Source organism: Ciconia boyciana, chromosome 5 (assembly GCF_034638445.1).
Source record: "Ciconia boyciana chromosome 5, ASM3463844v1, whole genome shotgun sequence".
Lineage (NCBI taxonomy): Eukaryota > Metazoa > Chordata > Aves > Ciconiiformes > Ciconiidae > Ciconia > Ciconia boyciana.
The window spans coordinates 58718857-58790945 of record NC_132938.1 but is presented as its reverse complement, the minus strand read 5'-3'; the positions used below and the strand labels follow the sequence as shown (position 1 = coordinate 58790945).

At 39.9% G+C, this 72089-nt stretch overlaps 3 protein-coding genes across 8 annotated transcripts in view; all 3 read right to left on the bottom strand.

Moving 5' to 3' along the window:
• HADH (hydroxyacyl-CoA dehydrogenase) overlaps positions 1-4107 on the bottom strand; it is a 19919-nt gene extending 15812 nt beyond the window's left edge. Inside the window, exons 1-2 of the mRNA XM_072862979.1 lie at positions 3945-4107; positions 65-193 (exon numbers count right to left, since the gene is read on the bottom strand). Of these exons, the coding sequence (XP_072719080.1) occupies positions 65-193; positions 3945-4073 (258 nt within the window). The 5' untranslated portion in view covers positions 4074-4107. The remainder of the gene's footprint in view (positions 1-64; positions 194-3944) is intronic.
• Positions 4108-5663: 1556 nt separating this feature from the next.
• Positions 5664-21491, bottom strand: CYP2U1 (cytochrome P450 family 2 subfamily U member 1). 2 transcript variants are annotated; one of them, XM_072862838.1, is made up of 6 exons: positions 21293-21491; positions 21060-21202; positions 15011-15643; positions 10232-10393; positions 9080-9247; positions 5664-8667 (listed from the first exon to the last, which is right to left on the bottom strand). In XM_072862838.1, exons 1-6 carry the CDS (start codon positions 21481-21483, stop codon positions 8489-8491), a joined length of 1476 nt encoding a protein of 491 aa, XP_072718939.1. In that variant the 5' UTR covers positions 21484-21491; the 3' UTR covers positions 5664-8488. The 2 variants fall into 2 exon arrangements, with proteins under 2 accessions (XP_072718939.1, XP_072718937.1); XM_072862836.1 differs by having other exon boundaries at positions 21060-21491.
• Positions 21492-25573: 4082 nt separating this feature from the next.
• SGMS2 (sphingomyelin synthase 2) lies at positions 25574-66969 on the bottom strand. Of its 5 annotated transcripts, XM_072862315.1 has the most exons (7): positions 60885-61344; positions 50440-50508; positions 40240-40901; positions 39339-39456; positions 38184-38337; positions 34667-34833; positions 25574-33816 (listed from the first exon to the last, which is right to left on the bottom strand). In XM_072862315.1, exons 3-7 carry the CDS (start codon positions 40692-40694, stop codon positions 33613-33615), a joined length of 1098 nt encoding a protein of 365 aa, XP_072718416.1. In that variant the 5' UTR covers positions 40695-40901; positions 50440-50508; positions 60885-61344; the 3' UTR covers positions 25574-33612. The 5 variants fall into 5 exon arrangements, with proteins under 5 accessions (XP_072718416.1, XP_072718415.1, XP_072718417.1 ...); XM_072862314.1 differs by lacking the exons at positions 50440-50508; positions 60885-61344 and adding an exon at positions 66690-66969; XM_072862316.1 differs by lacking the exons at positions 50440-50508; positions 60885-61344 and adding an exon at positions 66699-66969.
• Between the last annotated feature and the right edge of the window lie 5120 nt (positions 66970-72089).

Genomic DNA, 72089 nt, shown 5'->3' with positions numbered 1-72089 from the left:
AACTTCAGTATGATAGTTTTATTCTCCTAAGTTTTCCTAGAGGTATAAAGAAGATGATGTCAACCTCAGGCTTATCCGCAAATTTCTTCTTTGTCACTCTCTTCAAACTCTCTTCAATTCCTTTTGTAGACTTTTTAAGGATTTCATCTGACTGGTCTACTAACACCACAGTGTGACCACTGGCTGCTGCAACCTGTTAAAAAAAAGATTCAACATCAGTATCATAAAACAACGAACCATATTGATTCGTGTTGGGCCAGACAATACACTACGCAATGAATTAGGCAAAAGAGAGCTAACGAACATTGATTCAAGACTTATGCACTTTACTAGAAAAATCATAAAAACCTGCACACAGTTGGGGCGCAGGGGAAGGGATAAAGGTGTCAAACAACTTGAGAGAAAAGGAAAAAGAAACCCATTTTTCCCCCAAGCTGTCTGCAGAATGCTACCTGTGCCTGGAGGCAGCTGAATCCTGTGGCTATGGCTAGAGAACAAAAAGCTGTCATGAAACAGCAAGTGATCCTTGGATCTTGTCAGGAAGAAGGGCTATGAAGACCAAAACTGGAATGCTGGCAGGGTGCATGGGTGGCACAAGGGATGGCTAACCCTGTGTTCCTGGGACGCAGCGTAACACAACTCTGCTGTGAGGCCGTGAGCATGTCCCTGCAACAACAGGAAGGTGAGAGCAGAGCTGGGAGTAGCAGTGAAACCTTCGCCACTCCAGGACTCTGTACAGACCTGCATGGCCCACAAACTCTCCTTACTACACACTTGGTACAAACACTGGCTCAGCTACAGACAGCACTACTGGGTTGTCTTTTTGGTTGGTATTCAATTAATTTCAAACATATAATGTCACTTTCTCACATTGCAACAGCCTATTAAAAATCAGCTGCGCATTATCTGCTACTTCACTATTCATTAACTTACATTTCTCTCGTTAGTTAGCAACAGCCTGTCTTCATTTTCAGAATTCTTGAACTAACAGAGTTGTAATATAATAATTGTGGAAAACAGATGTTAAAACATGGTTCCACTGGCTGTTTTTAAAGTCACACAACTTAGCTTACCTTCTGCAAACTTTTACTTTACATCTAACCTTGCACCTGGAGAGTAAAGATTCTCCCATGCCCAGAAGACCTACTCCAACAAAGCTAGCTGAAATGAAAAATACAGAGATATCTCCTGAAGAAAAGTATGGTGCTATTCTCATCCAAGTTGCCTCACTAATCCAGCAAATAAAGAAATGCCAGACTGCCTCTGGACAGCAGCAGTATACCTTTAACAAGGTGTCAGTCTGCAGCTGGACATTTCTTTATCCATCTTTTTTCTATTTTTTTTTTATTTTCACTATGGCCACTTCATAAAAACAACTGAATCATAAAAAACATTTAAACCAAGCTTGCACTCCTAACACTTCATCTGGCGCTGATCATTTGCAATGGCAAAGCAAGACCCTCCACTCTTCAGAAGAAAAATCAATACCAAGCACACTTTTAAGAGATGCTTCCCTGATTATCCATTTACGATTACACCAGTTGGCAAAAAATCCTAGAAAAATTAACATCTCCCTTTTCCCACCTCATTCTTACCATATTTACATAGACAGGAAAAAAGAAAAATGGCAAAAGGTCATACCATCTCCTTGCAATTCAAACACACGCTTGCTCAGACTCTACTATCCAATGATCTTAAGAATACTAAATAAGAAACACAAGAGTGCTAGGGAGTCAATTAATGCTTTTTTCATACAGAAGTGCTGTTCACATGGCAGAATCAGAAATTATGAACTCCTGGCTTTCAGCCAAACATTTCAGCAGAGGTTAGCTTCTCCTGACAGTATGAGTAAGAGGAGAGACAATTTCTTAAGTGTTCTAAAAGGGAGGAGAAGCTTTATTAATAGCGTGCAGAGGAGACCCCACTCAGTGTTACAATCATCTCTGCTTTGAGATAATTTTGCATTGATAAAATCAGAGGCAGACGGTCAGCAAAACAATCCTTGGTCCTTAACAGTGGTAGAAGACTGCAACCCCTGCTACTGCCAAATAACAGACATGTTTCTCTTGACAAGCTGCTCTCTGAAAACGTGCAGTCTAACAGAATATGCAGATCAGTTCACTTTCCCTGCAGAATTATAACCTTTGCATAGTGTGCATCTTCCTCAAACATGAGAACAACTTTCTTCAAAGTTGTTCTTTGATGGTTCCTTCAGTGGAAACCTCAAGCTCTAGTATCAAGGTACAGAGGAGTGTTTTTACCAGGCAAGTTAATAAACAACTAGCTAATTCCTTAGCAAAAAAAATAGCCCCCATATTCCTCCTGCTACAGATTTGCCAGGAATGTGAGAAATCTTCAGTTCTGAGAAGGAAACCCATTAATTCATTAAAATGGAGAATTGCTATTTATGAACTCCAATCTCACTGTCAATTTCCACGTGGGGATGCCTGCATACTCCAGTTACTCTTCGTGAAGTTTGTGAACTACCCTGGTATCTTGAGCAACAGGCTCTTTCTGTGAATTAAGTAAATATCTAAATCTTAAATCACTGACAGGACCGTTCAGTCTTCTGTCCCCAAGCTATCAAGTTAAAGATGAACTTGAAAGCCAAAGGCCTGAGATTAAACCCTGGGAAAATCAGTCCTATTTAAATATTAACCAATTCATAATTCTGCAAATGACTGACAGCTAAATGTTTGTTTTAGCTGCTGTATTCTACTTTAATAACTTGTAAAATGTCACTTGATCTACTCCCTTGGCAAGTCAGAAGAAGCTTCTTTCTTGGACCAACATTTCCCAAATATCGTTACACACTGTCTGGTTTATAAATGCCCACACATTGTCTTAAGAACCACCTTAAGCAATTTAAAACATTGACCTTGGTGGTTCTTGCCTACCTGTCTGACCTGAAGATGTGTGGATTAGCAAAAGAACAAAAAGTTTGGATGTTGAGCAACTGGGCAGCAGCGGCGCAGCAGCGCTTTCTCCTCCGCCGCAGCAATAAAACCAAAATTCACAGAAGTCTGCCAACACGGCAGAACGGGTGTGTCCCTCCACGCTCCCAGCAGCCCCCATCCTTGGGCTGCGATGAACAGGCTGCTGCCCACGCCAGCTCCCCACGGTGCCTCGCACGGGGCAGGCCGACGGGGTGAGACCCACGGGGCGAGACCCACAGCAGGCTCCAGCAGGCACGGCTGTCCGGCTGGTTTGTGGGCCACGACTGTCAGGCGTTGCTGAGCGTACGCCCCTCCAGCGCAAGAGCAGCCGCTACTTCTCCCACAAGCACAGGCTGAAAAAAGCATAGCGCGAAATAATTTGAACACGAACTATAATACAGTCGGAGAAGCTTTGTTTCGGGTTTTGTTTTCTTTTTTTTTAAATATTGCTCCCGCCGTGCAACTCCGAGCGAATACCCGAGCGGCGACCCGACCCGTCTGAGCTGGCACGGCCGGGCCAGCAGCTGGCACCCGCACGTGACGCTCCGCAAGGGAAGGCGAGCGGAGACCGACGGCTTCGCCCCTCCTGCGCTCGCCCCTTCTCGCTCGGGGGCGGGGCAGGGCGCTACACCGCAGCTGGGCTCCGCTTTAAGTAAAAACCCTAAGCGGAAAGCGAGAAGCGAAGGGGACGCGAGGAGCAGCAGCGCGGGGCGGCTGGAGCCGGGCTTCTCCCTGCCGCCTCAGCCCGGGAAGGGGCCCCAGCTGGCCGCAGAGCAGGAACCGCGGCCGCTGCCAGCGCAGCCCTGGGGGGAGCCGAGCGCCGGCACGACCGCACCTCATCCGACCAGCCCGCGGCGAGGCGAGCCCCGGCCCCGGCCCCGGCCCCAGCCCCAGCGAGAGGCGAAGGGGCCCTCCCGCGGCACGCGCCGCGTAACGGCCGCCATGGCGCCGCCGCCTCCCCTCACCCCCGCCTCGCTGCCGGGCCGGGCCGCGCCGCGCCGCGCTCACCTGGGCGATGCCGGCGCCCATGAGGCCGCCGCCGATGACCGTCACATGCTTGACGATCAGCTTCTTGGCGGCCGCCGTGGCGGCGGCGGAGGAGGCGGCGCGCACGAAGTGGCGGGTGGCGAAGGCCATGGCGAAGGCGCGGGGCGGGGAGCGCGGAGCGAGAGGCGGCGGCGGGGCCGGGCCCAGCCGGGCGGGGCGAGGGCCCCGCTCCGCCCCGGGGGGCGGTGGCGGCGGCGGCCGCCGCCCCCGGGCCCGGCTGCGCGCCGCGGGGAGAGGCGCTTCGAGTCCTTCACCTTCGCTGCTTTCGACTCCTTCGGAGGAGTCAGGTAGCGACAGCAAGGTCAGCACAACAGAAACGCTGCCGCCCGCAGCTAAAGCGCCCTGCTAGCCCCCGGCCGGCCTTCGGCCACCGGCAGGCTTGATGCACAGGCTGCTCTAAGGTCTGCCCTTTGCGGCCGGGGTCACTGCAGTTCCTTCCACATGTTCACGCTTCTGTTGTAGCAGCTCATTTTCTCAGAGTTAGAAGCACTCCGTAGTAAGAGTATTTCCAAACTAGAAGGGGATTTCATTTTCAGGCCAGCACAAACTACATAGTAAACAAACAACAACAAAAAATCAAATCCTTCCTTTGTAAATACTAATGGCTGCATTATATCAGATGCAGGCTACCATAATTTTCCATCTAACTCCTTTATCGCCAGAACAACTGGCGCTCCAACTCAGCAACAGCTGACAACACTGCAATCACAGCGTATTCTACTTGAGTCAGCATCAGGGTAAACATGAAGCAACTTGTTTTCTTCAAACAAAAGAAGCAGAGTATTCTCATATCTCTGCACTTTGTACCAAAAGCACAATGCAAAAAATCCTCCTTCCTCACTCAGCCTCATCTGACAGCAGATTAGTCAGGAGCAGTACATAGCTGCCAGAAACAGCTTTACCCAAACAGAGGCTCAGAGTTACTCTTCCTTGTGTACACAAACGACAGCTGAGCAGGTAATTCATTAAATTCCCTAAAAAAATAGTGCTGTGCCAAGTCACCTGCAACCTAACTCCAGGATGTAAGACAGGATTTCCACATACAGCTGTTCCTCCTGAGCACCCAGCCCTCTGTACAGCCAGCGCTCACACCCACTCCTTCCCCAGCTTCGGTTGTCGCTTCGGTTGTCTCCTGCTCGGCCTTCCCCTTCTGTGTGCAAGGATCTCCTGCTTCTCCCTGGGGTCCCTCCGGGCCAGAGGCCCCAGCTCTCTGCCCCCCGCCCCAGGCTCTCCCTGGGCACCCCCATCCCTCTCTGCCCTCCGCTCTCCGACCCCTCTATGCCAGGAGTCCAACAAAACTACACCTCGACTCTGCCCATGGTTTTCTTTCCCACCTCGTTCCTCAAACTGTGCATCTCCTCCTGGTGGCAACTCATTCGCCCTTTTATCTTCCTCATCTCCACTCTTCTTTCTCCTCCTTTTATTCCCAGTAACAGTGTTTTTAAAACTGCATTGAGAGAATGAACAGACATACTCTTTCTGTCGTTTGCTCATAATGTGCCTGGCATTGTATCTTCCCAATTTCACTTTATTCCCCCACCTCCTTCATTCCTCATCCAAAACATTTTGTAACATCTTCTCACTCAAAAGCTTTCTTTGCAAGATGTAAAACACCAAACACCACGAGCTCAGTCAACAAGTGGAACTAGTTAAAATGACTATGCAAAGCTGTCAAACACTTGGGAATTATTTTATTAAAAATAAAATTACACTGAAGCAAAGTCTGAAGTCCTTTTTAGAAATAAAGACATTTTCAGCATTCAGAAATAGCCATCCACTTATATAAACATACATTTTTCAATAAGGCATTTGAGATGCTTCCTCTGCTAAAAAAAGGGAGGGGAAGGATACATTTACAAACACAAACAAAATCTGCTACCACTTTACTTACAGTTTACCAAAGACGGCAACACACTTTTAAAACCACAAACATCTTGTTGCTTTTATGCTATTGTTTAGCTACTTTCATGGCACCCTGTGAAAATTTCAGTGCATCTGGAAGGCATGAAAGGCAGCTCTTTATTGTCATTTCCAACAGCGTCTTGCATTCTGGCAGACATTGACATGGTTGCACCTTCACATCAGTATTTTTAGCTTGTTGCACTATGCAGCATTTGATTATAGGCATCATCAAAAACCGCATCTCAAAGTACTATTTGTAGAAGGATAATTTTCCAAGGATAGTTTTCAATGGTGACATTTTAAACTAAACCCAGCAGGCAAAACAAGCACAAATATGTACAATTCCACATACTAGGGGATTATGTGAATTGTGCCTTCTTTGGAATCTGTAAAAAAAATACTAAAGTGCTTTTCAAATGTGTCCTCACTGATTAAAAGGACACGTATTTTATATAAGCAATCAGTTGCACACCAACATCATTACGTTGCTTAAAGAGGCATTTCAACAGAAAGATAAATATTATCAGCACTTAATTTTAGCTTTGCAATTAAGCATATACCATTTTAAGGATTTCCAGACAAAAATCCCAACTGTACAGAATCTATTTATTCATTGCAAAATATAAAGTTAAAGAAATAAGTGCTTATTACTCCAATACTGTCAGCTTCTAGTGCAAGTTTACTAGCATTGGTACTGAACTCAACTTTTTATTGTGCTATGGGGTTTTCAAAAATTTCATACGAAGAAAAAACACAAGCATGGGCTAACCTATAAAGTCAAACGTTAGCATATATAAAAGAACTGGAAGTTCTCACACAGTGGGGTACCTGACCAACCAAATACATCTTTCAGAAATTAAGCCCCTCTGTTATTCAAAACAGCTAACAGAAAACCTTAATTTAAATCCAAAATAACTATCTTACAGTCTTTGCTGGGCGTAGCACGTAGGCTTCTAAAACTTCAAGTTAAAAAGTGACAAAAACAGAGGTTAATTTAAAGCTGAAGAGTTGACTCTTCTTTTACAATTTAGATTTAGTTTCTGCTATGGAATACCCAATTCCACTTTACAGTCAATTTCACATTCCAGTCTTGTAAGCTTGACATGAGGAGGACTGCTAGTATTTTCTATATCTCCAAGGAGGGGGATATTTCTAAAAGAGTACATATGTACTTATTTCATCTGATATGAAATTCTGCTAGATCAAAAGGTGTATAAAGAGATTTAAGGATGATTAAGAACAATTATTTAAAGGTTAATTGTTACATGTCCCCCAAAAAGTCGATTCTGATGTTTGAGAGATCTTTCAAATAAAAGGCAAGATTGAGTGCCCCCTTCCGAAACACCTAACAACAGGTTTCCTTGGCAATTGGTTTGATAGTGGTAAACAGCACTAAAATCTTGCATGTGAAAAGAGTAAGGTACTGATACACTAATATTGTATGAACTACAAATCTTTTTACTCCATATGGAAGATAACAAAGAGAAAGCCTTTATACTCAAACCTCAAGTTTGTCAGATTCCTCATGTTCCATGCCTAAGTGTATAAGACCTACATCTGTAGTGCCGTAGTGATGCCATATTTGAAGTAAGATTCCAGTTCCCAAAGCCAAACAGGTTGTGGCAGTACTGTCCACACTGCCTGTAAATTAAAAACCCGAGTGCAAGCCCCAACTTCAGGATTATGCAAGTAGAGTTCTCCCTGATGAGCGGGCTGTTGGTCTTGTCCAGACTGCAGCCACTGCTGACGTGGGGAAAACAGCGAATGTGAAGTGGCAGCACGGAAGTCTTGAATATCTGCTTGGCACCAGAGAGAACAGACTTCTGCTTCTTGTTAGAGAAATCTGCTCTCATTTATATTCTGAGATAAAAACATCTGCATCAAGATGCTGCACACTCCTTTCATGTTAATAACATGGTATATTCAAGGATTCATTTGGCCTCCAAGCCTGGGTTTTCAGAATTGGTACCTGCTTGTTTATCGTGAGCCCTGATAGTCAAGAATGTTTGAATCCAGAAATCCACACTGATTCAATCCAATCCACACCTATGAGTTACTTGCAAGAGAGAATCTTCCAAGGTTAAAAGAAGTGTCATTTAGTCATTTCCCAAAAGTATTTGTCATTATTTAAGCTCAGTTATAATGTTTCTTTACACAGAAAATGCTAATACCCTCTCATTCATTAATCCTTTTGGTATTAGATGATGTCCTTCATTCATTTGATAAATTAAATGTTTATGTACTGCTTTTACCAAAAATAACAATTACTGTTTGCTAAAGCATTAACAGATGTTTTGGACCATTCTCCCATAATTAATATTTGACAAACTGACAGTAATAGCTTACAGACAGAGGGGTTAAGCCCAGCAAGTTTTAATATCAAATTGCAAACTATGCTGTCAGTTAATTTGTGGAATGCAACAGCTGACAAAAAAAAAAAAAATCTTCTCTTTCCAAGAGTGTAAATGGATCATTCTCACTGACTATGAAAGCCTATGAAGTTGGTGTTTTTCTGGAAAGACAGTAACAAAATAAGATGGAAACAAAATAAAGCTGGATTTTAAAAGTGCAGTATTTCTTTGTTAATCTTTTTTGACGTTATATCATTTCTTCAAAGCTATTATATTGAATGGACATGGAGCTAAAGTTAGACCAAACCTTCCTTCCATAGATGGTTTTGCAGCATTTTCAGGATACAAAAAGGTAAAACTTTGCATTAGACTTGCAAAAATTAAGAACAGCTCCATTTTTGCCAACTGCTCTCCCATGCACACACGTTTACCTAAAGAACAGTTAGAAGAGACATATTACTGTTTTTATACTGTTGATCCATTTGTTAACACACATGCAATTCCTATGCTAGCATAGTCCAAACACAGAAAGCCTCAAGCTACTATTAAGCTATGAATTCTGAAGCTTTGGTCTCCCGTATTTGAGTCTAAGCCTTGCTCAGCTGTACTGCTTCATATTACAGCATTTACACCCATAGCAAAAGTATTATCAAAGAACAGTTCATCATTTCTGCCTGGCAACTGGAGCTTTTAGGAACCCAACCCATTTTGCAAGCCACCAACTGCAATAATAAAACAAGTCCTGTAGTTGGTCCTAAGTACACATCTCACGCCTCCAAGGCCCTACACTTGAACTACCACCACCCCCCCCAACCAGCTACTGACCACATGTGGATATCTTACCCATTCCAAAAGGAATGAATGCCTCCTTCTTAATTAGCTGGCCATTTTCGTCCAGAAATCTTGATGGTTGAAATTCATCTGGTTTCTCCCAAATGTTAGGATCTCTGTGTACTGACCACAAGTTGGGCACGATCACACTGCCCTTCGGAATAGTATATCCCTGCAGCACTTCAAACAAAGGGACAGAGACAGAGGATCTGACAAGTTGCTAGAAGTAAACATGGGAGACTTACACTTATTAAAAAGATGACTAGAAGATGTCACAACAATTATACAGATCCCTAGCTGCGGGCTGCAAATGTAGCAGGAGCTTAAGGCAAAGGTGATCTCTGCTAGCCTGCCTGGGTCAGAATCACGTAGGCCAGAGCAGCTAGAAAGACATCAAGTTACACCAACAGCTCCCTGCAGGGAAAAGGCAGCAGCAATCGTTAGAAATGCACTCTGCGGCACGGAAGTGCTGTGATCCTGTTTCCTCCTGTTCCTGTGCTGTCACAGAGCCCCACCACAGTGAAGCTGGAGGTAAGGAAGAGGGACAGGTTTTGAACTGTTATCACAAAAGGGTTTTAAAGTGACTAGTCTCATTTCAGCACCTCACTGTCCTGCAAGCCAAAACATTTAAAAAAGCAGATCAATTCAGTACTGGATTTGAAAGCCCAGTATTGCTACCTCCCACACACTTTACCCAGTGGTCAGCTATGTTTATGAAAACATATGATGCCTTGATAAAGGATATTTATTATTGTTTTCTGTAGATGCGGAGCTCAATGGTACAAGCCTTTCAAGCTTTAGCAAACCAATTGCTCTGAATTGATGTTTTCAGACCTCTGTGTCAGATGGCCAAAAACAACTCTGCTGTTTCAGGTACAAAGGTGGATCCTCAGCTGCCAGCTACCACTAAGCACATCAGTCAATACAAGCTGACCCCCAGAAAAGAAATCAGTGTAAATTAGAAAACTTCTGGATGTTAGGTCAGACATGCTGCTTAAATAGAGGAGTACCTCAAGCCCACCTACTCTCTATAAATGGCATTTTACACACTTGGGTTACATGTCTAATACATAAATGAGGTTCTTGTAAATTCTGACTAGATGTCCCATCAGACCTTCATCCACAAAAGAAACGCTGTATTAACAAGTCTCTATAAATGCTTACCAGCAGTTTCTGAGGCCATTCGAGGAATAGAAAGGGGAACAACCGCAGTCATCCTCTGCACTTCCATAATGGTTGCCTCTGTGAAGGGCATTTGAGCCTTGTGGGTAAGAGAGGGAACTTTGTCATGTCCTAGAACTGCTTCAATTTCTGCATGAACCTTCTCTATTCAAAGGGAGTGAGAAAAATAAAATAAAATAAAAAAAGATGCACAATATGTGAGAAGACTTCATGTCAATTTCATTTGTCTATGCTTCACTGCTTACACAGATTTGTCAAAAATGGCTACAAGATACGTGATCCCTAGCTGAAATAACGACACCAACATAAGCCTTAAGAATGAACTCAGTTAAGAACAAAACAACCAAGCGCAATCTTGACAACTGTCAAGAGTAAAGCTACTGAGATGACAGGCATTGCTAGCACTTCTGTATTGGAAAAGTACAGAAAAAGTTCTGTTTCTGTTTCAGTTCCAAATGTATTCATAATCTTAGTTTAAGAGTTTAACTATACAGTCATTTGAATGGTGAAAACATCAATCTTCTGGCCTGCATTAAAAAAATGAACAAAAAGAGACTGCATGCAGTGTGTGCCTGAGCTGGCCTCTGTCCCTGGGGAGATCCAGTTCTCAGAACTGGGAAAGGTGGTGAAGAGGTGGGAAAGCTTTTCATGCAGCTGCTTTAGATACTTCATTCTGGAGCAGGAATTCTGGTGCTATTACTGCAAGCGTTAAAGCCATTTAACTTGTTCTTGCTGTTTCCTACTTTCTATTCACAGAACCTAAACTCAGCTATTTCCCAGTTCCCCCAAAAGGCAGCAGCAGATGCTCCTTCCCCCACACAGCCCTTCTGCAAAGGAAAAACAGAAGCTGACCAGCTTATCTCCCCTCTCATTCATGTGACCCACAAAGTGTCATAGTATTTGTTTGCCCCTTTCATCTCACTAAAGGCTCAGCATACAACTAATTCTCTTCATAGACATTTCCAAGATGCGAGATTTGCTTCACCCATTGTCATGGTTTAACCCCAGCCGGCAACTAAGCCCCACACAGTCGCTCGCTCACTCCTCCCTGGTGGGATGGGGGAGAGAATCAGAATGGTACAAGTGAAAAAACTCATGGGTTGAGATAAAGACAGTTTAATAGGTAACGCAAAAGCCGCACACGCAAGCAAAGCACAGCAAGGAATTCATACGCTACTTCCCATGGGCAGGCAGGTGTTCAGCCATCTCCAGGAAAGCAGGGCTCCATCACGCGTAACGGTTAACTGGGAAGACAAACGCCATCACTCTGAATGTCCCCCCCTTCCTTCCTCTTCTCCCAGCTTTATATGCTGAGCATGACGCCATATGGTGTGGAATAGCCCTTTGGTCAGTTGGGGTCAGCTGTCCCAGCTGTGTCCCCTCCCAGCTTCTTGTGCACCCCCAGCCTCCTCACTAGTGGAGTGGGGTGAGCAGAAGAAAAGGCCTTGACCCTTGTGTAAGTCCTGCTCAGAGTAACTAAAACATCCCTATGTTACCAACACTGTTTTCAGCACAAATCCAAAACATAGCCCTATACTAGCTACTATGAAGAAAATTAACTCTATCCCAGCCAAAACCAGCATACCTATGTGCAGGACAATGCGCCTTTTCTTCCAATTAACTTGGAATCTGGCTACACAGGAAAAGAATCTTGAAAGAGGAGACCTCAAAATTAACCTTTAATCAAAAATAATAAAAGTTAGTTTTCATTTTTTACCCTTGATATCCTGAATAGTTTGTGGTTCTTCTGCTTGCCTTTTCCAAGATTAAGAATCCAGGCTGCTGATACTCTGAGTTTTTGCTCTTTTCTCTCCTTAGCACTGATTCAAGATTAAATAAAAGCTCAATGCAAAAAAGTTCCTCTGTTTTCAGAGAAGCATTCAGAAATACCGCACGAACTGTGTTCAACGAACAGTTGCTGCCACCTACTGCCTTTGCTAGTAAAACAAGTTCTCATATGAGGAACACACTGCAAAAAATACCTCAGTGGCAAGAGATTTGCTAATGGTGTGGCTCTCGAGTACCTGCTTTGTGGGGTTTTGCTACTTTTTTTAATGACACATTATAGCCCTGTATTCAGGTATGCACGTCCACAGTAATTTAAACGAGTAAAGTTTTTGATATTAAAAAAAAAAAAAAAAAAAAAAGACCATCTCATGCCAAATGTCACACCAGTATTTTATCCTGAACAACATTTCTTCGGAGTTTGTAAAGATATGTGGAACTATAAAGAAAGCAGCCAAACTGCTGCTCACATTACCAACTGCAAAAACATAGACTTCAAGAGTTCTCCGCTAACAGCATGTTATTTGAACTGCTCCACTACATTTCATATATTTAAAAATCTCACAGATCTTCAGAAGTCAAGTACCAAAACCAAGTCAGGGAACAGAACAAACCAAATACTCCCCACTGCCTCCCTATACGCACGCACACACACATGCACACCCACCCTTCTCTTTTTCCATGTAAAAAGCAAAACTGGCTTCCACAGACAAATACATTCTTTCCGATTTTTTCCCCTGATAGCCCTTCATTTGCCTTTCCATGTCTGCAACATTTGCTACTGCTAAAAGTTATGCAATTCAGGTATTTCCTTTAGGGGATAAGAGAAACATGTTACCAGGAAAAAAAAAAAAAAGGCCCATATATGACTCCCAGGCAAGCAGGATACTTCTAGTATCCCATTCCTTATGTAAGATAATCACTTTACATAGCTAAGTGATACACTCTGGACTACTGAGCTTATTTATATTGTTTGACAACAGCCATAGCGTAAGGAAAGGGGTAATCAGAGAGACGCAATAAAACTGTTAAAGATCAGCAGAAGAGAGAAAACTGACTAGCACATACATGTAGAGTACCAGGCAGTAGGGAAAGGGGTTAAAAAAACCCAAACACAGAACTCTTCTAGATCTCATTTGTGTAATTTAGAACATATCTAATTAATGTAACTGCATATCAAGTCAAGCAGTGATAACAAACAACCATTAAAAATAGAATAAGCCTATGAATAAAATTTTATTTTACATTTGTCCCCGGTGGACTCTCTCTCCTGTATACTGAACTGATGCCCTATTTTGCAATCTTTGCTCAACAATTTGGTTGACTTTGTGCAATATTATTATCTTGGCCTATTTAAAGAGATTATGCCAGACAGATAGGTGCTGTAAACAAGTATCTATTTGCTTATTTGCAAGACACCTGCAGCACATGAAAACCTCAAAATCTCAAATACTTGATAAAAGTATTCCAGGTTTATATTGTTCTTAGATAACTTGAGGTTTACCCTTCTTCACTGCAGGTTAGCAAGAAGTCTGGGCAAAGCAGTGGTCTCTTGGGGAAATGTTTCACTACTATAAACTGAGGTAATCACCTAAGTAGAATCTGTCCATCCTGCCAAGGTTTCCAGTCTGCAGATACCCAACAATCTTTCTAGTGGAAATCAGTTGCTATGTAGGACTTTAGGAGAAGCTGCTAATAAATTAATAAATCAATTGCTTTATTTTTCTTAAATTAAACCATCTAAATTTGCTAAATAGTACTAAAGCAAACACTGGCTTTGCAACCACATGTACTGTAACAAGACTCAGGATAGAAAATTATTTAACCAAAATTAATTTTAAGTCTTTGGCAATGGGGATTTATCCTAAGTCCTGAAATACAACTCTAGCAAGTACTATTTTAATACTGTAACCTCTCCAGCACCACTGGTATTTTTTATATCCAGAAAAATCTACAAGTAATTTTCTAGAACTCTGTCACAAACAGTAACCAGATGATAGCACCATCAAATAATTTGGGTTGCAAGGAACCTCTGGAGGTCATCTGATCTAAACCCTTACTGAAAGCAAAGTCATCTTCCAAGTTAGATCCAACTCTGAGGGTAGATCAGACTACTCAGGGTCATACACCACTGAGTTTTGAATACTTCCAAAGTCAGAGATTCTGTTAACTCTCGGGGCAATCTGTTGCACTCCTTGCTATCTTCATAGGGCAATTTTTTTTCCTAGTATCTGATCAGAATTTTCTTGTTGTAGACTGTCTCTGATGCTTCTGTTCCCTCCATGGCACACCTCAGAGGAGACTGCCTCCATCTTCTTAGCATCTTCTGGTCAGGTAGTTGTAGACAGTGTAAGGTCTCTCCTCAGTCACCTTTCCCTAACACTGAACAAGTCCATTTCCTTCTGCCTCTCCTTTGGGGCCACGTGCTCCACGTGTCTTTTTCACCCTGCAATGACGTTGACCAGCTGGTGCTGTGGACTTGTCTAAGTCCAATTTGCTTAAGCTGTCTCTAATTTGATCTTCCTCTACAGTGGGCAGTGCTTCACCTCCTCAGACTCTGCGGCTAGGCTCAAGAACCTCCCTGCTCAGGGAGGCATGAAAGCAGACCTTACCACTACATATCTCACATATCTTGTATCACTACTATAGGCCTGGAATGCCGCAATTGCCAAAGCTTTTGAAACACGCTAAGATTCCCTGGAATTGCTTGGGAAAGATAAAATTTTCCCAGAACAGAAGAAATGTATAGACTAAAGGGCCATTTAGATAATCAATATATAGCACTAACCTAGAGATCATCATAGCAGAGTAGGATAGAAGATGTCCGATTACTTATGAACCTTCCAAATTACACATACACATGTACTATTTGCACTCCAAATGACTTCTCTACTGTTGCTGTTTGCTTCTCTTTCTGAACATCCATCTAGAGCTTTACAATATGGAACAAAACACCTAGAATAAAAATAGTCTTACCTTGTACTTCTGGGTAGAGAGACATGTAGAGCAGGCACCACAGTAATGTGTTGGAAGTAGTGTCTGTGCCTGCGATGAAGAGGTCACCAATGATAAAAAATAGGTAGTCTTCATTAAAACTGCTCTCCTTGTTGTTCTTTTCTTCTTCCACATGGATGAAGTACATATCAATGAAGTCCCTGGGATTTGCTGCATCCAGTGTATCCCTGTGCTGTGCAATTATTTTCTTTAGAAAAGCAGTAATATCTAATTCTGTTTTCCTAAGTTCCCGGAAAGGCCCAAAGGGAAGGTAGTACAGCCAAGGGCAGATATTGACCAGGATCATATAGCTGTTCACACTTAGCTCTAGAGCACGGGCCATGTTCTTCAGCATCGTCTTGAACTCAACATCTTCGTAGTCAAAACGCCTGCCAAAGGCCATGGAACAGATAACATTGGACACTGCGTTGCGAATGATCGTATCAGGATTAAATGAATCTTTTCCATGCTTCAGCATTTCCTCCTTTATAAACTTCAGCTCCTCAATGATTTTAGGTTCTAAGCTGTGTCTTCCTACTCCAAAATGACGCAGTGTTGAGAGAGAGAATTTCCTCTGTTGCTTCCAGACAGGGCCATAAGGTGCAAAAATAACACCTGGAAGAGAAAGGGAGAGTCTGAAACCAAAATGCTCTATTTTCAAGAAGAAATAGTTAGACAGGCCTGCAACTCAAGAGCCAGAAGAGAGGGAAACAATACATAGCGAATCTAACCCAAGCACTGGGCTAAGAGCTAAAGAAAGAGCACGAGGTTCTTTATAATAGCTTTGGGAAAAAGCTATTATAGCCTTCTCCCAATCAGTGAAATGAATATAACAGTTACGTCAACAGTTTTATTAGTCTTTGTAAGACACTAATAGATGGAGAAAAGGTACTGTAGATGCTTTAGTACAAATGATAAAAATTTTGTAGGAACTGTTACTCTAGGACATATGTTAGCTATAACCTTTTCTCCTCAATGTCCCGAGACAGGAATTCCTTCTGTGAGGCAGAACAGAAGATATTAAAACACAAACCGGTTTGCATTTCTTTTCCCCTTCATGTTATACAAACTTCTCAATACTGTTTGCGTGTGTACGTATTTCTATTACAAGCAAGTTTTTTCTTTAACTTATAATCAAAATACAGGATATGCATGCTGCAAACAAACTGGGAAGGTGAAGACAGGTTCAGAGCCACTTGGCAAAAACCTGCTTGATTTGCATCTCAGCAGTTTTGATGCCTCTGGGCACGTGTTCTGCATGATTGTGTCATTATGAAACAGCACTTAAATTAAATCCCTTAGCTTCAAGTATAAATATTGCTCACTTACAAACAGAAACATCTTTTTTTTTTTAATTAACAGACCACACCAAAGATACTGTAGCATAACAAAACACAGAACCTGCTATTTCTAATGTTCTCCATGGTTAACCTGAAAAAGTTTAAAGTCATCAAAACATGGGCTAGTTCTGCTTTTGGTCTTCTAGTAAAGTGACACCACATCTGGTTTTTTTCTGGAAATAAAAAATTGCTTTATAAAAGCAACATCAATTCTTCTGTCAACTGCAAATCTTAATGTTACATCTAAAAGAAAGAGAAATGGCCATAAGAAATTAGCAACAGAAAGATGCACCATGTTTCAGTACTTAACATTACCTACGTTTCTATTACAACTTAATGTTCATAGCCCCTAATGCAAAACAGAGAATAAACAAATAAGAAATCTATAGCTAGAAACAGAAATCTGTAGATACGTAAATGAGATAAAGGTACTCAGAAGGGTCTGCAATCCCAAAGGTATAAATAGTTCAGTGTAACAAAGCTGGTAATCTTTCTAGCCAGATTTTGTGATTACTTCATCTACTGATAGTAGTAACAACAGACCAAAAAATACAAACACATGACCTAGCTTCAAAAGCCCTAAACAAAATAAGGAGAACATTATGAAGAGTCAGAATAAGCTGAGAATCAGCTGAACTTCATCTTCTCTGCATAAAGGCATTCCTTACAAAATCTAGTCAAATGTCTACTCCCTGGCACTTTAAAAACAGAACAAAAAACTTTTCAGATTTCCTTTCTCAAGTAATGTTTCCTGGTAGCACTGGTGTCCTCAAGTAGGGTACGTGAAAAAACAGGCTTATTTGGGGCTGAATTTGGCCAAGAACCAACTTGGGTTTTCAGGGCCTTTAGCTGGGGTGGGGAAGAAATGTGGATTTCTTGGAGCAAAACAATGCTATCACTTTCTATCCCACAACAAGTATCTCCAAAACAGACTACACATCCACAATCTCTTCCCCTTTCTGTCATTAGGAAAATTAGTTTTAGGATCCAAATACCTTAATAAAAGAAAAGAGATCTACTGTCTTTAATGTAAAGAAGACTCTCCTAGCCACGGGGGAAGGCTAACACCAACAACAAACCTCCCCACGCTTAGAGTCTCTCCAGCAGTCCTGCACAGGGCATGGCTGCGTGGCATGATGTCTTCTGAAGTCCCGAAACCCCAAACTACTACAGAATACTAATAATTGATTTGCACATTGGGAAAGAATAACGTAAGAGACAGATTAAGGAGGAGGAGCATAAAGTTAGAATAACAGAGATAAGAGAAGAAAGAAAACTGTCAACTGGATCACTGACAGGCAGTAATACTGGAATAGTACTTCACTGTTTTCAAAGAAAATCTCTGCATGACCTGAAAAGTCAAAGTACCCAGCACAGACAACTCTATTCTTAAAAAAAAAGCAAGACAACAAAACAACAACAAAAAAAAAAACTCTGAAGAAAATACAACAATAAATTCTGAAGCAACAAGAACCCAGAATAACGAGGACTTCATGCTCATTAGAGGGCTAATTTCTATGAACGGATAATGAAAAGCTTTCAATACAACCAACAAAGCAACAAACACACAGAACAACAGAAAGTTTGTTTTATTCTCCCTTTTTACATTAAAAATTCAAATCCTTACGAGAAGCAAATTCTGGCAAAGGCTAACTCCCTCCCACCTGCCCAAATTTCTCACTACTAGCTTCAGTGTTGCTGCAATACTGGGAACATTGACAAACACAGAATTCACAACATTTAATAATATTTAACTTCTGTATTGTCCGATGTCCACATCTGGATGTGCACAGGGCAGGACTATAAAGGCAGATGACCACTCAAGCTCCATCCACTCTAGGGATTGAGTCTTTGCTACCTCTCATACCTATAGAATACAAAAATGCTTTACTAAAACAAAACCACCAAAACCTATTTTTTCCCCCCACTCTGGTATTTCTTTTTCCACAGGCATATGTACAGAAGCCTTTGATTAAGAATTGACCCCTACCTTCTCCCTTAAGTTCTCACCGCACTTACCATCCACCCAAGAAGGCCTCCCTTCTTTGCTACTCAGTTGTTGAAATGCAGTATTTGCCATTTCTGATACTTCTACTTGCTCTCCCCTGGGCACAATATTTTATTTGCATCTTACAAGCAATAGAGCCACACACAGCTGAGATAAGCCTTTCTTTCTTCTGTAACACACCCAGCAGGTCAGCTCAGGGTAAAGACAAAAAACTACAACAAAAAAGGTAGCTTAAAAGAAAATAGCCCTCTAAGTTTACACCAGGTAGTCTGTTTACAGAACAAAGATGTAGGAATCCAAAATGGATGCTTACTGACTCAAACCATCCCAGCATTGTAGCACCCAAGTCGTGAGCAGTAGATCTGAAGTTACACAATCATCCCGCTTCTATCAATTCCTTTCCTAGCACACACAAACGCAACTGTCACTGCCCTGATCCATAGCGAAGTCTCACCCAGGAACTCCCGAAACTAACTACGGGAGGCTCCCAGACCAAACTTAAGGGGATTCCAGTTTGAGTGTTGTAACCCATCCACCTCCTCTATGAACCACACACAAAAAGAAAACATTTGTTAGCCCAGAGCTCGTAAGGACAATATCTGAAAACTGAGGTTAGAAATTTACATTGTACCAATACTATAAAAAAAAAAAAAAACAAAGAAAACACAAAGCTTTCACAAAGCATTTATCTCTTACCCCACTGCTTCTGCAGCAACTGCCTTCCCAGTAGCACAAATGCAGCATTGCAGAAGTTTGGTCATCTCCTACACGCCACCGCTAAACCCAAGCCAGCCCAATGAGAGCAGCGTGACTTCCAGCAGCTTTTGGAGAACCTCCTTGCGTGGGGGCCAGGCAGGCCCACGCTGCCCATATTCACTGACTTTTCCCTTTGTGTATTCTAAATACACTACTCCTGCAGTTCATTCTACAATGCTCTCACATCTGCGGCAATTCAACTTGTTGCGCCAGCTAACGTAAGCAATACATAACAGCTCTGTCTGTTTTATGGACAACTGGGCAACCCTCATGTAACAGTCCTTGTACCTGAACGTAGGTGGCCTTCCAAAAAAAACTAAATGTAAAGCAATGTAACGTCCCTGCCGCAGCGCAACGCAGGCAGGCACGGTCCCTGCACTTGGCCGCAGCATGCTCTGGACAACAAGCTCCTGACACTTTCGACTCCCCTGGAGCATCCAACCATGGAAGCTGCTAACTTGGTTATCAGAGATCTTATTCAGACATTTACATGAATTCTTTGGAAGTAGCATGCATCAACTGCCCTGGCTCCTCTTGTATCACCATGTTCAAAAAAAGTTGAACAGAGAACTGTCTGCAAAAAACAAGAAACATACAAAATCCACAGCATTCAAGGAAAAAGAAATCCACCACGAGCAGTTTTACGGCACTGCTAAAATTGATCTAATGTCTAACTGCTCTTCCCCTTTCCTCCTCCAGTCCTTACTAAATGTACTGTACCTAAAAATATTCATGCACTGTAACAACAGCTACGTGCCAGTAAGATCTGTCTCAGACCAGTATAATTAAACCAATGTCATTAATAATTTATTTTTGTATCCTTTAAACCAATTACAGCAATGATACCAGACTGCTTTTTAATAAACATGCTCTAGGCCCCTCATTTTCCTCTTATCTTTACTGGTGTAATTCTAGTACAGTAAAAAAATGAAGAGAAAAAGTTTCAGGCACTTAACCAATAGATTTCCCTGGCCTCGAGGAAAAAAAAAAAAAGATAAACAAGTTTCACAATACAGTTAGCACATTAACAAGCCTTTTGGGCTACCCCTCCTAAACTGAAAAAGGAAAGGTAGTTTCCCACAAACACTAAGATCTGTAATGGACCTAAAGACTAAATATGAAGAAATTCTAACTGTGATATCACCATCATATGTTTAAACTCCCCACACCCTTTTTTGTGAAAGCTAGTAAACTCTGCTTTAACCTATTCAAAAAAACCCAAATATGCTCAGTAAGTTTTGACAAGCAGAATAACACACCTGCAAACATCTCAGCAACAGTAGCTTGCATGCAGGCAGCACAGACTGTGCAGCTACGGGACTCCACAGAAGTCTGCCCTTAGCCATTGTTACCTTAGTAAGAACTGGGGAAGTGCACAATTATTTCATGCTGCTGCCAAAGTATTCGAAATTTCTTCTCCTGATATAGCTAAAATAAGAAAGCTGCTAGGTGACAGACTAGCTGTTCCTTAAGTCCCTGCACAAAGGCCATTCCCTTTACTGTAAACAGAGGTAAAGGGATCAGGCATTTCAGTCATGGTGACGTTATCTGTCGTGCACGCCGCAGCACTGCGAAGTTCATGGGGATGCTGCATGTTCAGCTAAACGTAGGGCGACTTTCTCGGTATGTTTTCTGTCACCAGCAGGGCAAGGGACACACACGATGAGCAAAAAGCAAGTAGATGGTTCAGCCTGTAATTCACAACAGTTATTTATAAATTTCAGCACAGCAGCCACAAAACCGAACAGCTCCCGCTCGATATTCTTGCCAAGTACCGCCTGGCAGTGCATTAAGCGTGCGGTAGCTCACCAAGCGGGACCCACCGTGGCCGCGCCTCCGGCCCGTCAGGCACCCCAGCAGCCTGCCAGCCCCGTCGGAGCTAGGGCTGCGCCGCTAGGTCCGGCAGGCGCGCCCCGGGGGCCCTTACCCTTCTTGCGGGTGATCATGAGGACGATGGGGACGGAAGGCCGGTCGCTGAACACCTCCGCCTTCTGCACCAGCGCCTCCCGCACCGCCCCGAAGGTGTTGAGGACGACGAAAAGGCGGCTGCCCACGAAGAGCCGGAAAACGCTGCCGTACATCTTGGTGAGGCCGGTGAGGAAGACATGGGGGGAGAAGGCGGGGGAGCCCCGGCCGCCCCCGCGCACCCCCCCCGCCCACCTCTTCAGCAGCGGCGGCGGCAGCAGGGCGAAGGCGAAGTTGCCGACCAGCGGCCAGGGCGCCGGGCCCGGCGGCAGCCCCGGCGGCGCCCGCAGCCGCCGCAGCAGCCAGTAGCAGCCCAGCCAGCACAGGGCCGCCAGCAGCAGCTCGGTGGCGGTGGGGGCCCGCAGCAACCACGTCCAAGCGGCCATGTCCCCCCCCGCCGCCATCCCCTCAGGCGGCGGCACGCCCCGCGGCCCTCCTTCTTCCCCCACCCCGCCCTCGCTCCCCGCCCAGCGCGTAGCGGTTTAAGATGGCGGGGGCGGGCGGGCGGCAAGGGAGGCCTGGCGGCGGCCTGACCCCGCGCCGCCGGGGTGTGGGCGGGTAGCGGTCCGACGCAGGGCCCGGCTCCACTCCCGCCGCGGCCGTTAGCGGCCCGGAGCTTACGGGGGGTTTTCACACGCCGCCACCAGCCCCGCAGCGCGGGTGCAGCGCGGGGCCAGCACGCAGGCTGGCGGGGGGTGGGGGGGTACACCATCCAGACATGTACCTGCAGAGCGTAAGGGGGGCTTTGGTAAACTCGGTGAAAGGCAAACTTAGTTCTTGCAGAGGGTTGTTGGGGGGGGGGGGGGGGGGGTGTCAAAAGCTGACTCTGCACTTGGGCGTAGTCCAAGTTTAAAAGATTTCATTTAACATAAGCACATAGGTCCATTTAGTAAAAAACCAAGCGACTGCTCCTCACAGCCTCATCGGGCTTACTTTCAACTGCCCCTTATGCAAAAATAGGTTTTTACTGGGGCTTAGAAGGAAAGGAAATACAGATGATCTTTTTTCCCTTCCCAAATACAAAAGCTGGCACTTCTAGGTAACACTAAAATTTTCTGTTTTCATAACCAAGGACTAACCTGGAACAATGTCCCAGCTCTAGGTTAAGTAGCTGCTTGGCAAATGCAGGACAGCCATGAGAGAGGCTCCTCAGAGCTGGACCTAAATTTTAGAGGAAAGAGGGTTTTAGTTCTTATCCTTCCCCATTAAAAAAAACCACCAAACAAACAAACCACCACCAAAAAACCCCCACCCCCATACACCACCACACAGAAAAAACCCCCCAACTGGTTTTCAGGGTAACTTCCCAAACCCTATGAAATACACCTTGGTGCACTTTATCCAGCTGATCAACCTAAAATTTAATCCCTACAAAAGGTAATTAGATGTTGAAAAATGCTACTGCATGGTCTTCCAAACCATTTGCTGCAGCATCAGTGATTTTTGTAAGTGTTCTTGATGCTCCATCACTAAAAGAGAAAGCACTGTGGACAAAATACAAGTACACCACCTTTAAAGTGACCCCCAAAAAATAAAAATGCAAAGAACAGATGGTGCTTACCCATTACAAAGGCTGTTGGTTTTTTTAACTAGTTGAACATTCAGTAAAGATAGTGACAAATGGCTCTTAAAATAGTGGCTGGACTATATTAAAAGGTTTTATTGCAATTATACAGAAGTTACAGGAATTGTAGAAATACATAAAGCTTCAAATGGTCAAGGTCAGTTTTCTGCCAAGCAATTAAGGCAACTGGATGCAATCTCTCTTTAATCTAATATAAACAGCAAATGGATATTTTACTAGCCATGGATGAAACAAAGTAGAAAAACTAAAATCACAGATTTAAGTTAGCAGAACAGAATGTGGCTTTTTTTTTTTGTCCGTATTTGGCAGAAATTCAGTGGTTAATTACAATGTACACCAATAAAATGCATCTATTAGAAAAATACAGAAAACACAGGTGAAGATTTATCTGATCCAAAGACATTTTAAACCTGAGTCTCAAGGAAAGTTTAAGTTCTGCAGTCTGAAAACAAGAAGCTAAACTCTGAAAATAAGAAGCTAAACTATTCGGCACAGCTGAAACATTACTGGTTTTGCCTATTTTCTTTACAGAAGAGTAATCTAGCCTCACTTCTCAGTCTAGTTGAGAAGTAGCACTAGATAAAGAAATTTTCTCCTTGCCTCCATATGCAGTTGGAAGATGGTTTCAGAAGCATATGGCCAATTCTAGGTTGTCCAGAGATTAAATTTCACATTAATTGTAATAAAAATTAAACTACTTCCATAGTTTTAAGTGAATTTACTGATCAAATGTAAACTTTGCTCTGAAGTATCATTAAATGGCTGTTTCTACTTCAAAATAACAAGTTGTTGCAACATTAAAGTCAGTTTTTCCAATTAAACTTAGAACTAAATAGCCTCTTGTTAAAGCATAAAATTAACAACAAAATATACCCAAGTACTTTACTAATATTCTGTATACCCCAAATAACTACATATACACATTTTAGCACTATAATGCTTTCCTGGGAAATCATTCCTCCTCAGTCCTAGTATGAGTGTAATAAAAAACACCCCCATTTAGTTCTGCACTTAAGGAAAATCCATTCCTCAAATTGTTTTGCCCTAAATTGAGCAACCAAAGCATTTGGTGACTCTACTTTTAACAGGTAAAAAACCCTCCATGTTACAAGCCAACAAAAAGCCCCACCAGAGTAAGGACTCATTAAAATGAGTATTTTAAAAAAAAAATAGAATAGTCCAAATTAACTCCCTTTTCTTTAAAGATAACCAAGTTACAGAGCTAAGACCCAAGCAGAAACATTGGAAGTTTAATTAATGCAGTAAACTCTCAAAAGCAATATAATATTCCTTTCTCAAACTTTATCTTAGCCTTTGAATCCTATCAACACCTATGACTGTTGACCAGTTATTCTACACAGTTGTTGAGTTAGCACCCATTCTCTTCAAGTATGGGCTGTGGTTTTATATGTTTTATTTAAGCTTGCAGGCAACTTTTGGATTTTTATTTCCACAGGCACTTTATTCAAAAAACACACTCTCCTTGTCAAAAGAACATTGAAAATATTTGAAAGTTCTGACTTAGACTGGTGCACTGACAAACATGTTTCTGTAACTCACAGCAGATGCTAATGCGGAAAATCTGCTCTCAGTCAAGTGTGTGTCACATGCTTGCAAAGGTTTAATTTTTGCAGGGCATTTAAACATGCAGCCATTTATATCATTATTTCTGTAAATATTGCACTTTTTTGGTAAATCAAAAAAAGACAACCAGTTTTCTCTGAAGCATCTAGTAATTAAAAGATAAGAAAGTTATATTTCAGTGTGGCTTAGAACTGTTACGGATAACTTTGTTCTATCTTTGGCTCTTCCAAGTGTCCTACTAGTAAAGCAAGCACTGAGAGAAGTAGCACAACACAGACTATTGTTACTAGACTATCCATCTTCACTCAACAAAAAACCCAGCCAGCGCTGCTTTTATCCTAGACGGTGGGTTTGTTCCTGCTTTAAATGAAGTTACTCTAGCCTGGAATATTCTTTGCACAGACACAGAAGTTCCATAAAACAGATCTTGGAGAAGCCTGTTTATTTCTTGAAGTACTAGGTGCAAGTGATTCAAGAGAACTTATTCCAGTATATGAAAGACAGCTGTTTAGCGACCAAAGCCTCAGGCTGCAACTACTTTAAAGCAGAGGAAGTGTGCCACAGTGTTCCAGACTGTACCCTTGTACCTGCACCCTGCTGACTTCCCAGTCTGTACCTGGACATGGCACCCCCTCTGCATGCTCACATGTCTGTATCAATTAAGAGCATCATACGTATTTCAGAGTTGACTATAGTAGGATTTCCAAATGGGTCACAGGCAGACACTTTTACAACTGCAAGTTGAGAAGTAAGTGGCCTTTAACAAGAACTAAAGGCTTTGTATTCTCCATGGAGATAAAACATAGGTACTGCTGCCCAAAGATGCCTCTTGAAGATTTGGAAGTGCATTGTCCTTCATTATATGCAACATAAAATCATAACCGGGGGGGGGGCACGGTGGTGGTGGTGTGGTGGGAAGCAACAATTATCTTCTGCAACAGAAGGCACAAGATAGTTTTTCATCTGAAGAGACAGTTGCTTGTGAAGCATTGAAACAAAGTTAGAAAATTACTTTGCTGTTCCACAATCTAAACAATCCTAGTTTAAGGCTCTTTCATGTGTTTTTATGATGTCCTACTATGAATTGCCTTGATAATTATGTCAAGTTTCACTTCTGTTTGGTTACACGGTCATGGTCCTTCACAAGTTTATTTTTCAGAAGTTTCAGCAACAGATGGATCTACACTGCATAATCAGTGTTCTCCTAATACAGTTTTGTCTATTTCACATCCTCTCTCTCTAAGGCTTCAACAATGACGAAGCCGGAGAATTCCCCCCCCCCCCCCCCCCCCGCTATTAGCCTATGCCTTAATCCTACCCAATACAATTCTTATATTTTAGACCAAGTTTCAGAAGATTAGCTATCCTAAGCATGTATGAAAATTTAACCTTGGACATGTAGTCTAGACCCATATACAATCCTAATGTTTTCCTGCATTAAAAATACTTACTATAATATTTTGCAGTTTTTATATAAAACAGAAATAGAAAAGGGTCATATTTACATAAAAAGCATTTGGAACAGGCTTAAAATGTAGAGAAGTTTTGCTTTATTGAAAAGGTGTCACAACAGCTTTCCTTAATGTTCATGGGTAAGAAAAGGATACCAGCTCTTGGTAATTTTTAAGAGATCATTAGCACCATAAATGGACATAGGTTTTTGATTTTTAAAGATGTGTGTGGTCATGTAAGTAGTCCAACAGAGTATTGCATTTGTTAGTACACAGGCTGACTATAAAAAGTTTCAATTTGTATGTGCTGAGTAAACCACATAGGACAATTTCTTTAACATGTTTTTACCAAATTCATGGTCAACAGTGCAGGTGATCATGACAGATAGCACCTTTGGAGATAAAAGCTACAAGATGCTCACATTATTGCTTTTTTTAAAGTACAGCTAGTGCAATTTTTTTTTTTTTAAACACAGCGAACATAGATTGCAACGTCTTACAAATCACAACTCTAGTATCTCATGGTATACAGCAAACCACAACACTCAGTTGTCATCCACTTAACCAAAATAGCTGACATGCTAGAAAGTGTCATCCTGAAAGTTTTGCAACATAAAAGCCAACTCTTGCTAATTATGAACAATTTATGTAAAAGTGAGGCCCAGTTTGCAAACATTAGCAGAAACTACAGCACTCCGAGTAGTATCATTTGTCATGGTAGTGTTATGTTGTACATTGTTTGCAGAACTGGACCCTAAAGCTATAAAAGAGAGGCCCTATATTAGCTCTTTGTCATGCAAGCATTACAGCATTCCTATATTACCATCTAGGGTTCCTCAGCAGCCAACAGCTTTTCTTGCCTAGTTCTTCCCAGGTTGGATACATAGCTCCAATTAATGTACAGAGCTAGGGATTCAACCTACGAGAAATCATGCAAGAAAAGCTGTCAGCTGATGAGGATGAAACCATGTTGCAGTTAAAAGTGACATCCTGTACTGTTTTTACAGAAGTCTTTAGAGTTCTCCTCAAAGTCACATGGAAAACTTGAGAACCACAGCAAACCATCATTTCCTCTTTACTTTCAGGTTCCTTAGTGTGATCCTGACCTCACAAAACACCCAGAATTTCTCTCATCGCACACATGCTCTCCTGAATCAGGAAAATAAACACAAATGAATATACTAAACACTTAAAGAGCAAGAATAGATTCCTGAGATAAAAAGTATGCCCTAGGATGTTAGGTTTTGTACTTGAAAATAATTTCAAGTTTCAAATTGTGCAAAGATGTGTCTGACGAGAATACTTTTTGGCTTTAGTGTTAATTTTGGAGCCTTCTCAAATGTAAATCCTACTCTTCTGTATTGAGCCATTTAGAAGAGGCAGTTAATAGACACAAATAAAGACAGGAGCCCAAAGCAGCCTAGGCTAAAGTGTAAGCAGCATTTTGAGTGGCAACAAAGTATGAAAAAAATGGAATGCAAAATCAGTTTTTACAGAGTAACAAAGCACTGATAACAAGTTACTCAAAATGGAAGACCGGCTGGAGTTGAGTATTGTTGTTTAAGGCCTATATACAAACACTTCACTGGTAGAGGTAAAAGTAAGCAGGGAGATAAATTTCTTCTTCATATTCTCAGCACTCCTGCCATCTCTAATTAAAAAACCCCAACAATAATAGTAATAATAATTTAAAAAGAAAACAGACCTACTCATTTTAAATGCAACTCACATGCTTGAAATAACACCAGACTATACAGTCTGTTGAATTAGAACACAGCTCTCTGATGAGTGGTTTTACAGTGGTATGCCTTTTCAGCCCCTTACATAGTTCTCCCATTTGTAAGTGATCTTCCCTACACTTTTTAGCTATTGCCACCTTTGGTACTGTGCCCTCAGTCTGAAAGGAGCTCAAAAGGACAAGCAAAGATGGTTCACAGCCTACTATGTAAATACAACCTAGTTTATCTTCCCAGAGAAGTCTGTGTGCTGCATCCAGTATTGCGTATGCCACAGAGACCCATCTCTGCACACACGTGCCTGCATGGTGCCTGGGTCCCCAGCTGCTCAAGATGCCTTTACTTCAGGCTAGTTTCTGACTGATTTTTCTTTTAATTAAAAAAAAAAAGGGGGGGGGCCAAAAGTCACCTCCAAACACATTTCAGCAAAGTTATTTTGTGAAAATTAATCTCAATTGGCACAAAGGAAATTCTTCTGTAATAAGCCTTTGCAGTTTCACAAATGCTAACCTCCTAAAGACCTTATTATGCTGAGGGCAAATACAAGAGCTGAAATTAATACTATATAGGCACAGCTTGAAAGAAGAGTATTTCTGCTCAAAGAAACCCATGCGTAGAGACTTTAAAAACACCTTAGGCACTGTATACAGTGGATCTACATTTTCTCTATTGACATTTACGTGAACTAAAACCAGTTATGACTAACCATACAGAAAGTAAAGGAGAAAAACACTCCTCATCTAGGGGAAGGACTGGGCCAACCAATACAGAATCATTTGAAAAAGAGGGAACACTAAATATAATCATATAATACAACATCTTTTTTCACTGTAGTATGGGTAAGACTGCCTGCAGCATGCAGCCAATATAATTTGAATTCAAAAAGTCAAAGTACTTTTTATGGCAGGAGCTGGTTTGCCCTCTCCTCCTACCTGCGTTGCATCTTTAAGTTAAAGGTTAGCCCACAGCAAACAGCCACAGAAAACAAACTTCTCATAGTATCTGCTAAACTCCAAGTCCTTAGGAATTAAAATATTTTCATTGAAAACAAGTCAAATCTTCCTGAGTTTTTAAGCACTAATTTTCATCAGGAGAGAAGGTCTCCTCAACATCAGTATTTTAGATACACACTAGCAACTGCACAACATTGTTACTTCATCTTGAAACATCATTCAGGCAGTCTTAACTGTTTTGTTAGGAAAGATTATCTACCAAAATAAGCAATGAGTTCAGAACTAGAACTCTCTCCTACAATATTTAAGTTACCTGTACCTAGCCTGAAATTCTTACATGCTACTTTCTAGGTTAATAAGATTTAATCAAATGGTTAAGTCCACAGAAACTTGAGCCAACTAGAAAAAGCTTCAGTATGTTTTAAGCACTGCAGCACTTTCTTCTTGTTTTATAAACTATTAGTGACAGCTTGGAGGAACAGCTTATGAAAATTTGCTAATCATATTTAAATATTTTAAAATCTCCAAGCATCTCTCACGGAGTTGGGTTGGCTTTTTATATGGTAAGTTATGGATGAGAACCAGCACAGTCCACAGCACAAGACACACATCTGTACTGTAGAATGAAGTGCTTAATACTACCTGTTTCCTTATAGTTTTTTTTCCAGCACTATTACACATAAACAATTTAATTCTACATTACTTAGAAGTTAGGTGTAGTTGTAGCTCAGTTTCATGTAAAAAGCAATATATGATCACCATCTATTTCAATGTTTTCATCTTCTTGTAAATACTAGAACAAACGCCTTTGTCTTCATTCTGTTTCTCGGCACAATTTCTTTTTTTTAAGACACTGGGAAGCATCATAGAGTAGCATATGAGGGCTAACTTATAAGCTACTTCAGTGGCACGCTAGGCTATTTTTCTCATGCACACTTAGGTAGGAACACTCATTTTAATGGTGTCCAGCAGAAGTATTTACTTTTAAGACCCCTTTTTTCAGTAACTGAATTTAAGACATTGATTTTATAATGCCTGGTATAGAACACTTAAACTCAGAAATGTTTGATCTTACAGTATCGCTCTAATTTTGTGTGCCTATAGAAGACTTCTAGGTAAGTCAAAAACACATGTAAAAATATCAAGATGACAACGGAGCTTTACAGCTGTTAAGTCTGCCAGTAAGAAAAAAATGGTTCCAGTACATCTGATAGATTTGACAGGTTTTCAAAATTACCCCATGAATCTTTAAGATAGTTGTGTTTTGGTTTTTTTGTTGTTGTTGTTTTTAAGTTAAAAACACAGCTGTGGGAAAGTTCATTTAAAGTAAATGGGAAGACTTCACCTTGCGCTGAAGTTAATGGGTCTGGTCTCTAGAACTGTAAATCACACTTCATATCTACTGAAATGAGAAAAATAATTTGGGTTAGTACCAAACAACTTAGGATAAATTGTCTAGCCAGGTACTACTGATGGGAGAAAGCCAGAGTTTGAACAGATTCTGATTTAAGGTACAGATAAGTGGATTTGCAATAATCTAATTAAAGAGAAGTCTCACTCATCTCTTAAAATACTTCCCCGTTCTGTCTCTGTTACTGAGCTTTATTTCTCTATTACATGAAGGTAGTATATCTTAACATATAAATACAATCTTGATTTTTTTTTTCCTCCTTCCTTCTCCCCTCCCCCCCTTTAAGGGGGGGAGCAAATCCAATACTAGAGTTCATAGCAACGTTTAGCACAGCTTTTTGCTACTACCCCACCTGTAGCTATCTTTCCAAGAAAACAGCAGTGAAGAATAATTAACATTTAGTACCATTTATGTCCACATGGGAGTGCTAAGCACATACCACAAAAATGTCAATTTACAGTGGTTTCAAGTATATGTTAATCATTTCTGGCATTGGAATTAAGCATCTGTAGCATGACCACGTAGAAGCACATTTCTTTAAATACTCAAGTTAACCTTTTAAATCCAGGTTTAAATTTAGGTTAGGCATTTAAGAAAGCTTGTTTCATAAATGCAAAGCACCCAACAGCATGTAAGTCATACTGATATGCCAGGTGTACTAAGTGCAGTGCCTTTTTTTTTTGTCTGGGAAGTTCAACATGTAAATGCTCTTCAGTAGAGAGAAGGAGCATTTTATTTAGTCACAGCACAGGTGCAGCTCATGTGACATCTGTAAGAAAGACTATTATCGTAACTCCAGGAAAAAATAATTACAGTGACATACTGCAAAACATGGGGCATATACAGCCCAAATAAGCCTACAATCAAGTGATCAGTATATTAAGTGAAGTCTAAGTTTCTCCTGTTCTTTTTACCCACTGCAATCCTTTTTCCTCTTAGGATGAAACCATATTTTCAGCTTCATAGTATTTATATGCAATGATCACTCAGTTCTTAATTTTAAGAATTTTTATGTACCAACTGTGGTTTGTATTGGATAGACTACTATAGTAGTAAGCACTAGCATATACCATTACTTACCCCGTTTCATCACCTTACACATAGACCTAAAGAGTCTTCAAATACATCTATACCATTCAAGTTTACAAAAGCAATTTAAAGTTGTTGAGATAGTAGAAAAGTGGGGTTTTCTGCTAGTTAAACACACACACCATTTTGAGGGCTTTGATACAATGGAGAAAATTTAAGCACTTAAGGGAGGGCTGAGCCAGAACAGGAATCAAGTATTTTGAGCTAGGGCTGCCATTTAAACTTTCCTTTTGAATTACAATAGAAGTTTCTATCAAATTCAGCAGTAGAATGAAAGCTCACACTGCCCAACAAAAGCATAATCTTTACTTGGTTCTATTTCATCACTTTCATATTTTTTCCTTCCAGAAATAGGAGTAAGTGTAAAAAATCCCCAAACACCTCATCCTGCATGAAGAAATTCTACTTTGCAGATATACTACAAATATCCCACTGAGACATGGTGGTGGTTACGCAGACAATTAGCTATCTAGACTACCAAAGTATTTATTATTCAGCCACCACTGTTTAAGCTCCTTACTGGAACACTTTTCATCATGTTATTTTCAAGGCATGGTTACCACTAATAAAATTCATTCACGATTTCTAGAAGATAGTATTACTACAAGTGGCTTAACATGACTGTATTTAAGATACCACAAAGCTTAGAATTCAGCTTCAAAAAAAAATATTATGCTCTATGAAGTAGTATTGATATAACAAGTATCTTGGGAGGTTTGCAGACTGACATTGAACAGATTCATTTATATGATACAGAAAAAGGACTTTCATATAAATGTTTTGATACTGGCTTATAGCTGCTCAAGGTCTGCCAGGAGCAAGCAAATGAAAATACAGGTATGCCCATACACACACAACTTCCAGGGGCATGTTATAAGATTCTCAGAAGCTTATTTTAAATAACAAAACCAAACATCAGCAGAATTTCTTTCTTAGCTAAGTTTTACCAAGGATGTATTGTAAGGAACATTGTTTATTGTATTACTTTGATAATGCACAAAAATATTTGAAATGCACATTAATATTCTCATGTACAACTCATAGCAATTGATCCCCTTAACTGAAAAAATCATATTTGAATACTCTGTATTGCATTTTATAACTTTAACTGGACTTTTTAAAAACAAGTTGTCATTATTTAAACTGTATTCACACTTGTCATTCAGTTCAATACATTCTTAAAATAAGCAACATTTCCTTTATATTAGTATCACTTCAACACTTAATGCAGTTTTATCTTTGCTATCAGGTTTTACTGAAGATTTGAAAATAAAATTGAGTTAACTGAGAAATTAATACAGAACATAAATGGTTAAACATGGTATGCTAATTTTCTACTTTGCTTTTCCAACAATACAAAACAATAAAAACCAAAAAGAACCAGGTAGCTGTTAATTTGTGGTTTTGTTATGTGTTTGCCATGGTAATTTCCCACATTCTCAGCCAACTTGCTTAAATAGCCATTTTACTCGGACTGAAACCCTGGGGAAAAAAAGGAATCTGCACGTGAGTTCTACCACAGTGTCATTTAATATGAAATGGTTTTAGGTAATAATTGAAGAAATGCTACTGTTGTAGGTATTCACCTTGGCACTTTTCAGGTTTTTTTAAAGTCACAGAAATGTATGCCAACAGGTAAAAAAGAAATTCAATGCAGAACTATGGTTCCCAAGCAAACTTGCTACATAGTTTCAGCAAAAGACAGCTACTAAAATTAAAAAGTTTATTTTAAATATAGCCCCATTTTGGACCTGGCCTTGCATTCCTCAAGCAGGTGAGATCTGTAGGACTTTTGCCTGAATTGAGAACTGTATGATCATTCTTTCCAGTAAGTAGTTTTGTTTAATATGTGTTTAACTACACAGCAGTGTGTGCTTTTGTGTGTATATGCATGTACATACACTGATAGGCGCTGTATAGCTATATACACAAGGCCAAACTGCAATTAAAGATATAAACTTTGAAACCGTGTCCTTTTTTAAAAATAAAATTTTAGGCTCCTTGAGCTCAGATGTTAGCAGCTATTCCTAATTTGCAAAGTCATCAAGTAGCACAACAGTTTAAATATAAAATTACTAATAAAAATGTAAAAATCGGTATATAGTAGAATATGTGGGAGATAATGATGGTAAGTAGTATTTTAGGGTCATAAGATATTCATACCCACAGAATGTAAAAACGTCAAGACTAACTTCCAGCTGTACCAGTCACGCAAAGGCCTTACCTTCATTAGCAAGAATAATGCAAACAAACCACTTCCCACAATTGTGTTTGGTTTTTTTATGTATACCTCAACACACCAATATTGTGCCTTTACATTTTAGCATGGTTTTGCCCTTACGCACTCCAGAACTCTGAAGATGAGATTTTTGGGTGCTTCTGTGGATGAGTGATAGTTAGCAATTGAAGTGTTATTGTGGTCTTTGGCACCTCTATCTCATTAGTAAAGCAAAGTCCTGCTCCATTTTTTCTTTAATAAAAAATCCCGTCAGTGGTGCATTCTATTAGCACTGAAGAGTAGAATAGGTCTGTACAGCCTGATGATAGGAAAATATGAAATGGCTATATGCGTGTCTACAATTCTTTCCAATCAATTGCACAGAAGCTTGGTCCACTTCTTCAGTTACAGTGTAGTCCTCTTAAGAACTTTGGTTACAGCATTAATGTTTTGGTAAAAAAACAGAGCAGATGCTTTCCTTCTTTTCTTCAAGTAGATTTTTCATTGTCCTCTCCTGTCTTCTGAACCCGTGAATACTTTTTGCATGAAGATTTGAAGCAGCTGGGAGGCCAAGATATCGGCCAGGAAAAGCTGCAAGGAACAGAGCCTTGCACATTCTTCTCAAAGAAATAAAATATTGGATACCACCATGCTCGAGAGAGAAAATTTGTCTGCGAAGAGACCTTTAAAGTCTGTATTGGCACAAGCAGGTAAAGAGGAAAAGGAAACAGACAATCAGTTTAAAGCACTATAATCAATTATGTTGAGTCAAGACAACTACAAAAATGCAATATATTTGCATGCATTTCTGCAAAGACAAGGTGCATTTAACCTAGAAAGAGAGAGTCTTGAGATAGCATATACATCATAGTCCAAATATATACTACAAACTGAGCATCTTTAACACAAAGGGATGTTTTGTTGCTGTACAAAATTTAGGCAGATGAAGCACTCGAGTCTTTTCGAAGATGAGTCCTTTCAGGCATGTCTGTTTCCATTGATGACTAATAGTTGAAAGCTATATTAAAATGGCTTGAGAGGTATGCTCCTACTTGAAAGCATTCTTGAAAAAACTGTAGCAGATACCTTCTGAACAATGTACTTTCAGTGACATTTACAGAAGAACTGTCACTAGAATTTTAGGATGGTCTAGGTAATTTAGGTTGGTCAGAAATTTTATTACTAAACTACTCTTTATTCATAAGCTTAGACAAACAAGGGCTATTCAATACATCCACTACAGTAATAAAACCTTGAAGTTCAAAAAAGAATGTTTTAAAGCCAAATATCAGGAATTTCAAAGATAACTTTATAAAAAAATAGATTTTGAAATAACTTAATAACAGGCACAGATCAAAAAAGAACGTCTTAATCCATTAAATATTTACTTAAACCACAGTAAAGTGAAAGTCCTTGCCCCGTTTGTTTAAACTTCAATATGGAACCTCTGTTTCTACTTCTAAGTTAAGAACTAATTTTGACTTTTGAGCAGTATTAACAAATGCAGGCTATGCATTGATTCTAAAGGTATTTGCCACTCACCTTTTCATTAGCCATTGAGTGGTACCACCAGAAAAGCCGTGTGGTGATATAGTAAGCAATGATGACATCTATGGTATAGTGTTCATGAGCAACAAGGATACAAATTATGCCAGCAGCACTCATTAGCCAGCAGATTAAGTGATACCACCAGAAATGACGCGGTGAATCTGTGAAATAGGGAGGTGATGGGAAAAAACACACAAGAAAAGCCATATCATTATTATAGCAATCCACAAAGTAAAGGGGAAAAGATAAAAAAGATTATTTAATTAAGGCTATTAAATTTTAAAACATAACTCATTTGTACCACACTGGTACAAGAACCCTGTTTTAACACAGAAAACAAGACTAAAGAATTATGCAAACTTAGTGAAGCGTCCTTACTTTGTTAAAATGAACCCAAGATGAGCTTGCAGCTAGAGACAGACAGCACCATCACCCATTTTCTAGTCAAATTAAGTAAGTTTTCCAGTTAAATCACTTCTAAGGTATGAGGTGCAGAGGAAGAGACAGAATTGAGGCAAGACATACACTTTGATTATTTTACTTAGGTGTATTGAATCTTGCCTCTTTTTACAGTGTATGCTCAAGTAAACTTACACTCAAGTAAAATGTCTAGAATCGCTATAACCTGAGCAGAGATCACAGATTAAACAGGAAAAGACAATTATTTTAATTCCTAGGTTTTAACTACTTTGTATGAAGCCTCTGTTCTGTGAAACAAAATACACTGTACGGGGAAGTACAGTATGTGAATTCATACCCTTTCATTAAAGATTAACAAATGGGAGTGAAGTTATTCTTCAAAATGCATTTAAGCCACTTCAGTGGAAAAGTTCCCCTGCCCTTCTTTCCCCATTGAAAAATGCCTTGGGTGTCACAACGACCATTCATAACTTCTGACAGGCCAACAGGCTTCATTTCAGTCACAGTGGGAGGTTTTGGCACCCCTTGCCTTGTGGGGCAATGGTCAGCCTTCACTTTCACACAATACTGGCTGAAAAGTTACTGATCTCTGCAAGCCTACCCAGTAGTAGTTTGAAAGGCCCGTGCAAAATAGTTACCATAGGAGGACTTAAGTTTTGGTGCAAGTGTCAAAACAGTAAGTTCTCTTAACTCTCCCAAAACATTGCAGACAAATCTGTATCTACTGATTTAAAAAAAAAAATCCTGGTTTCAGCTGGGATAGAGTTAATTTTCTTCCTAGTAGCTGGTATAGTACTGTGTTTTGGATTTTAGTATGAGAATAATATTGATAAACACACTTATGTTTTAGTTGTTGTTTAGTAACGTTTACACTAGTCAAGGACTTTTTGGCTTCCCATGTTCTGCTGGGCACAGAAGAAGCTGGGAGGGGGCACAGCCAGGATGGTTGATCCAAACTGACCAGAGGGCTATTCCATACCATATGACATCATGCTCAGTATAGAAACTGGGGGGAGTTGGCCAGGGGACAGCAATCACTGCTCAGGGACTGGCTGGACATTGGTCAACACACGGTGAGCGGTTGTATCACTTGTTGTTTTCCTGGGTTTTGTTCCTCTCTCACTCTCTTGTTCTTTTCCTTCTCATTACAATTTATTATTTTGTTGTTGTTATTCCAATTACTAAACTGTTCTTATCTCAACCCACAAGTTTTCTTACTTTTGCCCTTCTGATTCCCTCCCCTATCCCACCGGGGGGCAGGAGGGTGAGCAAGCGGATGTGTGGTACTTAATTGCCAACTGAAGCTAAACCACAACAAAAAAATAAGGACCCAAGTCACCTCAACAAGTTGATGAAAACAGCCCCAAGCAAGACAGACATACCAAGGCTAAAAATGTAAATAACTATTCTGGGCAAAAAAGCTGGAGTGCAGGGGAATAAGTGAAGCAGCAGCAAAGGATGAAAGGAAGAGAAGAGCAGAGCAAAAAAATCCACTAAACCAGAAATAATAAAAACCTCAGAATGCATCTTGTACTGAAGATGTGTCATCAGAAGAGCAGAAAAGAATACCATAAGCAACCTCTAATTCAGAGCAATTATAGGGCTTAAGCCCTTGCTCAGATAACATTTTGCTAATTATATGGGAGGCAGAAAAAGGAAAGCTATGCATTTCTCGTTTATAGAGCACAACTCCGCTGAAATATATGCCTAACAATTAGGCAAAGGGCTTATTACAAGAATTTGTACAATACAATTTGTCCAACCCCTCATGATAAAAGTACATGAGTTATACTAGCCCCAAAAATAATGGGTTACCTGCATCTTTCCCGGTACTAAACATATAAAGAGTATGTGACCAGCATTAAGTGGCAGTAACATACACAAAACAAGGCAAACATTCAAATCTATTATTAGGCTATTTTCCTAATACTGTTCTGGTAATTTTGATGAGTTACACATGCCATTCCCCCAGTAACATTCACTTTACCCGAAGGACCTAGGCCTAAGAATCAGCAGACTATAATCAGCATCTTAAATCACTGTTTGAAGAAGAATGTCTTGCATCCACAGATTTGAAGTTTGTCATATTAAACAGGCGTTTTTATATCGTGTTTTTTGTTTAAGGCAGAATGTAGCACTGCAACACTTCCTTCCCTCAACATTTTATTAAAAGGAAGGCATTCAACTGATGCTGGCTAGTCTTATTTTTGTTTCAGTGAGAATTACACACTCCCATGAGCCAAGCTAGCATTTGCATAGTTTGGAACACAACAGTAGGAGAGAAGATTCCAATTCCAAACATGTGAACTGGAAAGGGAACTCCCCACTACACATTCATAAATGGCCAAGTTCCCAGGGTAGAAGCATTGCTTACCATATATCAGATTCAGAAGTTGGTGCTCAGTTCTCCAAAGCTTCAATCAATGCTGTGTGTGCAGCACAGGTAAGATTCCCCCCCATGCCCCATAGCAATGTAAAGCAAAGGGGGAAACCATAACCCCAACTATACCTTTTGTGTGCTTGCCAAATTCTTACCAACTTCAAGAGGCATAAGTAGGAGACTCTAGCAGAAGACATCCAAGGAGCATAAATCAACTTTCCATTGTTTGGAGTAATTGATGTACAGCACACTTAAAAGAAATAACATTGCTTCTGGATGTAGTACAAGCATGCAATGGCACTGTGCTCAAGCCACAAAAATTCCTTAACAACTAAGGTATATCAGGCAACCTGCACAGAGCTCATCTGCAAAGTTAACTATAGTATGTTTTACCCAAAATTTGAATAACCTGTCAAGGAATAATGAAAAGCTAGCTTGCTTTAACCAACCAGTAAACATTCTATATAAAGACAGAAGTGACATGCCTAGTCACATTAAGCCCTTAACTAAAGCCCACGCCACTTTTACTACACCCACATTCCATTTTTCGCTCAAAGTCACATTTTGTATTTCAAACCCATACATGTACAGTCTGTGTACAGCTGACCAGTAACTTTTGGAGAGCAATAGTTTTTACATGCACTTTTATCATGCGTTTTCCCAGTACAACAGATGTGGAAAAGAAAAGTGCATTGAAACACCATCACTTACACTCTTTGATGAACAGGTAGATCAGCGTTAATACCACAGTGTGACCACTAAACAGGAAGTCTCCGCATAGGATGTGTGATCCAGTTATGGATAGACCGCCACCAGAAATCAGTCGCAGGATCCTCTGAACCTTTGCCTGAGAATCTCCATTCAACTAGAACACCAGAAAAAAGTACAAAAAAAAGTTTAAGATACACAGTAAGTGACTTGGGTAAACTTCTTGCCGAAACTTATGTGGATTCAGGGAGATAGGGAGAAAAGGACACAAATTATCCTCATTTTCTTTGGCTGGCTTTCTTTCATATCTTCTTAAATAAGCATGCATATCAAAGTTGACAAGTGCTAAAGATCAGCTTGATAACACTAGCATTCTGCCTATGCTTTCCCAGGCTATTTTGAAATATGCATTGTATGAGAATGAGATGCAGAATATACTGGGAAGGTAAACATTACATTTATAGTGTCAGGTATCTCACGATAGCTATTGACAGAATGAATAAAACCCATTCAAAATCGGTTCCAGTACCGTACAACCCTGCATACCACTTCTGCCATTCTGTTCAGAGCTGAGCAGTGTTTCTACAGGACAAAAACCTCAAACTCCCTTAATTTTAGATTTGGTTACAAACTCAGTCAAGACTTACACAGATTTAGAGGATTTTTTTGTTTTGTTTTAAACATGCATTAGGATCAGCCTTTGACTTCTCATAGATACTAGGCAAACACTCAGTTTCACCTAGCTGTTTAAAGATTAAACGGGGCGGGGGGTGTATTTTTAAAAGGATACTGCAACACAAGCTTGTGTGTGAGCCTACAAATTACAATATTGACCTTAGGTATCGCACCATGTAAGAAAAAACACTGCTGCAGTATTAGAGTGATTAGCTTGAGCCTCAGAAGCAAGTTTACCAATCGGTAGCAGCACTATTTCAACATAGGTACTCTCCTTTAAAGCATCTTAACTGCAGCAATGGCTTGAGGCTCTTTCTGTATCACACAACTTTTGGTTTATCACTATTTGTGTTTCAGAAGACATCAACTGAAAGTAATTTGTGTTATTAAATAAAACCTGGAACATTATCTTCTATTTGCTCTAATGAGCCATAAGGACTCAGGCAGAGACTAAGGCAAGAATTAGGGAACAAAGGCTCTTACCTTTGGCGCACACTGAAAATGCATTCCAGGCACAGGTAAGGTGGTAACGTACATAGTAATACAGCGGTACAGATACAAAGTTCCTATTATAAAAAAGAACCTGCGTCCCACTATTGATCTGAAAGTAAGGGAAGGGGGGGAAAAGAGTGAGTACAAAGTTCACATGCAGGATATACATATAACAGTTATGGAGCTCTAGCTTTATTATATAGCTAAATCCCTAGAATTAGAGAGCAGCTCCACCCCCTGCTCTTCATCACACATTTCTCTAAATCAAATACTAAAAAGTCTTTCTTCAGGTTCTAGTCTTGCTAGCTCATAATAGTACATAACTCCCAACAAAGCTCCCACCAAAGCTGTCCAACCAATTTAACATGGCCTCAGTCTAACTTAAGTGCGCAGTCAGGCATAGTTTTCCTCAACTCAGTGACCTTCTCTTTTTACTCCCATATTATAACCACGTACTTGACTTAAATATGTCTAGTTTAAGCAAATGAAGACAAAGGAAAAAGCTTCTAGTCTAGCTGTAGAGGACAGTGCATTCCTCCTCAAATTTGGATGAGATTTTTTACATCATCATGATTTCCTCTGTTAAAACATCGCTATGTCAGTAAACACACTTTGAAAAGCCCAATCCCAGAATAAATTTGACTAGTACAACGTAGGTGTCAAATTCAGATTTTAAAAATCTTATTCAATAATCAGGAGAAACCTGTGTTTTCGTACCCAGCATGGACACTGGAACATTTTCTAAAGAAGTCATCCCTTTGTCATTTTTCTGCCAGCCATATTCTACAATATTGCTACAGATGCCACTACAAGATTTCTTCTACCCAAAGTGAAAGAGGGAAAACAATGTTCTGAAAACATATGGCAGAGAAAAAAAAATACAGCTACTTACTTGTATCTAAGAAACAACCACTGGAATATCCATAATCCAACTAGTATCATTCCATTTATTTCTGATACAGAAAAAGCCCATTTCACACGATCAATGTAATCAAAAAATTTGTCAGGCAAGGGAGGGCTTAGCTCCTTCGGAGGTACTCTCTCATGGACCACAGTGATCATAACAGTTGTTAGAATCAAGTTGAAGAGAGCATAGACAAAGGCAATGCCTGTTTTCCACCATTCCAGAGGAAATTTGTTCCTAGACTCAGCAGGCATAGCAATCTGGATGTAATCAGGGTATTTCTTTGTTGTTTTTCGCAAGCCATTAGACAAGCCCTTTGGTTTGCTAGTGCCATTTTTGTTCTCTTCACTGACTGAGAGAGTAGGTCGTGAGTAGCCATTAGAAGTATCATTGTTTTGACCCTCCATATGCTCTTCAAGTTTTGCTGTCTCAATGGTATTCATTCCCCAGCTGTATGGCCAAACCGGGTTTCTCAGTGACCAATTCCCGGGCTCTCTAAAGTCTCTTATTCCTCAAAGTCCAACGTACTTGTTCCTAGATGATTTTTGATTTCTGTAAAACTCTAAAAAGTGTCCATTGTGCTTTCACTATTTAGGTACTGTAAAGCAAGTCGTGAAGACAAATCTTTCTTTCCTCTAGAGCTGTATCATCTGCAAAAAACCAAAACAGATACTGAGAACCTTCAGAACTAGTAATGTGACACTGAACAAAATATCTTAAAAATGCTTATTCTAAGTTCCATCCAAGTCTACTTACATACACAGTCAAAAGGCAAACTAGAGACAGGTAGTTACTGTGAAATAATTCATGCCAGTTCCTACTGAGTAACTTGATAAATTCAGATCAGTTTAGGAACTAGTAGCAATTTAGGCTTTTTTTTTTTTTTTTAAAAGGACAAGATCCACAGACTTTAATGATCATGACAGCACTTGCTTTATCAGTTGTGAGAATTAAGACTAATCCATGTTTGCAGCAATATTGAATTTTATTGCTTTTGTATTCCACACAAAATATCTCCTTTTTGACCCTAGGGTTGCTACAGTTATTAACATGGTTTGTCCATACAGATCAGGTAATCTTGTTAGTCCAGGTGATAGGACAGAAAACAGAAGGGCACTACAGGATTAGATTTTGTAAGGCATAAAGTAATCTAGATTCATCTAGAAAATCTACTCAGTGGATAGCTCCATTAAGTTTTCTTGGAGCTAAAAGAGTATTTCAATGAAAACAGTAAAAAAGTGTCTACATAGCTACTGTAGTACCCACTAAATAATGTCTGAAATTTCAGAGAACTGAGAAATATACCTCTGGATTAGATTCTTAGTTATGGTAACCTATATGTAGAACAGACTACAAATGGATTTGTGTTTGGCCTTTAGTTACTTAAAAATATGTCTAAATAGATTTTTTTTTTTAAAGAGGAACAAATAGCAAGATTCATTACCGCACAGGATTTATTTCAGGCTGCATTTGTTAATTCAGTAAAATCTAATTAGATAAAAATATTAGGTAAGTGCATACATTTTATAACATTTTCTACAAAGAGAAAAGAATACAGTTCACCTCTACAGAACTGACATTGCTCTAGTCAAAACAAAAGCCATTTTCCCCCCCCATCTTTAAAGTTCTGTGAAACCACTTCCTGGAGTTGTAATGTACCTATTTTTACTACTCTGTTCAGCTCCTATGGCAAAAGTAGTATTATCACATACAAAGTGATCGCTCTCTACCAGCAAATTATAATTATCTTTTTTTTTTAATTGTTTCTCTAAGAGAAGTTCAACACTACCACCACCTCAAGACTCTGCATGTTAACACAGGCTGCCACAGTTTGCCGCGCTATATGTACAATTAAGTCATCATGATGGAAACTAGAGCTGCCAGTCTCCCTAACCGTACATCACAGAACTTGGCTTAACAGAAAACAACCTGCTTAGGAAAAACCTGTCCAGTAACTGATCTCTTGATAGCAAGGACAATCTAAAACCAAAACTGGAAAGTAGGGTGTTTGTGTTTTGGTCCCACCCCCCCAAATAGAGAAGACATTTAACATGGTCAGCATGTAAACCCCACTGATTTCCTAGCTGCTGCTCTTACTGCTGAAAGTAAGAGGAGGTAAGCGTTCAGATCACAAATTTGTGAGATTCATACAAATTATACTGAAATAGTCAAGAAACATTTCTAAATTAACCTCTCAGCAGTGTTTCTGAAATCCACTGTCACTGGTTGACCTTTTCTAAATCCCTAATCAACAACTGTATGAAAACAAACACACACACCACCCGAACAACTCTCCACCCCCCAAAGAAAACAAGTAGTTATTTCAGATGCTTTTTCTCCCTTTTACTAATCAGACTGTAAACTCTGTTTCACTAAGAGAAGGGGATGTTTAACCCAGCAGCCAGGCCACAACCTTTCTGATGCTTCCTACAACTAAGAACATTCTTTTAGAGCAGCTGCAAAAGCAACAGCCTTACTTAAAACTGTAGTAGAACAACATTTCAACTTTCCAAGTGCTTTTCTTAACACACATGTTCTTCTATTCCCTCTGTCTACTAAAGATAAGCATACAACAGAACGCATAAGTGACAGTATAGAAAAAAAAAAATCTGAACCTAACTCCTTAAGTTTTGGAACACAAGCCTACCAAGCACTCACCTACTAAGTTGAGACCCTTCTTCTCAACATTATGTTATACATGGCAGTCACTGATGTAGAGATCAACAATAAAAACTTCATACATTTTATATCCTGCACAGTTGAAACATTTTTAGAATTATGCATTTACTGAAGAACAGAGAGCATCACAGTAAATAGCAATCTTAGTTATTTCTTTCTCTTCCCCACAAATACCTAACACCACTAGTAACATAAGAAGATTTTTTTCAGATGTTTAATGACATCCAAGTAAGCTTTAAAGATCAAAGAGCATCTGAACTACAGATGAACAATAACCTAACAACCTACACGTAGAGTGGCACTCAGGTTTTTATATTAACTTATTACACAAAATTATACCTACAGCTTTGCAGGAAAAGTTGTGTTCCTTCCTGGTACTTTTAAATGGATTGTAAGGCATATTGATCTACCATTTCTGATGGCTCATCAAGATTATTTCAAGCAGAGTGCATACTGTGGTCAAACCTTTGTTTACATTGATAGTTCAAGGTGCTATACATCATCTGATCTGTGATCTGTAAGAACATAGAGGCTTTCCTTTATAGTACCTTTTCAACCTGTTTCTCTCATATTCTAAAAGAAAGCAGAAACTCTATTGACGAAAAAGAAAAACACTCTGCTTGAAGCTTTCAGTCCCTTACTGCCAATCTGAGTGGCCAGAGAAGCGACAGAGAGCACCAACAGCCTAATCATCCTCTGCCACAGGCTATAAAAGGACTCCCCAGAAGTTCACAGATTTTTCTGCCAACTTCCTGTCCTCAGTTCACATATCGATCCAAGTCCCTGTGAAGGGTGTGTTCCTTTCAGCTTCCATGTTGTCCTTACGTCAATTTAGGTAAGATATCCTATTGCTTCTTTTGTTGAACTTGGAATGCCCCCATATAAAAATAGGATATGCCCATAAACCGCCTAGTAGCAGGCCTTAGACTTCTTCAGTAACCATGTAGCAATGCTCAGACCTGGCCATCTTGCCAACACCTAGGTTCTGAAAATCAAACTTAATTGCTCTAAGCTATGGAACATCCACTAGGGAAGTCTCAAAAGACTCACACAAAATTGGCCAAGTAACCCAAAAGGATAAATAAAATTCTTGTAAGGAATAAAGCCAGGTTTTAGGAATGAGTTTTCTTTTTGGAACCACTTCAATACCTTCTAAAAATAGACACATACCCTCATCAAGGAGCAGAGCTTCTTAACCAGCAATATTACAGCAGAAGTCATAATTGCCACAAGGAACAACATATTTCACAGAAAATCTGAAGAGTTAAAAAGATGCAAAAAGAGCAGTTTAACTGTTTATCATGAGCTTCTACTTGCTCTCATGCAAATAGCTCCTTTAGTTTCTGCATCCCCATTTGACTGTCATCCAAAATAAAATAGTTGACTGGGGGTACGGCTTTGAGACAGGAAAGCACATCTACATTTGGCTCTTTATGCTAGAACTTAAGAATAACAAGGAGTTTTATTTAGCTTGTTAGTCATCCGATTTTCACATAAAGGTCATTTACACATAAAGTTAGCTCACAATTGGTGTTTCTCATCCAGTATTTGGAACTTCTGTAACATTTCTCAAAATATTTTAACTTCTATAATTTATCAAGGACCAAATAGTCACAATTTGCACAGGCCTTCCAAATAAGTAGTTCCTAACCTGCTTTTCCAAATATGAACAATACTGTTGGAACAAGAGCATCCAAAACAGTAAGATCCATCTACTCTGACATTAAGGAAAGCTACACACTCGTATCCAAGATGGAGAAGGTTTCTAGGCAATAGTATGCTTAAACCTCATTCACTTTCGTTAAGGTTGGCTCAAACATTTGATACAGCTGTAATATATTCTTGTATTTGGTAGTTGTAGAAAAAGGGTCTGTAAATAAAGTACTGCAGAAAAAAACCTACAGAATTGGAGATAACATGAGAGAAAGTTATAGTATCATATTGTTGTCTATATCACAATTAGCAGGAAACAACTGTTAGCTAGTTTGTATTTTCTTCAGTCAAATTTTTAGGACTACTTATGGGACCAGAACTAGAAAAGAAGCTGGGTAGCCTCCGCTACCTTGACAGCAATGAATAAAAACTGGGTTTTTGGGATTTCTTTTTTTTTTTTTTTTTTTTAAAAAAAAAGCATTCCAGGTCTCAGTTTGTTTTTACAGTATCCCTTCTCCCATCCTATATGTATGCGTCACAGCATGTAGACCACTGGCAGGGGGGATGGGACGGGACATGACCACAACCAAAAAAACCCCACCAAAAACCAAAAGCCAACTGCTAAACCAGATCTGAGCAAAGTACATTTAGGTATGCAGAAACAGGACTGAGTTTAATAGGTTTGCTTATCATTTCTATTTCCCTACAGTAAAAATATTTTCAGAGCTGTGTTCATCTTTCAGCTGTACAGTGTTTATGCTTACAATATACAAATACATGCACAAAGTGAACTGCAGTTTATCTAAAAGTTACAAGTTTATCTACATTCTCTAATAGGCTGCCAACACATTTCTTGCTCATGGGATGCTAAAGAAGTACAAGTAAGATAAAGCTGTATTACAGAAGTACTGTTCATTCAAATGCTCTGAGCTGAGATTATCATTAGATTGTCACTTGCAATAAATTTGAACTTTTATAAAAAGCATTAACTACTTACCCTGTATAAAATTCTTTTCAGTAGTAGAAATAGAGCAGATATGCCCTCTACCTCTTGAGAGGGATTTTGCAATTCTCTCATTTAGGACTACTAAATCCCTACACTTACCCAGATAGAGGGGAAAAGCTTCAAGGTTACTGGGTATCTATTTGTACAATCCAAGTTTTACCAGTTCTGTGGAATTCTGTTTCTTCACACCTCTTAATAGTAAGAAGGATATTAGTTTCCATTTTTCTGGCATTTAGCATTCAGTGTGTTCCACAGCAGTATGTCCCAAAAAGCACAAAAATATTCACACCCACATATGTGTAAATATGTAGATTATTAATAAAATTTATGTAAATTTTTCCTTAAGAGCACTCACCAGGACCCCATTGACCACCTAAGCAAGAAAAAAAAAAAGCGTCTTTGAGCTTTTTTATCACTCTGAACACTACTGAGTAGGTTTGCCTTAATGTGAAGGCATCTTCAAACTCTTCAACTGTTTGGTCCCCAGACTCAAGAGGACAGTATTTGGTAACTAAGAGTCTGATGCCCTTTAAAGGTCCTTCAGAACCTGACACCATGACAGGCTTAGATTTTCCTCCCCGTTTTTTACCCTTATCTTTTAAGAACGAAGGTCACTATATTGTTAAACAGCAATTATTTGTTATCTTTTAGTGCTAGAGTAACTCATTCTGGCAATAACCCACATGGCGCAAACAAAGATGGTTTTATTTACAGGTTAACAGTCTTTCCTAAAACAAAGGTTTTGAGAATGGTCAGAGTCACATCTGTAGAATCAGAAGCACTAACAGAATAATTCAGGTTAGAAGAAACCTCAGGAGGTCTTTTAGGCCTCTGGCCAGGATCAGCTATGACATCAGATTAGATTGCTCAGTGCTTCATCCAGCTGTACCTTTAACACCTCCAAAGAGGCACAACCTCTCCAGGCAGCCTGTTCCACTGTATGGTTGTTCTCACAGTGTAAGGTTGTTTGTTTGGTTTTTTTAATCTACTTTATTTGTATCTACTTCTTATTACAAATTATGCCCCTTGTGTCTCATCCTCCCACCATTGTGAAGAGCCTGGCCTCGATGTTCCTGATGACCTCCTTGTAGGTATGAAGGAGCTGCTGTTCGGTCCTCCTGAGCCTTCTTTTCTTCAGGCTGAAGCAACCCAGCTTCCCCAGCCTCCCCTCACAGGGCCTGTGCTCCAGCCTCCTGACCACCCTGACGGTCCTTCCGCTGGGCTTGCTTCCAGTTCATGTTTTTCCTGGATCAAGGACCCAAAACCAGACACAGTATTCTGGATACAGCTAAGAAGTACTGAGCAGAGAGGACTAATCACTTCCCTATAAATATTGGCTATGCTCCTATTAAATACAGCTCAGGATAGCGTTGGCTGCCTTCACTGCCAATGCACATTGCTAAATCCCTTTTCAACAGAGCTGACAGAAATATTGACCTTTTTCCAAGAGGCTAAGGACTCCCTCAACTTCTTCAATCCAGAAGAATGAGATTAAGAATAAGTCTTCTTCCTATTTAATCCATCCTCTCCAAAATGAGCCTGTTTCAGTATTTCAGATCTGGACAAAAGAGTCTGCTAATCTGAACCAATACTTAAGCTCTGAATAAGCTGCTTTTGAATAAAGGCAAAAAGGCTCTATCACTGCATAGTTTGCAACATTGCAAAGAAATGTTGGGCTTACAGCCTTTTTTCCATTCATTAAAAATGACTATTGTAAACACTCTACAAAGAGTAGAGGTCACTCTACTACCTCAGTCTTACCAGGCAAAATAATTCCAAAAGAGTGCCAAAAGAAACTTCTGGATCATCAGGCTTTTATTTAGTTTGCTGTCTGAGCATCTCAGGCTTCTCACTGCTAATTGCTTTCATTCTGCCATAGCTTTGCAGACACTGTTGAAGAACCACTATCCAAAGCTTCTCAAACTATCCAACGACTTCTCAGAGAGACAGCAAGGTTTAAAGATTTGTTAAGAGCCTAGCAGCACATCTGATGCCCAACATCCGTTCTAGCTCACACAGATTTGCAGATTACCAGCTGTGGGGTGGGGGGCCTGGCACAGAAGGCAGGAATGTTTTAGATTGTTTTGTGAAATCCTCCACCTAGTTACCAAGGGTAAAGGTTGCACTTCATAATGGAAAGTCAGACCCAGAGATTAGTCACCACTTTCAGTACAGGGTGGTGAAGAATCACGGTGACTAATGTGTGCTTTAAAGTGACTCTGCTACAGCTTATCAGCCATCAGGCAGCTAGAAGAAGTAGTCACATACTTAGAGTAAATTTATCAGTGATACACCCTAAAAATATTTGGGTAATTTTTAAGATAATGCCTGTCAAATTTTCCCCCTGTGCTACTCCCAAAAAGCAGCAGTGCCAACTCCAAAATAAGCGGTCACATTTATGAGAATATTCTCAAATATTTCCTGCAGCAATAAGAACCCTCTTCCTAAAAGTTTAAAGTGAGAGGACAATAATTGCTTAAATTTGCAGAGTATTTTACAACATTAGCAGGTAGTAAGGAATACATGCACAAGTTGTACAACCCAGACAAAAGCTATTTCAGCACTGAAGTATACACAGAGGTTCATAACTCACATTTAACGAAAGCCTAATACAGACATTAGTCCTTGCAAGGCATATGACATTAAAGAGACAACCATTAACTGTAATCCTCATCTAGTGATAGCAGAAAGACACCACATGAATTCTTAGGACAGAGCATATTTAAAACTGATTAGTATCATACTATAAGCTAGTTTCACATATCCCTCAGTTCAACTGGCACATTACAAATTATGGATCTCTACATAGGAGCAACACTTGCTGTGTTCAGAGGCTCAAGCAATGAAAACATCCCTTTTCAGAAACACTAGTATCTCCTCCCCTCCACCCTTTATCTTAGGGCATTCTATATACGTATCCTGATCAATGTTTTACCCTCTGTGCCAACACTAAAAACCTAGCACACTACACACTATCAAACAAATCAGGAGTCACTGAATACCTTCTCCTCTCCCACCCAAAAAACTCCTAGACAGTTTTCAGCTTGCTCAACTCTGACGTAGCTGCCTGGAAAGCTTAATGAATATTAAGAGGGATGGCAAGAGGGATGATACAGACACAACACATCCTCTATCATTGACGGTAAACACACAGATTGGCTGAAAGTGATCATGAAACATGATCTGCTCCCTATTTTGTTCTTCCCCTCTGCCTTCTTGCCACAACTACCAGTTCCTAACCCCACCTACCACCAAGCAGCAACAGCATCTCACATCACAACCAACACCCGCAGTAAAATAGAGATGGGAATACTCAGACCTCTTTTTCAAGCTGTTTGTTCACAGGCTCAGACACCCAAATCTAAGTCCAGCTCACACACTGAATGTTTGTTTCCCTCTCACTTTTTTTTGCAGCTTTTCATGCCACACTTTCAGAAGTAAAACCAGGTAAGTTTAATTCTAACACTGAGAAGTTAAGACTACTGAACAATTTCAGTGACTACCATGATCAACTCACACAGATGTTATATGTAGGGGATTAGAACAACAGCACAGAATCCTTACATAATATTCGAGCTTCCAGTTTGCAATAACCAAAATTATATCAGGTTTCCTATATAATGGGTAACCGGGTTTTTCACTTAAATTCTACCCATGAAGTTTAAACACTACACAGTTAAAACTGTTCAAAAAAAGTTATCACAACCTCAGCTTCCAATGCAGTCCCATAATTTTTCTTAAACTTGTTCAAGTGTTCCATTAGCTCAAGATTTTCTATTAATAGAAGAAAATACTTTCCACATTATGCTGACAAGAAAAAAACATTTCCTTTTTATATTATTTAATTAGTCAGGGAAGATGACACTGTTTAGCTTTAAATACTAAACACTTAAGTACTATGCACTTCAACACTTCCTTCTTCATTTTTGTTTCTGCCACAGATTGATGAACAGAACACACATTTCCTTAGAATTAGCTCTTCTCCTGCCTGGCACGCTATCTCCCCACAACACAGGGTATCATTGTTAAGTAAAGTTTCAAGAGGATGGTAACAGTGGGACAGCAGTAGAAAGTCATTACAAATATCACCCAAATTCTTTCTGGAATACCTTTCCCAGACATTTTGCTATCTCCATTTGAGCCTCACTGTACAGGTCAGAAGAACAGGCCAGGAATACTATTAATGTGTTTTTACTGCCCCTCACAAAGCTACTATTTACCTCAGTACCTAACTAAACATCTCCAAAATAATTCAAACCTATTTCATTATTCCCTGCCTTTGGTAAGAAATATTTTCTATCCTCTAGCATTTAACAACCCTGCATTGAACATCACCGCAATAACAAAATCTTTTTATGCCAAGCCTCTCATGAGGCTCAGCATACAGGCTTTTACCATTCACAACAATCCTTTCATTTATTTTCCTTCCTCTTCCCACCTAATAGTTTGAGAAGTTTATTGCTTGTTTAAAGCTTTTAAAAAGGATTTAAAGAACCAAGTTAGTCAGAAAGGATTTAAACAAGAAAGCTGGTGATGCTCATCCAAAATTCCTATTTACTAAAACGGCAAGATTAAAACTATTCCTGCAAGAAAACAGCCGAGTACCATCTTCAGCATTGCTCCTAGAAAAGCCATCACTAGATTCTCTCATTGTAGCATTAGACAACTGCTTTGCAACATCTACATCTTGTCCATGCACATACAGCATGATTAAAAAGGTACAAATGAAATTAATCTAGTCACCGGAGTTATACTGATCTTACCCTACCAATTGGTAAGATCTGGTGTGAAAGTACTGAGGTTACTCTGAATCAACATATAATGCTTTTATGATACACTGTACCACGTACCTCAGGTAGTAATTTCCACTCCATAAGCTACCCGTTATGCCCACGGGAGGCTTCTAGTTATCATTGAACCTGTTAAAGTATAGGAAAGTAAATGATCACTCAAACTAATCAAGCATGAATGTGAGGTGGAAATACAAGCTGGCCAATCAGACTGTCTGCTAAATGGTATTTGTATCAGTTGCACAGTGTGCTGCAGCCAAATATTGTTTATTTTCCATTTCTTTGTTTAAAGACTTGAACAGAAACACCACTATCACTTTAAATTTTGAGTCAAGATACTATTTCCACAGTAAAAAACACAAGCTGGAACCCAAGTCCAGTTTTGACATTTGTCTTACTGTTCATGAGAAATTTCAAGGGGTGGGGGGCAGAAAAGAATGCGTGAGCAAACAATGTTTCAGAAAGGACATTTGGAAAAAGTTGTTTACAAATATATTTCATAGTTCTTGGTCACATTTTCATGTGAGGTCCTAGAGCTCTAAAACTTATTTCTAAATAGAAAGCATTTTATAAAAATGATTCAAAAAGCATTTCAAAGCATTCTTATCCCACGTCCAGCCAGACATCTATATATACACTGATTTGGGAGCGGAAAGGGAAGACAAAGAGGTGTCAAATAGACTAGCTGAAATGTGAAATGCAGAGAGACTGTAACTACAAGGTGACAAACAGATTCTGCAGCAGACAGAACTGCAGACAAAACTGTTTAAGAGAATAAAGTTAGTCTCATCTCTAGACTCACCAAGACCAGTGATGTTGTGAATGTGTGCTAAGTAACCATAGTGTACAGTAAGTGGTGAATCAACTAATTCCACATGATCAGTTACAAGAGTCTAAGGAAAGAACTAAGCGTTCAACTGGAAATATTGTAATAAATTTTAAAGAAGAGAACACAGAACTCAGCAAAATTAGGGCACAGTAAAAACAATTATTCTGGTCTACCAACTGGTGAATTCTCATGAAGAAGCACATCTGACTACATATTGCTATTTCTGTTGTGCTCCTGCATGAATCTTCCTCAAAAATACCAATTATGCCAAAAGAGATTTGCACGTTATCAGCAAGGATAGTTCATGTACTGGCTTCAGAAGTGACCTTCTAACGGTAGGGCAAATTGACACAATCTGAGAGAATTATTGTCTAGAGCAGTAAAGAGCAGACATTGAGTAAAGACATCTTCCAAAGCCAAAAGTGTTTCTTCCTACATTCCTAAGATAGCTATACTAAAGCTATCACACTCAGAAGAGTTATATCAAGTCTGAAATAGTTCAATTCCAACAAAGTGATAAACTATCCTAGTCTAAAAAGGACTACTCAGAAAACAGTCTCTGTTTTCCAAAGTTTCCTCATGTCTGACAGTAAGATTGATGAAACTCATTTGGACAGAATTGAGACCTATTCAACTCTGCTTCTATGGGGCAACAGTACAAGCCCTATGATGGTACAAGGTGTGATCTCTTATTCTGCAAGAAATCAGTCAGGGCAGTCACCTGAAGTGGCCAGGGTCAGAATTCATAGTGAAATTCCTTAAGCATGTTCAGACACCAGAACACTGAATATTCATACACACATATTGAGACACTTTCCAACAAGAACTCTAGTTTCCACTATCCCTCAACATTTGAGCTGAAGCACAGACTTCACAGCAGGCAATTTAAAAAAAAACCAAAAAAAAAAACCACAAACACACACCAAAACCAAACCAAAAAACTGGGGAACAAGTTACTATTCAGTTTAACTATATGAACTATTTTCATCACACATACACAGAATAACCCAAGACAAGAGGGTGCTCACACACCTACATACTTTCTCTAAAGTAGTAACTCCATTCTGAACTGTTAGGTAAAAGGCTAAGTGTTGTTTGGCATGTACCAACGTGAAGATCTATTTGAAATATAGCTAGATTATCTGCAAAAATACCTCATGGGCAATCACTCTATAGGTGCTGCCTGGCTAAGAGGTAAACACAGACAAAAAGGTCCTTTCAGACACAGCTAGGCTTAAGTTACATCAGGCTGTACATAAAATATTAGGCCAAAACTGATTAACCACTTTTGATGCCTTGATGTCAGGAAGAAGGTCCTGTTGAGCTAAGGTATAGGTCAATTCATTAGTACATCTGGCCTACATGCCTTCAACTCCCCAGACTTGCTTCAGGTGAAGCATTTCAATCTGTTCCCTCAGACCAAGTCTGGCATTTTGCTTATAATGAGTTTGTGTCAAAGACTGAGATTTAGCAGAGAAACAAGCAGCAGCCACTTCATAGTTCAAACAATGCCCAAGACATTCTAAACTAAGGAAGTGTACACCTAGAAAACCTCTCCACGTACTTACAATTCACATACCTGGAATTATGAAGTGACACAGCACTGGCAAAAAAAAAAAAAAGAAGCAGAGGTTGCCTTTGCTCCTCAACTTGATCTATGAACTGTCCTAGACCTATAGGACTCATGAAAAGAGGAGATGAAAGGTATGGAAACAGTGTTTTAAAACAGTCATAATAGCGACAAGACAAAAAAAGTCATCCTAAATAACAACACATTTTCTGTCCACTAAGACTGTCGTCTACTCCATTGAATCCCACTATTAGAAATATACAACAACAAAAATACTGTGTCCTGCAGTTTACAAGCCTTTTGATGAAAGGAGAAAGGCTTGTAACCAGATTCTAATCAAAAACACTATAGAATATCACTATAAATACACGCGTAAGTAGATTTTTCATGTTCCTTTCTCAGCAACACGTCACCAAATCATAAGCTTTGTAATATCAGTCTAACACCTGCTGAGTAATACAAATCATTAAAACCAGAGTAAGCATTTTCATAAGTGTTACAGAAGACTAATCAAGATAGTAGTTCTTTGAGCAAACTATGTGAGGTCTAAGTACAATACTCCTCCTGCAGTTGTGCCTGTAATTGCAATACAGACTTTGACAACCAACAACCTTTTCTGCATATTACATGCATCACAGTCAAATTTTGACTAAACTGTGTTGCCTTAAGCACATTCTAGAAAGGCTTGCAGTGCTAAAAGCTTTGTGTCCAATTTCACTACAGCAGGATGCAGGGGGAGAATAGGAAGAAAGCGCACATGCATGCACACTCAAAAAAAGTTGTGGGTAAGGTAAAAAAACATAGTTCTAGTGTTTGCCCTCAATGCAGCACAACAGAACAGAGATCTCCTGCTTTCCTGCAACTCTTCTCTGCACTCCAGGCCTTTGAGGGGGAATAGTGTCCCTTTTTAACTTCAGTTGTTCGGTACTGAGCTCCTCAAATGTAAAAGAGCTAAAGAGTTTAATCCAAACCTTGTGTTTAAGAGTTTATTTTAAACTTTCTCTAAGTCCAAATTAAGAAAAAAAGAAAAAAAAAAAACAAAACCAGAAACTGTTTATGGAAACATTCATCCTGCAGAGTAAAACTAAGCCAGGCAGCTACTTATCTTGTTCAGATTGTCCAATGACTAGAAAGCAGTGTACACAGGAAAGTGTAAACTGCGTGCAATCTGTAGAATTATGCTTTTAAAAAAAAGGAACACTACATATAAATGAAAAATACTTTTAGACCAAGTAGTGTAATTATTTAGATTTTTGTTAGAGCTGAAAATTTCTTTAGCCCAAGTACTTCAGCTTTGACACTTGACAGGCATTGTGCCTTGTCCTGTGGTTGGTCAGCTGAGATGTATTTCATCCATCTTTCTAACTTTTAAAAGTCAGTACAAGTTACTGACTTTTACCATAGACATACACATTATTCCACCCTACTTTACATAGATTAGTTGTTCTACACAGAGGAAGTGACTACTTATCATAATACTTATGCCTTCTTGTACAAATGAAAATAGCTTAGACAATTTTTTTTTTTTTTTTTTTTTTTTTTAAGAACTGCATAGAGGAAGCTAATGACCATGGTTACCACAGAAAAAAAAAAGCTGTCCTCAGTGGAGAGAGCTTGCCATTCAGCTATATAGCACATGTAGTATTCAATTTCATGGTAGTAAATACAGCTAAGATGATGAATTTTAAATAGTGTCTGCAAATTCAGGATACAATCACTGGAGCGCACAGAAGTTTAAACCCATAACACTCAACTCTTCAGTAAGTTGTCTTCATAATAACTTCCAAGTTCACTATGGCACCTTAGAAGGATCAATGTCTTTAATACTTCTTGCTTCAGAGCCAAACAGGATGCCACAGCCCTTCCTCTCAAGACTGAAATCCATCATGGAAGTTAACATACTTCTAGGAAAACAGAAACACTGAGAAGAGTTGTTTTTCTATTTTAGTGCATGATCACTTTTAATAGTCAATACACGATTCTACCCATTTCAGTCAATCCTTTTCTCACAGGACAGAAAGAAACACAGCTTCACTTTGGAGGACCACCTTTAGCATTCTGGCACATTTTCCACATCAAGTAGAGTTGTTTTTTTCAAAAAATTTCAAAATCACTCCCTATAGCTGCATGCGAAGTATACATATGCAGTGAAACAAAACAACTCTGTGAAAACACAGCAGACTGAGCATCTGCACTTCTTCAATAACTACAGCTGAGCAAGTGTCCTAAGTTGGCCTTGTTACTTAAGTAGAGCCAAGCGTTGTGCTCATGAGCCTCTACAAGACCAAGGTGGTATACCAGAAGACAGGAGCAAACTCTTGTCAAGTCACACACTCAAAATTGTATATAAAATCAGAGTGAAATCAAATGAAGACAAGTTCATGCTTCTGAGAATGGCTCTGTAAAGAACTCTTACATAGCATCCTTACAGATTAGTACAGTATCATGAAAACAGGAAAAACACACAAGCTTTGGTAGGAATTTTGTCAGGCTCCTAATACACAGGAACCAAAAGTAACATGAGTTAACTTTTTAAGCTACAACATATTGGTAGTTTCTATACACTCCTGAAATAGGTAAGTTACCAGAAAAACTAGTAAGTACGAACTAATCCAAAGTAGATTCATAGCAACTAATTTATCTCAACATTAAACAAACAAAAAAATTTGCTTTCAAAATTTCAGTTTAAATGCTTTTGGTTTTATATTGAAAATGCAATACATAAATTTGAACCAGAATAACTGGCAGAGGATGAAACAGAATTCTACAGTAAGCGTGTTTTTAGCACTGTTAAGACAGTAACACAGCATTCCAGTTTTTAAAATGTCCTTTTGAGGCAGCAGCAGTGATGGGAACAGTTTGCTTCAATACAGTCTGTGTTCAGTCTCAAACCAAGACATGGGCAGTGGTATTTGGCACCCTTATAAAGCATGTAAAAACAGCAAGTCCTGTTTCCCATTTACAAGGTTGATGTAGGGGAAGTACAAAAAAAAATTAGATGAGCTGTAATTACTGTAGAAACTTGTTAGAACTATCAACAAGCTATAGGATTATACCGTGCCCTCCATACGAAAGACAGAATTAATGACTATGAGGCATGACCTTCCCTACTGCTGTTTCTCTTTAGCAAATTATGTCACCTAAATAAGGAGACTCTGCTCCACTAACCAACTGTCCAGCACTAGAGTGAACATAAGCAGGAACTTGGGTGTGTGCATAAGTAAACATTTTGTCACTGTTGTGTACATTTCGCATAACTGAAACTAATTGTGAGAAGTCGTTCAGCACTCACCACACAACAGTTTAAGATCTTAGGAGGCTAAGCAGAAAAAAGCTCTAGAAAGAGAAAAACTGAGAAATGCAAACATATTTCAACAGGAAAAAACAATCAGTGAGAGCAGGTGACTTCTTAATAAAGGACTTTTACAGGTGCAAGTGTTCTATTAAAGATATATTGAGGAGGTAACATATGCCAAAACACCTGTAATAACACTTCAAATAAAGGAAAACCATTACCTTTTGCTTAGGGCTTTAAGCTAGGTCTTACAAGATACAGGTTCTAGACAGGCTCTGCCAGAGGCTTGTTCTTTGAGGCTGGACAGATTCCTGCACTCCGATAAGGTTACAAACTCCCACTTATTTTACAGTTAACCAAGATTTTGAAAAGAAAAACCAAACCAAATTTAAGTTCTAGTATTAGAGGCATGAACACCAGAGATCTGCGATTAAACAAAACACCTCCTGTAAATTACACTCTACAAATGCAAACTCCAGTAAGTTTTGCTAGTTCATAGTGACACTTTGCCATCAGAACTTACATAAAACCAAGATATGAATAAACATACTAGTATGATTTAACCCATATTAGTACTTGAAACTTCACTCTTGGAACATTTGAGCATAAGACAGTAGCAAGACTGATCTGGGCCTAACATATCAACAGAGACACTAGGCAAAAAGATCTTCTCTCCCAAATGAATAAAAGTTACATAACTTTACATGGGACATACTGGTTTATGACAAGTAACAGGTAAACCTGCCTCTGAAACATCATATTTCACTAAGAACATTACCAACTGCCTGGGGAGTTTCTGAAAACCCAGTGATTACAAACTGCTGCAGGCAGTTTGTAAGTTCTCAGATGGCAGATTAGAATGAACAGCTTAAATATATTTAGCTTCCTGGGTTTGTTTTGCTTGCTTTGTTCGATTTCTTTCATGACATCCATCTCTTTCAAAGTAACATTACTGTAATTGAAGATACACCTTTAATCATTATTTATACTCCAAACTTTTCTATTCAATTTCAGCCATGATATGCTTACGTTTTAGCTAAGAAACTGAATTCAACTCTACACACTCCATTTAAGATTCCAGAGTACTGCTAAATCAGAAATAATGCTGAATGAATTTAAAATAAATTTAGCCATTCTTAAGCAAAAGCGTCCATAAATTCTCTGCATCAGTTCAGCTTAAACCAACCAAGTTAAGCTGATGCAACTTTCCAAAACATTCAGTGCTGCACCCAAGAGGCTCAGTATCCTTTCCTCAAGGAAGAACAGGTGTACAACCCTGGTCCACTCTGCATCAGTAACCACAGACACATAAAAACACTGCAAAGCTTAGTGAGAAGCTTACTGGATTGCACAGGATTCTAGTAAGATTTGACCTAAGGAAATCTGAATATATAAAGAAAAGGAAACAGAAGACTACAGAAGGGAGCAGCAAGAAATTAACTCTAAAAGCCAGGAATATTAAGACATTGCTTTGTGCAACAGCAAAGCTCACCCTTTGGAAGCCTCACACTTCCACTAATAGCAGCAACTTAGTTTTTGTTCACAAAGTTTATAAAGAATAAGTGGGATGTCCTTGAAACTTAAACATCGTAGTCACAAGTTAACCTACATAAACTGGGGAAGGTAAGTAAAAGCAAGACACCTGCTTTTTTGTTCAGGTACCTTCAAGCGAACAGGATGTTCTCGTTTTCTAGGGTTACACATCTGAGAAAAAGTATTTTATCTGGAAAATTAAATAGTAAAATATTGAATACGTGCTTTTTTTACTATAAAACTGTCTTGTTAGAGTGAATGCAATGAAGCTTTCCCGAGTAATCTTGCTAAAGAACTATTTTCTTTGAGGATTTAGACCTGAACACTGGTTTATTAAGAACCATTCCATTTGCAATTATTAATTCAACAGCTTCAGATACTCTGACAAACTACTTCAATTTCTTCATCCGTACAACAGACTAGACTTCAATATTTTTTAATGCCATCAGACTGCAAACCAGTAAGAGGACCCACACTTGACACTGCATATTTTGAAAGGGACTTAGCACACAGTAAGGCAGGAAGCTTTACTCAGCAACCACAAGCATGACCTCAAGGCACAGTAGGCCCCTTGTATTACAGATACTACATATATGTTAGCTAGAGGGTAAATAACAGGTTTTCCTGAAGCTGATTTAGTTTTAGTATACAGTTTAGTCCTATTAAAATTCATATCAACAGCTATAAAGTAGACTTCCAAAGCCAACTATATCGGTAAGTACTTAATTCTTTGTATTGCACAGCTCCACACAAGAGCTATTCTGGGGAAGACAAACAGCAATAACATAAGCAAGTGTCCTCATATAGGAGACACTTGTGGTTATTTAAGTTCTGGAGCCTCACTAAAACAGTCGGGTTCAGTATAGTTAAGAAATATCTTTCAAAAAAGTGCAAAATGGACAACACAGAGCTATCTGTGTTACATAAAACTTTCCCATTAGCAGCTCTTAAGGTCTTCAGCATCTGCTGGGGCAGTGGTGCCTGGATGCCTGACATTCTTAGTGTCCGCAGCATCTTCCGGGACAGTGGTGTCCATGGTACAAACAATTCTCCCAGCAGACAGAGATCTCTGAAGACAGTGGACCTAGTGTTACATTAATCTTCCCAGCATCTGTTCGGACCACTGCAATACCATATCCATACTAAATAAAATGTCACAGCATCTGTATTGTCCACTCCCCACAAATAGTATCAAAGAACATTGTAGGCCAACAGCCCATCTAAATTAGAAAAAAATCCAAACAGAAGATGTATGCAATTGTTACAGATATCTGTGTCTTCAAAGTTCATTTCTATACTAGGAGACTTAACTGGAATGAGCCATTTCTTCAAAAACCTTCTTTTACATTTGCTGGTCCTTAAGAAAAACTACTCATTTTAAATCCATCACTTGTTTCAATATTATTTTTTTTATTTTGTTAATCCTTAAAAATCAATACACTACTTCCCAGTCTTCATACTTTAATTGGTATACTAATACACTGCAAATAAAGAATTCTCTGGTTTTTAGAACGAAAAATACTTGAGATGAAGTCGCTTATTCAACTCTCCCAGAGACGGGGGGGGGGGGGGGCAGCGTTTGGGTTTTTTTTAAATTGATAAGGAAATATGAAGTTTTTCACAATACTGCATCCATGATATAATACTTCTGATGTCTACTTAGAACATTAAGTTTTGAATTCAGAAGAAAACTAGTTTATGAAAACAGGATTTTTAAGCCCTGTCATTTTTGTGTCTTATATTACAATCACAAGATGCTTTTATGATCCAGAAAAACAGATGCTCATCAACATGCCAACCATGGCTCAATATTTAAAATTTAGGGGTAAAGTCATTCTAGATTCAGATTACCAACCTAAGAGTATAAAAAAATTCCATCTTTACTCTCTTCAAGTTCTCATTTCTCCATTGTATACGTTCACTTCAAGGACAGTACAGAAATCAATCTCATTAGGGGCCTTTATCTACATACTATTGTCATCACCTTACAATTTCACCTGAAGTTTCCCCCACCACCCCCCCTTTGATTTGTCCAAATACCCCTTGTGACTGCACATATTACACAGGGTACATCTGAATATTTTCTGAAGGACAGAGACACAAGTATATGTTTCTCTAAAATCAGACATAGATCTCAAATTTTACTGAAAAGCAATGTAAATCCTATCCAAAAGGGGAAAAAAAAAAAGAAAGCAAGCACATTGACCTTTCTAGTATATTAAGCCCTAGATCATTTAAGTTAGGTTAAAATAAAGAGTAAGTTATTGGTTTCATAGAGAAAAAGTATATAAGGCTATACAGTCTCCAAAGACCTGCCCTGTCAAATAATAATATACATAGGCAACTACATTAAATATAATTTAAAAAGCAGTTTGTTTTTTAGGCAAACCATTTAATAAATGCAACTTAAAGTGAAGCTTGCCAAAACTCCTGTAAGGCCTGCTGCCTCAGAAAATATCATGCACCTGCTCGGTTTACACTAATACCTCTACGGAACCACCCACTTATATAATTAACTGTGTATAAATTAATAGCTGCTAAGTGGTTTCAGGGTAGACAGATATTTGATTTTCTAAGGTCTTAAAAATCAAATAAAAAGATTAGAAATGGATTAAACTGAACAACAGCTAATCTACATTGTATTCTAGGAGTTTTATTATCTTGCCAGAAGATTATGCATTAGCCACTTTTCACAGGGATTTTGAACTAAATTTAAGCCAGAAACCATGCAATGTTAATAGATATGTACTCTGCCACTAAGTCAGGAAGTTTAGTTTAGCTGCACTTCAGGAAGTTTAAGAGTGGCTTCAGCAGAGCAGACAGAGCAACAAAAAACCCCAAACAAACCCTACAACAATCCACCTTTAAACACCATTATGATCCTTATAGCTATCCCTTACCTTCCTGAGCTGAAATCAGGCATTTTGAAGTCCGTGTTCAACTAGGTATGTGGTACTGCTCTAAGGGGTATGCAGACATTGCCCACATCAAGAACATAAAATTTTACTAGCAAACTAAGTATGGTCCATGCATTATATACTTACAAGAGAAATCAAAACAGCAGGTGCCCTCCCTAATTAGAAGGGCCTCTTCAAGAGTAAAGTTAAGACTATTCTACAGGTAAAACATACATACTCTAGAAATAGAAGAGATCACGTAGGATTGCTCTTCCCAGTCTCCGCCCAGTTCACATGCAGAGCTCTTCTGTGAAAGAGGTTCTCTAAGTGCGTACCTGTGGTATGCCACGCTTTTAATCCACCTGTGCCGTCCCAACTTACCTACTCAGCTGTATTTGCAAAAGCTTGCACTGCTGGCAGTTCCTCCTCTAAAGGCAGCTGAAAGTCTTTTTTGGAGCCTCAGGGTTTGGGCTTTGCCGTTCCTTATGGCCAGACACTCCCACCACTGAGGTAGCAGCACGCAGCAGCAGCAGCTAGGAAGTTTGCCACAATCTCTACCTTCCCCTGCAATTTGCTCCTCTCACAGCCTCAGACTCTCCTCCTTCCTGGCGAAAGGGACTGGCTTTAAGGGCGTCAGCGGCGGCGACACTTCTCAGAGGTCCCCTGCCCACAGCGCTACCTCAGCAGCGCCGCAGCTGGAAGCGGTCCCCCGCTGGAGAGCGGCTCCGGGGCGGGGGGCGCCGCGGTCAGCGCTCGCTCGGGGCTGCCGCTGCCTTTACCGCGAGTCTCATGCTCGCCGCGAGAGCCACAGTCCTCCCTGACATCATTCATCCTCTTACACACACGCCCGCCCACTCCATTTCCAAACAGTGACTCACCCCGGCGCTGCTGCTATTCAGAGGCAGGGCTAGAAAAACCGGCAGGACCTCTACGGAGCCCCCGCCCGCCGCTAAAGGTGGCGGGTGGCGGCGCGGCGCGGCCCCGCCCGCTCGCTCCCGGCCCCCCCGGCTGCCACCGCTTCCCCGACCCGCGCCTCTGCGCGCGCGCGCTGCCCGCCGCCCCGAGCGGCCGGCCCCGGCGGCGGCGGCGGAGCCTCCTCCCGGCGCGGCCAAGCCGCCTTAACTGCGCCGGGGATGGCACCTCCTCCGGGGTACGCGAGGTCTTGGCAGATGCAGAGATGCCGGTGCCCTTCCACGGCTCCCCCCCGCCCGGATCCCATCTGCCATGCCCACGGCCGCCTTCTCCTCTTCAGACCGCATACGTCTCTTCGGGGGGCGGCTCAGCCCCCCGGCCGCGGGGGAAGGGTTAAGTCAGCTCGCAAAACCGGATACCGACATCTATACTGCACCCAAAAAAACATTCGTTAAGAGATAAGCATTGCCGCCCCGGGAGCCAGCTCGGTGGCGGAGGCACGGCTCCTGCAGCGGCGCAGGTGCTCGGGGCCAGCCCTGCCCCGGCCGGCGGGCCCTGCGCCGCACGCACCCCCCTCGCCAGGCCGGAGCCGAGCGCCGCGGCCCTGAGCAGGGAAAGGCTTCCCGGTTTTGCCGGGGGATTTCCCGAACTCTGTCCGCAGATGAAGGATGACTGTCACCGAACCCCTGCTTCTCGTGTGTTTCACCCCTGTCTTCACCCCTGGCTTTGCTTGGGGTTTTTTTTGCGGGGGTGGAGGGGTAGGGTTTTTTCCTCCCTCTTCTGTTTTTAAAAGAGTTCCCCATCATTATGTAGCAACCACATTTTGCTGGAGTCTTCCAGTGTAATAAGCATGGGATTGGCAGGGGGGAGAGAGGGGGAAGAAGTTGCCAACTCATCCACACCGAAACTGGCTTTGGCCGAGATACACGCGTCCTGCCCTACAGTCAAACGGCGTTAGCGACAAGTGCAGTCACATGAAAGAAAGAAGGCCTGGTTCACTGCCCTGGATTCAAGGAAGGCACCTGACCTTGTATTTGTTACATCCCTGGAAAGCCCCCTGCACCCAGCTATTGGCGATTCTGCTTGGGTTGCTCACACTTTGTTTTTTCCCACAAAAGCCTGGGGGAAGGGAAAGGGGAATCTGCTTTATTCCAGCACAGGGTGGAAGCGTTTTCTGCACTCTGAGTTCTGTGGGACAGGGAAACTCTACCCTGATCTAATAGCAACAGGCAGAGTGCTGGTACAGACAGGATGCCAGGATTTTAAGTTTTCCCTCCTGCAGGCTTAACACGAATAGTATATTATAAACAATTCAGCTAGACTGCTGCTGTTCCTGTTGCTAGGTGAATGCACATACGCACCTGTAGTGCTGAATCAAAGAAATCTGTTGGAACCTCACAGCACTCTTCACTACCTGCTCTGATCCCCCCCCCCCCAATTCCTATAACTGGGTAATGCATGCTTTAAAACAAATCTGAAAAAATGATAGAGGTACCACGGGCAGGGCAGGGGGTTTGCTTTTAACTGGTTACAAAGACATATACATATGCTTAATTGCACACACTTAACTACATGCAAGTCTTTGCATAATGGGGTTTTACTTGAAGATGTTAGACAAAGAAGATAATGACTGATGGAGTAACAGTTCAAGAGTAGAAACAGCAATAAGAGTAAAAAAAAGTTTCTACAGGCAAATATACATATAGATATAGCAAACGCTAGACAGAGACGCCCCCTTTTTTTTTTTTTTAGATTAAAAAAGCCATTTAAGGAAGGAAGGTTAAAAGGAAAGAAGGGAAAAGTTACTGGCATTTTTCTAAATTTAGATACAACAGCCCCCTGAAACACTGTCCTTTCTTTAGTTTTAAATATTATTCTTTGAAACACTGCATTTGAGAGCACAAAAAAATAACAGTACATTAGCTCACTCCGTTCAAGGCTACACTTCACACCCAACCCTACAAGTCCATCCTCACAGGTGACCTGTTGAAGAAGCGTAGAACTTGGTCACGGAGCTCCCGTTGAGCCCAGAAGCGCATCTTATGAAGAGTAGCTTGTAGGAGATGGTCTGTAACTTATTTGGTAACTACTGTTTGCAAGTCTTGCATAGCAACAAACTTTTGAGAGCAAGTGGCATATTTGTGAAGTCACAAAACTTGGCAGAGGAATTAGCAGCATATCTCTTGATCATTATTTTAAACTAGATTAACTTCACAAGGTCCTTCTCAGACGGGAAATACAAAGGAGAGAACTTAAGACTTGCAGAATGATGATTTATTTTACAAGGCAAAAGAAACCTCTCATGCACATACAAAATTCCACGAGGAGACCAACATACAAGTCACATTCCTTCTCACCTCCCAGGGAGGCAGATGGGATGGAGAGAAGAAGAGTTTTGAGGAAAAAAATTACTGTTCCTTTCAGCTGGAACAAACCCAGCATCTTTTTCATTACTGTTTATTTTATTCCCCTTTCATGAGATCAGCAGGGATATTATTGGAAACAGTAATTCTATAAACGAACACAGCCAGCCTGTGCATTAAAATTCTGACTATTTCCAAAGAGACACCCAGGCAGTTTTCAAAGGCAGCTACCACCAGAATCCTGCTTAGTTCTGCCATGGGACAGAACTAAAGCTGCAAGATAGGGTTTGTGTGGGGGGAAGCAAGAACCATATAGGAATTTCTAGTTCAAGCTGACTTTACAGTTTATGGACTGGGTAAACAGTAGTACAAAAAAATAGTCTACTTGTGTAGCCAAGCCATAACAGACATCTATGCAGAAATTTGATAGGGAAGAACTAATAAGCACATATGTTCTAATGAGTACACATATATTTGTAGCCTTTATTACAGCTGTGTGAAGGGCAGATCAAAAGATACATAGGTATTTTACACTGCCCTCCCCCCCCAAGTATAATCCCTCATAATTCTTCCTTGCTTTTTCTTCAAGTAGCATATAAATCAAGGTAACCCTGCAAACTACTTCTATACAGGCCTAAGATTATATTCTGTACGCCAATTCTCACAGCAGCCCTACTGTATCTATGAAGGCACTAGCTGATACTCCTACCTTGAAACAGATAAAGCAACTCCAGAATGATTTATTATTCCCATCCAATTATGAAAGAATAAGATACACTAAAGCCAAATGTACATAGACTATCAATTCATAAAGAGATTCTTCATCTGCAAACACCTAAATACTTAACAACACCTAACACAATTTTGGAATTAGATGCATTACAGTGATGACATGAATTCTATGTCTCCAGATAATTATTTTAACCAATTCACCAGTTCTTTTTCATCATCAAGGGCTTTAGAGCAAGGAAAAAAGCTTACCTTATAGGTTCCCCATTAATATCACTATTTTTTGGCAACTGAACAAGTAGATGAAAAGGTAATCCACAAAAGAAATCATAAGACAAATTTTTCCACCATTACTTCATAAGCATCACAGTTCAAAAGTACATAGAACTGCCCTACTATTGTAGGAGTCGGACCTTAAGAAACACATTTAGAAATCATCACAGCTAGCACAAACACAAGTTCAGCTGCTTAAACAGCAAGCCTACCTTAACAAGTCAGTAGAAGCTGAACTCAAATATGCAAAGAAAAAGAACACTACCTACTATAAAGCACTAAGCTGTCAAGACAAGCACTGCTATACCACTAAGCGTACAAACTTAGAAGACTTTGATTAACGCTACCACTTTGTAAGAAGACCCGTGAGCAAAGAAACCTCCGTGAAGTTCACCAAAGTCCACCGAACCCGCCTATCAAGCCTCTCGAGGAAAAACCGAGTGAAGAAAGCCGCCCCGCAACCACCCGGCGATTACCTGCGGCCTCCTGCCCAGGCCCTGCGCTCCGGCCCCTACCCCGCCGCCCGACTGCCGAGGCGCCGCTGCCGCCCGCCCTTCTCAAGCTTTCAAAGGAGGCGGGAAGCGGCGGCAGGCCAATAGCAGGCGGGCGGCCGGAGGAGCCAGCCCGCCGCGCCCCGCAGGTGCCCGGCTCTGGCTCTGGCTCTGGCTCTGGCTCTGGCTCTGGCGGGCGGCACGTCCGCCTGCCGCCACGTCTGCCTGCCGCCGGGCGGGAACGGAGCTTCGCCGCCTCTAGCTGCCGTTGTCAGCGAGGCTGGTCTTCAGGAGCAGCCCGTCTAGCTTGGGACTGCTTGAAGCATCTCTGAAGGGTAGGGGCTTCCTCCAGCTACTCTCGTTTAATTTTCGAGACTTACAAAGCCAGTGATTATTGTCTTATCTTAGGACTTCATACAGGACTTCATTCCGCAAAAATTGCTATATTAGCTGTTTTCATAACCAAAAGCTAAGCAGAGACACTAAGTTTTCCAAACTATTTTTCCAAAGGCTTGCATGTTATTGAGAACATCCTTGGATAATTTCAGGAAAAAAATGCTGAAGCTTTGTGGCATTTCTACTCCCTGCTAAGGCTCATGGGAAAGAGAAAAACTGATGTAGACTACAGTGATTTTTAATTTTTTTTTAACAAAGCAATAACTGAAAACAAACCGTGCACTTTCTCCTCAATGTTTCACTTACATAAGCAGAAAAAGCTGTATCGCAAAGTTACCCTATTTTTTTTCCTTTGGATACTTCTGCGGGGTGGGACTGGGGGGGGGACGACTGCTTGTTTGGTTTTGGTAATGCGTTTAGTATTCAAACTATCTGAAATCAGACATGCTTTAGAAGCTGTGAAATAAGAGAACTGGTTCAGTTTCTTTAAACCAGTTTCCCTTAAGACTGAAGCCAAAAATTGATTTTCTATCTAAAAATATACACATCCAAAATGACTGACTCCAGCTTCAGAGCTCTTTCTATACACAACAGCATTTGAAGAAATGCTTTTCTTATATGAAACAAGGCTTCAGAAGAAATAGTAAGAGTGCAGGTACTTACTTGACAGAGGGTGTAGGGGGGAAACAGGAGATCAGGGAACAATAAGAATAAATTCTGGTTTATTGTCTCTTATCTGCAAATTTGAAAATCAAGGTGACTCCAGGAAACTGCATCAAGCAGAAGTGTGGGAAACATTCTCAACCTCTTTAGGAAAAGAGGTGACATCTTTGGAAACAACTAGTAGATCAGAAGAATGATGCCAGGCAGCTGAAAAGGCTTATTAAGGCTGTAACATCATAAGAGTTTCTGGATAAGACATTACATGCATGAAAATTAAGAGAAGACTGCTTAGCTGTAACAATTATCACAAAGTCAACTGACAGCTGAATTAGCCCATTTTCTTTGCTACTCAGTCTTACCTACTTTACCTTCTCTTCATGCTCCTGAATAGTTTTCCTCTCTAACTTCTCTGATCCCAGCTTTCCCATGTAGCTTCCTTTTCATTTCTCAGCCTTAGGATTTTTTGCAGCAGGCCCATCTGAAGCAGAATACTTGTGCTAAACCTTTGACTGCTAGCAACTGTCCTCTTCAACAAGAAGTTTATAGGGCTTTTCCCTAGTAATGCAAACAAAAAGCCCCTAAATTTTAATACAAACTAACAGTAGCTGAACAGGAGTTGCTAGATGATCTCGTTTTGTCTCTCTGTGTGTGCTTTTTCTATGAAGGAGAATTTTATCTTATTCAGCTGGGCAAGGACAAAAAAATAGAGGGAAAAGGAAGTAAGACTGGAATGTGAATGAGCAATCCAAAACGGCTAAGATTTCCCCTCCCCATTGAAGTTATGAGCAATATAATTTTTATCTCATTATCTTACAGTTTAGGATTCTATTAGTATGAAGACTTTTTTTTAGCAAAAATTATTTTTAAACCTTAGCAGCTGACACAATTGCATGAGGGACAGGTGGCCTACTTAAAAAAAAAAGTGACTGCTGTTATCATCTGAATGTAAATTCAGTTTGAAACATATGGAGAGATCTATCATACTAGGGTAACCTCCTATCTAATCTGCCGTCCTGGCTCTGGTAGCAGGCAATGCAAGAAGCTTCAGAAGAGGCGCAATGGCAATACTGATAAAAGCTGCGAAAAGGACAGAAAGGAGTAAAGGATCCTTCTATTCTAGCTGCTTATCTACTTGCCCTTCCAAAGTACTCACTTTTTTTGTTTTCTTTTTGGCTAGCATAATAGGAGATGCTTTTTCTCCTTTTAAATAAAAGGACCAGCAACGAACAAGTAGGGCTTAATGAAGTTATGGAGTGAATGCCAGAAGATTGCTGCTTTGGGTTAATTTTTTTTTGCGTAGGGTGTGATGCTCCTCAGATATGTAAGATCTTAATACAATCCCATGCCTGTTTCTCCAAGAGTTTAAAAAGGTATGAGGAAAAATAGTGGAAGGTATACAAAACAGTCTCAAATGAAATCTTGCTATTACTTTGTGCAAGACTGTAGAATAAAGTCTGACTATGAAATAACGGCTAAAGACATTCTGACAGATACCCTTCAAGTAAGTGAATGAGTCATGAACCTCAGAGATATGAAGAAGCAAAAGACAGAGCTGATTCATCTATCAGTTCTGAATTTCAAATATGACATGCTTCTTTTGATATTCTGTGTATTAGCAGGGCTTTAACATGTCTTCTTTTCCAGAGGACTCAAAAGACAAATGAGTTTGGTGAAAAGATGTATGTAGACCTTTGTTCCACTGTATTTGAAATGTATGCAGAAGTAATTTGGGGCTTATTGTTATGTGGAAGCAGAATGCCCTGGTTCTACTTATGGGAAGATGGTTCTACGCATGGCCAAGAGATTTGGCGCAAAGGCCCCAGTTTAGAAAATTTTGATTAAAGGATAATTTTTTAGACTGAAAAGCACTTCCTGATGAGTCTTTATGCCAGTTTGTGTGTATCATCACACAGATGTGACTAGATGGCTTCTGATGGCATGAAGCCAAAGTAAAGGGATCTGGGTAGTGTTATGTCCTGCCAAATGTACATTTACTGCTGTAAAAACGTGTTCTAAAGTGTCTTTGCCTTTGATTCATATTTTTTAATTGATTTGGAGGAGGATGCAGAAAGGGTGAGTCATAATACAGGGAGAAGGGTTCTTCCTATAATCTGATGAGAAAAAAGATGAAGAGTCTTCTCAAGTCTCTAGCTTGAGAAGAGGGGCAGATCTCAGAAGAGATGAGGAGGCTGACAGTTTTCCATGAAATATCTCAATGGAAACCACCATAGCATAATCTTGACTTTAGGTACTACAAGTTTATATGTAGGCAGACCTTTGAGATGTCTTCATTGTTAAGAGTGGAGATTCTTGTTCTGCTCTTATAAATAAATCACAAGGAGTTGTAAATATAGATGTCTCCAAGGTTGCACACACTAGGAAAGGCAATAGAAAGTAAGATGGCAATGGAAGAGTATTATGCAATCTGAAGCTGATGGGAATCTTGTATCTACTATGAATATAATCAATACTGATTAATTATGTGCTGAGCTGAATTGGCATTATGCCAGTTCAGGGATAGGCATAAAAAGAATGAAAGATCTACAGGGTCATAGGCTTTGAAGAAGGAACTATACTGGAACCAGAAATATGAAGATCCTTAGCTTCCTTTCAGAGTATGAAGAAAGGCAAAGCATATTATGCTCTGACTGGAGAGTAGTGCTCCTTTCTGACTCAGGAATAACCGAGTGACTTGTGGAAACACCGCTGATCATATAACTGCTATGAGAAAGTGTGGCATCCACAGCCCTGACAATAATATCCCTAGTGAGTTACTGATCAAATGTAATTAATGAAAAGAAGAAGCTTTTTAACATGTTTCCCTGAACCAAAAGCAGCCTTTGTCGATCACCTCATAGAAATAACTCCAGGCAAGCATTTTTCTAGTCTATCTGGAAAACCTGCAGTACCTGTGGTCTTTTCTAAGGCAAAAAAAAACCCACTGTAAACATCCAGTATGCACTCTCACTCAAATCTCTTATTCCTACTCTGCTCGATACTTGTATTTTCTAAACATTATTTTATAACTTTGTTAATTTCTTCACAAAAATGTAGAGGAAAAGGCTAATGAGAATAACAGAAAAATATTGCAACAACAGAGAACTATGCTGTAGTAGGCAGTCATGGCTAAACTGGATATTGTGGCAACTGGAAGTTAGTTAATTAGGACCTCCTTCTTCTATGCCTTTCTGCTGGGGCATGGGACAGATGCAAGCTGGGGATGGCACGATCCACAATACAGTGGAAAAGTATTTTCACATCTAAGAGCCATAAGTGGAGTCTACGTAATGATTCCTGAAGACTGCATGCTGCAGTGATTATGTAAGTTAGTTAAACATTGTATTTCGAGGTACTGAGAGTTTTTTAAATCTCTTTTTAAAAGCTGTTGTTACTTAATTCAAAATGCCTTTCTTTACATCTTAAGGAATTGTTATTTTGCTGCCATATGGAGACAAGGAGAAGGACAAAGTAGAGACAGTCCCTAGTACACATGGCCTTGTTTGTATTTCTGACTCCTGGTACAGACAGAAAGAGGGGAAAAACAGATTTTTAGAGTAGGCACCCCTCTGTAGAGAGCCTGGCATCGGACTCTTAGATGGTAACTTTCTCTTAAGCATTGCTAGGCTGCTGCTAGGTCCTCACTTCTCTTCTGACAAAGAAGGCTTCTCTTCTGACAAATTTATTCTCTGCTCTAACTGACCTTCTGCTAAATCTGTAAAGTGTTTAGGGAGGTACTGGATTAAAAGTTTTGGTATTAGTGTAAATCCATGAAGTTCTGCAGGTCACTGATAAAATCCTAGAAATTCCACTACATTTCTATATGATAAAATATCTAGAAATATTTTTGTGGACAGTATATTTTTAAGACAAATCCAGAATCACATTTTACTTCAGTCCTTAGCACCCAAGTAGGTGATGGGTGCTAATCACCAGCTCTTTCTTTATATTGATCTAGGAGGGAGTTTCCAAAATAAAATGGAAGAAAGCCCTATATCCCTTTTTCTGTAATTTGGGATAACATGTGAAAAAGGCTGAGAACAACAACAATTTCTGTTCAGCAAGATTTAAAATTACTACTTAAATTTTCTTTATCAAGAATAGTAGCTGTAGTATGAGAATAATATACTTGTCAAGATTAGGTATAGTTATAAATATTTAATTTTCACAGTGACTATTCAGTTGTAAAAAACTTTAATTCTTACTGATGGTAGAAGCCAAGCCAGTCATGAATTACAAAACTCAAAGTCTTGAGGCATATATACTATGACTGCTTTTCTTCTACCTAAATTTACTGTAACTTTCCCTGTTCATCATCCTCCTCTGCTACTCCTTCCCTGTGCTCTGCAAATTTTCTGATGGCTGCAGTGCTTTCTGTATATTCTTATGTTTATTCAAGGTTTGTATGACCTGCCTTCTTTTCTTTATATGATTCTCAAGGTGACAAAAAGTTAAAACTTGGTTGAAGAATAATAACTTAAACACTTAAGTCAGTAAGAAAATAAAGATATGGTTATTTTTTACGTACTGTAAGGATGTTTTCTTTAAGCGTTAACGTAAGTTTTACATAACTTTAATGTTTTCAATCCTCCTTGAAAGATTAATATGCAATGGATATTCAGTTGATTTTTCTAAGAATTTGTTATTAGTAATATAATATTCAGTATTTTTAATCCATATGCCTCCAGGCTTTTTTAGAAAAGAAGGTATGTACAATTTTACCAGTTATCACATAAAAATAAGATTGTACAGTGGTGGCTTCGTCAAGGTTCAGCTGCACATCAGAAACATGATGAGGATTCCTGACTTCAGCTCACTGATCTATATACTGTAAGCCAATGTCACACCATTTTTTATCAGTGGGAACTAGTGTGTCTAGAATAAATAAATCTTGGAAATTTGAAATAAGCCCAGAATTCAGACATATTAGTAACAGGGGGAGTGGCTATATGCGTGCTTGTACAGATGCAAGACAGATCAGGCTTCTGGTACACAAAATATGAGAAGGAACTTCAGAATCAGAAAGTGCTGGAAAAATCCTTTTAACATGACCATATTATAACATTGTTCCAAGAATACTACAGAGGGAAAGAAGGCCACAGAAGCCCACAGTGTTATGCTAAACTTTGTTAGCCTGACCCCCCCCCCAAAAAATCCCAAACAGCATAGAAGACAGGGAACACTGTAAATCTAGCGTTTATCTTAGGATTTTTAAATAGAAGACTGGAATTCAATTTCCAGCTCTGCATTGTAATGTTGGGCAGTTGCTTCTAATTATATTTTATGAGTGTTCACTGTTTTTTGACAGCCCAGTTACAAGGGACCTGTGACCAGCCTCCTCTGTCAAAGATTTTGATGGGTTGGGACTGTATTTTGAAACCCTCAAATAAGTTTATATACATTTTGGGGAAAAAAAACCCTAATTTTTCTCTCCATTTATCTGTCCCTTTTTTAAAATACTTTTGAGATCCTCACCTAAAAGTGAAAACCGGGAAAACTGACTGTACGTCTGCACTTGTATTACCGACTATGGGTGAAAAGTTAAGTTTGTCTGTATTATACATTTACTGACTTCCCAGGGTTTTCCATGATTATATACTAAATAGGTTGCCTTTTTTTTTTAATACAGGTATATTGCTTGTATTGTTTAAGTACTGCTAATGTTAGCTCAGCTAAGATATGGGCCATAGCATCCTAAGCCTTAATGGATGTACACTTGTATTAGTTGCAACTATTTCAGCTTTTAGAAAACTCCTTCTTAA

Coding starts and splice junctions, on each gene's coding strand:
- SGMS2 (XM_072862314.1), bottom strand. CDS start 40,694: ATGAATACCATTGAGACAGCAAAACTTGAAGAGCATATGGAGGGTCAA. Junction 38,338..39,338: donor ATTTTCAGTGTGCGCCAAAG/GTAAGAGCCTTT, acceptor CTGGTGTTCTAG/TTGAATGGAGATTCTCAGGC. Junction 34,834..38,183: donor CTACCTGTTCATCAAAGAGT/GTAAGTGATGGT, acceptor CCTATTTCACAG/ATTCACCGCGTCATTTCTGG.
- CYP2U1 (XM_072862836.1), bottom strand. CDS start 21,483: ATGGCCGCTTGGACGTGGTTGCTGCGGGCCCCCACCGCCACCGAGCTG. Junction 10,394..15,010: donor TCTCTACCCAGAAGTACAAG/GTAAGACTATTT, acceptor CCCTTTGAATAG/AGAAGGTTCATGCAGAAATT. Junction 9,248..10,231: donor AATGGCCTCAGAAACTGCTG/GTAAGCATTTAT, acceptor CTTTGTTTGAAG/TGCTGCAGGGATATACTATT.